General features: G+C 45.9%; 1 protein-coding gene across 2 annotated transcripts; it reads right to left on the bottom strand.

Moving 5' to 3' along the window:
* Window positions 1–36,596: 36,596 nt before the first annotated feature.
* LOC126547712 (uncharacterized) lies at window positions 36,597–64,161 on the bottom strand. 2 transcript variants are annotated; one of them, XM_055063130.1, is made up of 8 exons: window positions 63,960–64,161; window positions 48,630–49,014; window positions 44,919–45,089; window positions 43,154–43,284; window positions 42,652–42,765; window positions 40,562–40,783; window positions 40,061–40,160; window positions 36,597–38,956 (listed from the first exon to the last, which is right to left on the bottom strand). In XM_055063130.1, the coding sequence occupies exons 2-8, from the start codon at window positions 48,851–48,853 to the stop codon at window positions 38,842–38,844; spliced, it is 1,077 nt and encodes a 358-aa protein (XP_054919105.1). In that variant the 5' UTR covers window positions 48,854–49,014; window positions 63,960–64,161; the 3' UTR covers window positions 36,597–38,841. The 2 variants fall into 2 exon arrangements, with proteins under 2 accessions (XP_054919105.1, XP_050051629.1); XM_050195672.3 differs by lacking the exon at window positions 40,562–40,783.
* Between the last annotated feature and the right edge of the window lie 7,928 nt (window positions 64,162–72,089).

Raw genomic sequence — 72,089 nt, 5'->3', positions numbered from 1 at the left:
TGCAACTAATATAATTGACCAAACAAAACCTATATTTCAATGGATGAAAACTAATATGGCCAGCACACAGTCATAATGTATAGCAACATATGGAAAACATTTTCACAGAATCATCCGCGATTCCGTGCGACAACGTGTATTCATATCCAACAGTTATAAGACAACATTGCCCCACATTATCACTTAGAAAACATTAAACTTATTAATTTTGCTGCCCGTTCGACACCGGAGCCTGTGTTACGGAGAGTGTACGAACATAGTGCGACGTTTCTTCGCGGAGCGTTCCGCATTTATCGTCACGACGAGACGCAGCGCATCGGATCCCGCAGCGCGAACTTGCACGATAACAAAAAGCCTCCACTCACACCTTTCGCCAATGAATGCTGTGCGCCTGGTCACGCAAAATTTGAAGTGAAGCACACGCCACACTTTGTTTATTGATTGGTTCCTCAAGGGCCCCGAGGGGCATTACATGAGAGGTGTGCGTACATACGGCACATGGGGTTATCGCGAAACATCATGGGCGTGCTTCAATGGTTCGCTTAAAACACTGCGAATCGATGATAATAGCGGTTCCGGCTGGCAGGTCATTCCAGTCTCGAGCAGTGCGCAGAAAGAAACGAATTGCTGGAAAGTAGTGGTGCGGACATGCTCAGGATGCACTGCATTGGGATGGATGGTGCGAGAAATGCGGTGGGCTCTTCTAATGTACAGTGCTCACGGAATGAAACGCGTCAATTTAGGGCTAAGCACTGCGTATACTTTTGTTTCAACCGGCTGAAGTTCGTGTCACATCGATGTAATTCTGGCGCGTACACTTACATTGGAGTCCTCGTCACCCTTAGTGACCAAATTCCTAGCGACATGACATAGTGCTCTCGCGTACTTTGCACATATGTAGGGTTGTACTAAATGCTCCGTGTCGCATTTCATTCCGTGAGCACTGTACTTATTTTCAATGGGCAAATAATGGAAAAACTTGTGATACAGGCAAAGTCGTGCGATTCTGCGACGGAAAACAAGAGTGGAAAGGTTAAGCTGGGTTTTCAGGGTGGAGACGCTTGAACCACGAGAGTACTCGGAAAGTATGAATTTTGTTGCGCGATATTGGACGGATTCCAGAACATTAATCAGGTTAACACGCAAGGAAATAAAAAATAAGCTCGGACGAAACCGCCGAGTTCAAGTGAGCAATGCCATTCCGCACGACATAATAGCTGGCTAGCACAGTCTTGTCAAGTCTTGCGCCAGAATAACTGGTTGGTAGGGGTCCCTAAGAACGAACTAATAAATTGCGAAATAGAAAAAAATAGACATTTGTTATTTTAGTACAACAAAATATTTGAAATGGAATACTTACTCTTATGGCAATATTAAGATTAAGAGTTTTCGAACATTTCTTTTACATAGGTTTTCTAGTTTCAGTGTTAAAGTAGCAATAAAATCGTGCACCACTAACTATCTTTGGCGATAGGTTCTGGCACGCTTTTCGCTCCAAGCTTCGCGACCTATTTAGATAGACCTTAAGTGCGATTTCGACACCCATGCGGCTGACCTTCTGCTGCATCGCTTTCGGAGCTGAAAGCTCGAAACACCCATCAAGTGGAATGGCGGAGCATCTGAATATGCATGGCAGGCCGCCAAAACAAATTTCGCGCCTTTGAGAACAAAATGACGTCACTTCTGTTTTTAACGGATATCACGTCACATGACGTTCTTCCTCCGGAACTGCTCCCTCGTCATACAGATGGCGTTAAGCCATCACCACCTAGATAGCACAAGGCCTGTTTACTCCGATTCATGACGTCACGCTACCTGGCCCGAAATTTCCATTGACAAGGCTGGCGTGATGAAAGCGGTGACGTAAAAATCACTTCTGCCTACTCCAGAGCATCCTCATTAGATTCTATGGCAGTCGGGCCAGGTAACATGGCGTCATGGATCGGAGTGGAAAGGCCTTGTGCTATCTAGGTGGTGATGGCTAAGCCCCATGAACCGCCGATGAACCGCCATGGTTTGAACTTATGGGCATCCCGGTATCATCTGACACTTAAATCGTCCACGCACGGAATATTCGCAAAACGAGTAGTGCCGAGGCGTACATGACTTACCTGCGGTCGGACGTGTTGCTGGTGAGATTGGCTGTTAGCCCTGTCTGCGTGCCGCTGTCGGCATCAAGCTCCGTCTGCGTACTGCGCGACGACATGTCCTGTTCCCAGAAACTTGAGCTGTTGCCTGGGAACTCTGCCTGCACCAGCGACCCGGATGCCTCGGCCTCCCGCCTGTGTCAGCCGTGCAAACGTCCAAGAAGCCAGGCAACTTCAGGCGAAAAGGAGAAAATAACACACACGCACACGCACACGCACACGCACACACGCACACGCACACACACACACACACACACACACACACACACACACACACTCACACACTCACACACTCACACACACACACACACACTCACACACACACACACACACACACACACACACACACACTCACACACACACACACACACACACACACACACACACACACACACACACACACACACACACACACACACACACACACACACACACACACACACACACACGTAAATGCCGTCATTAACTAAATTATTTTCAAGTGGATATGTCTTGCAATTTCACCCGCTATAATTTGTAAATTGCAATATGTGCCATGAGGTAATTAAATACTTAATTAGTGAATTTTTTTTAATTATACGATTATGCATTTCAATATTTTGCGCAAGTAATGTCCGCCTCTTCGAGCAGATCATCTCATGGACTAGAATTGTGCTATCTTCCACAGGCAACATTAAAAAGTAATATTTGAAAGTGTTCGCTGAAACACTCTGTATGCTGGAAAATAATCTAATGAACTGAGTTGAAGTATATCAGCCGCCATTCTGCATATCTCCAAGGTTTAGAAGGAGGAACAAATTTAACACCAGGATTGGCGCCTATATATGCCTTCGTTCCTGCAAAGTAGTTTTCGCAGTGCCCATCCCCATCGCCGTAGTGAACACACTTTGCTATATTGCGATAAACGCCGATGGATTTTTTTTTTTTAATTCCAACTGCGTATTCGTACAGCTATTCATCCGGTTGCTTGTCGTGTACCTTGAAGAAAGACTCTACACATGCGCATGGGCTTAGAAGCGAAGTTCCCTTCATGTGTATTTCACGACTCCGGAAGAATCGCGTGAGGGTTCTGTACTTGCAAAAGCCGTAATTTTATCCCGTTGCCAAATTTCAAAAGGGTCCTGCGACACTACACCGCTACAGAAGTTTTTGTTCTGTCGTTTCAACCATCCATAATACTCCGTCTTGTTGCTTCTTTTTCTCTTTCTCTCTCTGTGTCTTTGCACCAGGATGCAAAAAGACAACCCGGAGTCATCAAAAGGACCTGAGAGAAACAGAGACGATAAATTGGGTCCAAAGTATAGAAAAAAAATGCCATGGAGATTTACAAATACGGCAAGAAAGAAATTAGGAGGAAAAAAATTCTAGAGTAACAAAAATATCAGTGCCTTGCTATTTGAGGCCCGAGCTGGTTGTCTGAGGACTAAAACATACCGGAGCAAATATTCGGAGCAGGAGGAGGCATGTGTCTGATGAGGCGAAAATCCGGAGGCAACTTATCACATCGAGATGAAATGCGAAGGTTTTCACCCAACGAGACCCGTAGGGTAACGTTCACCTTCAAGAAGAACTGGGGTTCGAAGCGGATGAAAGTATTAACTGGTCAGCAGTCAGAGACTAGCAAGAAACGTTTAGACTATTGGTAAAAAATATAATAAAAAGGGAAGACAGTGACAGAACCATGGTCACTGCAGGCGTAGGTAACTATACAATACAGGGATAGAGGTTTTAATGAAGTGAGAAAAGATGAAAAAGGCATCGCCAAAAAGCTAGACTGAAATATACGTAGTGAGACCGGATTAGCTCAAGCCGGCTATGCGACTATTTGTCGCCACCTTGTTTCGAAGGGAATGCCGATGGAAATCATCGTTGCCATCACCGAAGGTGAAATCCGTCGTTGAAAGTTTAAAACGATATGGTCCACAGCTGGATCGGCGAAAATTACCGCAACAGAGTAATTCAACAGGGACCATATGCGCGCGCATTGTTTCAGTGGCGGAAAGAGAGGGGAGGCAGAGGGAATAAGAAGCAGCAGTGGCCGAACAACATGCGGTTGTGGGACCTCCTCAAAGCATTTTGCGGCGACGCCACTGACAAAGCTGGCGGCGCAACAACACCGTTCCTCAGCACTGTTCCTTTCAAACAAATGTGCCATAAAGACCATGGCGATAGAGTGCCGCTCCCGTACCTTCGCTCGACTTCCCTCAGAGGACCCCGCTCCGCGCATCCTCTGTGCTCCTGCGGCTCGAAGCTGGACGCCTGCAGGAGCTCCGACAGCGAGCTGGGTAGCAAACAGGAGGACGGCGAGCTGGACGTTTTGCGCGGCTGCTCCGTCGGCGGGTTCTGCGACGATAAGGGGGGCGAAGGCGAGGCTTCGCGCGGTGACGTGGGGCTCGGCGACCGACTCATCTCGCTAGAGGCCTTGGCAGAGAAAGGAGGTAGATCCGCCGATGGCAAGAGCGCGGCACCCGTCAGGCTCGGGTGCACTTCTTGCTCTTCTTTCGCGAGCGCGCGCCGCGAGCACTGCGCGCGCGTCGCGGACGTCGTGACAGAAGGGGGCGAAAAAGGAAAAGAAGGAACAAAACCACTTTTGTTCACGTTTCGAGGCGATTCGCTCACTAAATTCGTAGTTCACCGAGTTATTTTCCATTAAACTTAATATTCAACTATCCGATGTTTCTCTTGCGTTCGGGTCAGCGATGAATGCATTTTACTTATTTCATCTGAACCTTGCCGAATCCCCCGTGGTATGTGAGTATGCGTCATTACTAGAGAGAAGTAAAATAGTACAGAACATGAGGTGAAACGAAGGTGCGAAGCGGTGCTGTTTTTCACGATGGTATTTGCGAAGTCGCTTACTCTTTGATTATAAAACACCCTTTTCATTTCATTGTGACAAGTTTTTGTTCGGGGAATTTACAATCTGAAGAAAGTCGTTTAAAATCCTGTGAAAGTAAAAAGAAATGAAGGGAGAGAGAGATAAAGAATTAAGTATAATAACTGAGATGTCCCAGTCGACTGATGAGAAGAGAGAAATGAAGAGAAAATAGGCAGGAATCCAACAAGGCAAAACGCCAATGTTAAAAAAAAAAGTTTTGTGGATCCCACGTGCCTTGGGAATTCGGTTTAAGCGAAGCATTCTTTTGTGTATGTGGGGAACAACACTTTTCATTTTTCGTAGCTATATTCAAGTACAGACCACACGATAAATTTGAACACGTTTACACCGACAAACGAAACTTGGCTTCGAAGCAAGATCATTAAAGAAAGGAAGAAGTTGGTCTCTGGTGTGACAGGTGAGACAAAAACCAGGTGACGTTCAGCATGTGGAATTGACAGCTGAGCACGCTAATCCGTGTGTCATCTTCAAATTATAATGAATTATGGCATAGAAAAGAAGCAGCTGCATACGAAGTCTCATACATATATTCACATTCTCACAATGTTCAGGCAGACAAAATTGCTTAAGTCTCCACGACGTCACTTTCGGCGCTGTGCCGACCATGCGACGTACAGTCATGGCTCGCCGGGAACAGCAATTATAATTTGCATTCGTCGACGTATAGGCAGCGCAAAGGGCGTCTTGTATGTTGTGAAACTGGAGCTTTAAGCGATAATAAAAGGGATGGTAAAGATACGAAGAGCCCCATTTCATGGATGTTGTCACGTTGAAGACACCATGTGTCCTTGTCGAAACACTGAAAAAAAGTTATTTTGGCATGTTTTGATGCGAAAGTGTCGAATTAGCCCATTGAGCGGAGAAGGTGGCGGCGTCTGTTGCAGCTAAACTTTCCACTGGCTGCAACGCCACAACGCGAGCGCGCCTCGTGACGCTGGCTCGGGCCTCGACGTAGCAGAGCGGGCGAAAGGGAACGCCTGCAGCCGCACTATTGCGTGAGGGGAGAGGGCATCGCCGCGACGCCACGTCAGCTTTGCTCTCACTCTCGGAAGCCTGTGTTGTTCGCGCGTTCCGCACAAGCTCTCGCCTGCGTCCTCACTGCGCCTCGGTAAGGCCAAATCAAAACGCGCCAAGCGCCTCAACGCGCTCACTTGCACGCAAAGAGTTCATAACTCGAAGGAACGCTCAGCGCTGTTCAATTGGAGATTAATTCATGCTTTCGCATTCGCAACTCATAAGTCCTTAGATGTCTTGGAATATTCTCGTGTGGGAAAATCTTATCAATGTCTGCATTCATTTTGGACTTAGTGTGCATAAAGCACAGTAGACTTCATGGTTATCAACACTTGCTCTGTACGCTCGTGTATGTTATGCGCGCTTATAAGTAAAACATATTACAGCATTCATGGACTTTGTTTTTTTATGACATATCTGGTCGGCATTTTTTTTCCAAAGTGCTTCTTTGTGTAATTCACATTTTATTTTTGATGCCTTGGCCTGTCTCACAGCGCCACTGTTTATAATACAGAAGCCACTTTAGCTGCAGAAATGTAAGCTTCTTCATCGAGAAGTTTTCCTCGTAAGGTCGGCGTCTTATTTATTTCACTTGTGCAGGGCCGCTTGCTTTTTGGGGAAACGTCTCATCTGTATTTAAGCTAGTATAACTTCAGCATTTATTAAGGCGAAGGCCTTTCTAGGCTCATGGGGAAGTTTGTGTCAGCAGACCTGACCGCCAGAGTGTCCGCCGAAGCGTCATAACGCCACACGAAGACAGATTACAGACAGATTAAAGAATGAAAAAAATGATTGGTAGTGACAATATAGTGAATGATAACGTTAAAATAGAGATCGGTAAAGGTTAATAGCGACTGGTAATGACTAAGAATGATTATTAATGACTTGTCATAATAATTAATGACTCCGAAATAACCGGTATGTCTAACGACGGCTTGTAATGCCCACAATTCATGAGAAATGACTAGAAATGTCTAGTTAATGAGTAGTAATGACTAAAATGTATATTAATGACTCGTAATTATTACTAATGACTACTATATGACCAATATGTCTGACGATGGTTTGTAATGACCACAATTGATTACAAATGACTAAAAAAGCTTACTAGTGAGTAGTAATGACTAATAATGACTGAAATGACTGCTAATAACTGCGAAATGACCAACATGTCAAACGACGTCTTGTAATCACCACAATTGATTACAAATGACTAAAAATGCTTAGTAGTGAGCAGTAATGACTAAAAGAAAGAAGAGAAAGTGGTTAGGCAAAGAGAAAGAGGCGAATGATAAGAGGAGGAAGAGTAGGCTTTCGCCGTTCACCTATTAAGAGAGATCTTAAGAGACCCTGTAATTTTTCTGTTGGGCAAAGAAAGTGATCACTGAAATGATGCCGAATGCATCACATCTTTCAGAGGGGCAGAAAAGCGAATTTCAATGTATGCTTTACACCACGTACTATAGGTCAATAATGCATCGTTGCTTGAGTGGTCCATATAAAAGAGCAGTAATTTTGTACAGCGAAGCTGTTTATGTCTAGGATCCGGAAATCAATGTGTCCAAGATGTAGGCAAAAACAGTCATCATCGGGGCTTACCCTGGTGATAGTGAAGAAAGGGTCCAAGTTTAATGGCACATACCCCGCTGGGCTCGGGGACTTGTAACGCGCCCTTGAGCTACCCAGGTGTCGAAACGTCAGTGTACATGTATGAAGCAAAAAAAAAAAAAAAGAAAAAAAAAGAAAAGAGAAAGTAAAAATAAAATAAAAGTACAAAAAAATAGAAATGAACGAAAAACCAATAAAAATGAGAAAAAGACGAAACAAACAACGACGTTATGCTGCTGACAAAAACAATTGACAGAACCTTCAATTCTTTCGTTCGGAGCGTCCACTTTGGGATTCAGCCACAGGGATGCATGCTTCGCTGTCCGAACATTTCTTACGGAATCTAAACGAATGCCCTGCTAAATTCCTTTCTTTTTGTTTTTACTTTTAAATTAATTATTACTCATTCAATATGACCTTCCTGATTTTATTTAACAGGTAATTGAGCGCTATTCAATGCTATTTCAATAGCTATTAGGAAATTTATGCTCCATAATAATTTCGAATAATCCACCCATTTCTTGGCCAATCCCCCATCGTGGGTAGGAGCCACACGCAGCGCAGGCTACAACAACAACAACAACAACAACAACAACAACAACAACAACAACAACAACAACAACAACAACAACAACAACAACAACAACAACAACAACAACAACAACAACAACAACAACAACAACAACAACAACAATGTGCCGGAGCGATGAACGCTGTTACCAAAATCTAGTAGAAAGAAGGTAACTACAAAAAATTACAAAAGAACAATAAAAGATGGAACAAACAACAAAGTTATGTGTTTGTTCCTTTATTCAACCAGTAGAGCATACATATATTACAGCTATTGAGTAATACAGCTTCGCTGGTCTTCCATCTTCACATAGTGGAAGGGCTCTGAATTCTTTTTCATTTGCTCCTCGGTATCATCATCATCAGCCTAGTTACGCCCACTGCAGGGCAAAGGCCTCTCCCATACCCCGGTCATGTACCCCGGTCATCTACCCCGGTCATGTACTAATCGTGGACATGTTGTCCCTGCAAACGTCTTAATGTCATCCGCCCACCTAACTTTCTGCCGCCCCCTACTACGCTTCCCGTCCCTTGGAATCCAGTCCGTAACCCTTAATGACCATCGGTTATCTTCTCTCCTCATTACATGTCCGGCCCATGCCCATTTCTTTTTCTTGATTTCAACTAAGATGTCATTTACCCGCGTTTGTTCCCTCACCCAATCTGGTCTTTTCTTATTCCTTAACGTTACACCTATCATTCTTCTTTCCATAGCTCGTTGCGTCGTCCTCAATTTCAGCAGAACCCTTTTCGTAAGCCTCCAGATTTCTGCCCCGTAGGTGAGTACTTGTAAGACACAGCTGTTATACAGTTTCCTCTTGAGGGATAGTGGCAACCTGCTGTTCATGATTTGAGAATGCCTGCCAAACGCACCCCAGCCCATTCTTATTCTTCTGGTTATTTCAGTCTCATGATCAGGATCCGTGGTCACTACCTGCCCTAAGTAGATGTATTCCCTTACCACTTCCAGTGCCTCGCTACCTATCGTAAACTGCTGGTCTCTTCCGAGACTGTTAAACATTACTTTAGTCTTCAGTAGATTAATTTTCAGACCCACCCTTCTGCTTTGCCTCTCCAGGTCAGTGAGCATGCATTGCAATTGGTCTCCTGAGTTACTAAGCAAGGCAATATCATCAGCGAATCGCAAGTTGCTAAGGTATTCTCCATCAACTTTTATCCCCAATTCTTCCCACTCCAGGTCTCTGAATACCTCCTGTAAACATGGTGTGAATAGCATTGGAGATATCGTATCTCCTTGTCTGACGCCTTTCTTTATTGGGATTTTGTTGCTTTCTTTGTGGAGGATTACGGTGGCTGTGGAACCGCTATAGATATCTTCCAGTATCTTTACATATGGCTCATCTACACCCTGATTCCGTAATGCCTTCATGACTGCTGAGGTTTCGACTGAATCAAATGCTTTTTCGTAATCAATGAAGGCTATATGTAAGGGTTGGTTATATTCCGCACATTTTTCTATCACCTGATTGATAGTGTGAATATGGTCTATTGTTGAGTAACCTTTACGGAATCCTGCCTGGTCTTTTCCTGATTCCTGATTCTATTTGCGATTACCTTAGTAAATACTTTGTAGGCAACGGACAGTAAGCTGATCGGTCTATAATTTTTCAAGTCTTTGGCGTCCCCTTTCTTATGGATTAGGATTATGTTAGCGTTCTTCCAAGATTCCGGTACGTTCGAGGTCATGAGGCATTGTGTATATAGGGCGGCCAATCTTGCTAGGACAGTGTTCCCACCATCCTTCAACAAATCTGCTGTTACCTGATCCTCACCAGCTGCCTTCCCCCTTTGCATAGCTCCCGAGGCGTTCTTTACTTCTTCCGGCGTTACTTGTTGGATTTCAAGTTCCTCTAGACTATTGTCTCTCACGTTATCGTCGTGGGTGCTACTGGTACTGTATAAATCTCTATAGAACTCCTCAGCCACTTAAACTATCTCATTCATATTAGTTACGATATTGCCGGCTTTGTCTCTTAACGCACACATCTGATTCTTGCCTATTCCTAGTTTCTTCTTCACTGCTTTTAGGCTTCCTCCATTCCTGAGAGCCTGTTCAATTCTATCCATATTATAGTTCCTTATGTCCGCTGTCTTACGTTTGTTGATTAACTTAGAAAGTTCTGCCAGTTCTATTCTAGCTGTAGGGTTAGAGGCTTTCATACATTGGCGTTTCTTGATCAGATCTTTCGTCTCCTGCGATAGCTTACTGGTTTCCTGTTTAACGGCGTTACCACCGACTTCTATTGCGCACTCCTTAATGATGCCCATAAGATTCTCGTTCATTGCTTCAACACTATGGTGCTCTTCCTGGGTTAAAGCCGAATACCTGTTCTGTAGCTTGATCCGGAATTCCTCTAGTTTCCCTCTTACCGCTAACTCATTGATTGGCTTCTTATGTACCAGTTTCTTCCGTTCCCTCCTCAAGTCTAGGCTAATTCGAGTTCTTACCATCCTGTGGTCACTGCAGCGCACCTTGCCGAGCCCGTCTACATCTTGTATGATGCCAGGGTTCGCGCAGAGTATAAAGTCGATTTCATTTCTAGTCTCCCCATTCGGGCTCCTCCACGTCCACTTTCGGCTAACCCGCTTGCGGAAAAAGGTATTCATTATCCGCATACTATTCTGTTCTGCAAACTCTACTAATAACTCTCCTTTGCTATTCCTAGAGCCTATGCCATATTCTCCCACTGACTTGTCTCCGGCCTGCTTCTTGCCTACCTTGGCATTGAAATCGCCCATCAGTATACTGTATTTTGTTTTGACTTTACCCATCGCCGATTCCAAGTCTTCATAGAAGCTTTCGACTTCCTGGTCATCATGACTAGATGTAGGGGCGTAGACCTGTACAACCTTCATTTTGTACCTCTGATTAAGTTTCACAACAAGACATGCCACCCTCTCGTTAATGCTATAGAATTCCTGTATGTTACCAGCTATGTTCTTATTAATCAGGAATCCGACTCCTAGTTCTCGTCTCTCTGCTAAGCCCCGGTAGCACAGGACGTGCCCGCTTTTTAGCACTGTATATGCTTCTTTTGGCCTCCTAACTTCACTGAGCCCTATTATATCCCATTTACTGCCCTCTAATTCTTCCAATAGCACTGCTAGACTCGCCTCACTAGATAACGTTCTAGCGTTAAACGTTGCCAGGTTCATATTCCAATGGCGGCCTGTCCGGACGCCTCAATTACGCCTCAAGCACGCCTCAATTATTCCTGCAAGCAGCAAAGCGAGGCTGCGCACACAAACTGCTAAGCGTGTAGAGCTGGGGATGATGATGTTTGAGGTTTAATGGCGCAAGTGCCAGGTATGGCCAAAGAGCGCCATGCTAGAGTTAATGAATATGTCGTGGTCTGATGGGTTCTGTGAATTTAATGTGACGTGGCTGTAAAGGGGCCTAAACGGGTTTGTGTAAATTTCATAAAAAATTACACGTAATAAAATTATGGCAATGATTAATGACGTGTACTGTGATCACTAAAATGCATTAAGAAAGAATGAAGCATTATATAAAATATGCGATATGCTAAAATTGTCTAAGAGCACTACTGCCTCGCCAGAGCCCTTGACACGCAAGGACCGAGAGGCATGTGCTATACGAAATAGCTATCACAGCGGCATCCTCTGGAGAGTGGAGACGCTACGAACGTATGGAGCTAATTACATGTAACACAACATCTTTCACGAAGTCTAGGACTGCGTTAGTGTCAAAGAGCGGTTCTGGGCCGAGTAACATTACAGGATGAAGGGGAATGTGCTGCCGGTATGCTAACGGAAAATGTTTCTTTCTGTCAGATTCCGCTTTCCGACACTCCAGGAGGACATGGAGGACGGTCAGCCTCTCCCCGCATCTCCCACAGGTTGGGGGCTTATTTCCAGTGAGTAAAAAATTGTGGGTGCCAAATGTGTGTCCTATTCTTAGACGACAGAATAGGACATCTGTTCGGCGTGATTTTGTTGCAGGAGGCCAGAACCCTAATTGTGGCTTTATTACGTAAAGTTTATTATTTGTTTCCATGTCCCACGAGCGTTGCCAGTAGTTTCGCAGTTTTCTGCGCAAGTAGGGCCTCAGATCTGACAGGGACTGTAGCGGCAGGATTAACAGAATACGATGCAATTGATGTGGCCATTTGGTCCGCCAGAACATTGCCTTCGATGCCCCTATGACCGGCACCCAGCATATGATGACATGCTGGTTACATATATACGCTTTACATAGGATGGAATATAGTTAATTGATTACTGGATTTTTGTGCTTAGAGAATGACATTAAGGCCTTCACAGCACTTAGGGAGTCCGTATATATAACTGATTTCTGGAGTTTTGATTTCTTCATATACTTTACAGCCGACAGCAGTGCGTAGGCCTCAGCCGTAAAGATACTAGTTTCCGGATGCAGTACGTCGGATTCCGAGAAGGATGGACCGACGGCTGCGTAGGACACCCCTCGCGTGACTTCGATGCGTCTGTGTAGAAGTCCGTGCAGGAGTACTTGTACTGGAGTTCCCGGAAATGCATTCGGATTTCGATATCTGGGGCTTCCTTCGTAACTTGTAGGAAAGATATATCGCATTGTATCATTTGCCACTCCCAGGGAGCTAGCAGCTTAGCTGGAGGCATTAGGCGATGTTTGAGGATTGGGACATCCATTTCAACACTAAGCTCCCTCACACGCAGCGAGAAAGGCTTTCTTACGGAGGGACGATTACGAAAGAGAGTAGCATATGTTATATCGTTAATGGTATTGAAACATGGATGTTGAGGATTAGAGTGGATTAGAGTGTAGAGCTGGGCTAGTTGATTGTAAATAGGAATATGAAACATCTTCCAGCGCACAAAAACTCAGAAACAAAAAACAAGCACGAACAGAGAGGGACAACAAGAACGCCGAACTTCAACCGAGTTGAAGGCTGGCGTTCTTGTTGTCTCTCTCTGCTCGCCCTTGCTTTCTTTTTTTTTTTTTTTTGCTGCGCTGGAAGATGTTTATATGGCACACAAAGTGGTACACGTTGTACGGTCCACTGGCGGCAGGAAGAAAACAAGTGATGGCGGTTCTCTAGACAACGATAAGGTCATCATTTCTTTAACAGAGAAAATTGTGCGGTTGCTTCAGACAGATCTTTACATCCTCTTCAATTTCCCTGGAATAAAATGTTTCTCTCTGTCCTACGCCGTAATTGCTATGCGCTTGTCATAGGCGTATGCACCTGGGCGAGCGGCGAGGCGGATGAAATTGTGTGTCCCCTTCCAAAACGCCTTCTTACCAGTCGTTAACGAAGCTGAGGCACCCGGAAATTTCTGGAATCTTACTATAGATACAACAGTCCGTCGGCTTGCGCCTCTTGAAATGCGCTCTCTTGTCTGCTCACCATATACTCATTCCCACGAGCCGGTGTGTCCCCTGCATGAGAGGTGCAATCTCCAAGTATTAATAACATTCGATATTCTAAATACTGTATTTATTGAAAATAGTTCCTTTTCTACTTCCCACTCGACGCTTTCTTCTATATTCTGTTCCCTCTTCATTGCACCATTTCCCTTGCTGGCCAATTTCCATTTGTCAGCCATCGCCAGTGCGTCGATCCAACAGAGCATTCTTTTATTTCTTTACCCCAACAACGACAAATGTAGTCGCTTTTCCCACAATCAGACGCGAGCTGACGTGATCGCTAGTGAGGAGCTTAAGCGCACCTTTGGCCTATTTGTCCTCGACCTGGCGGCCAAGAATAATGCGAAAGCATTAATGTCCAATTGAACGCCGCTGAGAGATCCTTCGAGTTATGAACTTCTCGCGGGCAAGCGAGCGCGTTGGGACGCTGGGCCAACGCCTCCCAGATAGCACAAGGCCGGTGCATTTCGATCCTTGACGTCATGCTGCCTTGCCCGACTGCCATAGAATCTAATGGGGACGCTCCCGAGTAAGCCGCGTCACTTTTGGCGTCACCGCATTGGTCACGCCGGACTTGGCAATGGAAATTTCGGTCCGAGTAGCATGATGTCATAAAGCAGAGTAGACAAGCCTGCAATCTATGGAGGCGCTGGCGTAGCTCAGTGAGCACAAAACACTTGGCTTCTGAGAGTGTGGTCGTAGTTTCGAAACTCGCTACCGCGAACGTTTTTCCTTTCGGATTTGCCGTGTCTTTTTATACATTATTTCGTTATAGCGATTAGCGAGGCGAAGTTGGAATGCAGGCGAGGGCTCGTGCGGACAAGGAAGGCGCGGATAACCCAGGCTTCAGAGAGGGTGACGTGGCGATGCCCTCTCACCTCACGCAACGCCTTGCGCGGCAGCAGGTGTTGCCTTCCGGCCGCTGTGCTCCGTCGAGGCGGACACGTGACATGGCGTCGCAGCCGGCCACATCTCTCGAGAAATGTCCGTTGAAATGAACGCAGATCCCGCGAAACGTGGTGTAGGGATTGTAAATTTACTTTCACGAAAACAAATAATCGGAATGCAAAGTATTCTATGGTGTCTTCATAATGACAAATTAATTAGGAACCCTGGCGAGGCGTTTCCCTTAAGAGTGGATGATTCTGTAACACCATGTTCCTTCTTTTTCTGTTAACATTGCCGCATTGAATTTTTTCTGTGCAGTCCTCAGTATGCTGCCTCAGAGGAGATTGAATTTACTCTAGTGATCAAGCTGTTATTTCATCTGTTTATTTGGGTAGCTTTAGGGGCTCACTTTTCGTTATGGACTTTGGTAGGATACAGTTTTTTTAGAGTATTCGAAATGAAAAGAAATTGCCTAGCACCATGCTAGTCCTTGAGCGGGATTACTAGGAGTGGCGGACATTGCTTGCACGAGAAATGAAAATGTGTTATTCAGTAAATAAGGAAACTTCTCTAAGGAATTTTTAAAAATCATATTTACTTTATGGACGCATTTTTCATGGGAGTGAAATTAAAAAACCATATATGCCAACCCAGTTTCAGTTCAACTAAGAAAGCTGACCTGGGTCGGCATATCTGGAATCTCAACCTTGTAACCGCTTCCAAAAAAAAACAAAAGGCCTTTTCACGTTTACAAAGCTTCGTAGCGATTCGAAAAAAAAGTACCTTAATACAAGTCTAAATGAGGAGTGACAAACGATAATTAGTCGCACAATAGGTAAATTACGGTACGAGTGTAATTAGCACCAATTTGGTAGAAAATCAACCACATTTCACTGTATCTCTGTAAAGGGAGCACAGCACAGCATAGACATGTGGATGCGAAGCCACCATACGGCAGATTTTTTGGAAATGGAGTGAGTTCGCTTGGAATAAGCTAAGCCTGCGCGAGGCAATGGTGTCTGCAAGGCGGCTTCACCGGTAACCACAGTTGCTAAAATTAGTCACACAGTAGGTAAAAATAACGGTATCGGTGTAATTAGCGATAATATAGTCGAAAATTAATCGCATTGAACTATAGGTTGCAGTATCTCCGGGATCGGCCCACCTGGCCTTTTCGTCAGAAACGGAAAGGGTGAACGATGTCAAAAAACTGAAAATTTCAAGATTCTTATTTTAAGGAGAAAAAAGAAACGGATGTAAAACTGAAAGACCGTGCGCACAGAATAATAGGGGGCAACCAGGCCTGTTCAGATAAGACTTGTAGGAATAAGTGGAAACTTGAATGTAGGCGCTGTCGTTCTTTTTGCAGTTTTTGTCGTAACAGTGATCAATACAATGGTATTGAACGTGTTGAAGCCTGTATAACAGGTAATTCTAAATATTTCCGGAGCTACGCATGCTCTTACGTTTCTAGGAAGAGCGTCGAAGACGTATGTCTTGTTGATGAAAGTGGCGACGTTATTTATAACGCTGCTGATGCATTTGTAGAACATTTCTGTATTTGGCATAACAACTGTTTCTACCTCAAGTAACCTTCCTTCTCCGTCCGGTACGGTGTGTACACTATCAGTTAATGAAGACCTTGTTTTCAAATGTATGAATGCAGACAGCGAGTTAATCACTAATTTAATTTGATTAGTAGGTTCTTACGAGCTCTATCAATATTGGGTGCTTGTTTCCAGGACTACTTGAACAATTAAATTAGCGTGTTAAGCGTATAATAGTGTTTTATTGCATATTGTACAGGAACGTTTTTTAACTTGACGCCATGACAATGCTCGTACTGCTGCTGTCGTCCACTCCGCCTTTCTTCCCAAACAGCGTCGTCCTGCGACAAAGCACAGTCAGATCTCGTGACAGAGACAGGTGGGGTCGCGTCTCCACCATCGAAGACGGCACTAAAGTGCGCTGGACCCTTCACCATCGGGTGGTCGACATGGCTGGTCAGTATATCGTTCAAGGACGTGAGCATATTACACACTATCCTTGAATTGTAATCCAAGAGTAATAGCTCCCTCCTTGGGCACGGAGGCAAAGCCCTGCATTCGGGCAAATTCGCATACGGCGACCTTGTCGAAGGGGACAGCTTTGGGCCGCCTCCTGGCACGAAGAACCGCCGCAGCCACGGTGTTTCCTTTGTTGGCACTACGCAGTAACCGTGGCAGAGAACTTGAGAAACGCTCCTCGCTATAGGGCCGCACAGCCGAGCGGGCTGAAGCCATGGCCGGGGTAGTGGCTATGGTTCCCTTACCGGCAGCCCAAGAGCTGTTCCAAGCAGCATTGGTTGCACGGGGTTTGTCCGTTTGCGACGGCGGCGATGGTGCCGGATGTTGTTGCTGTTGGAACTCCGGGGTTCCTTGACCCTGGGCTGTGGTCGAGGTAGTGCTCGGCTGCTCCTCCTGGTCCCCGTAACTGCCGTTCTCGAGCTTGCTGGTAATCTCCTTGCGTTTGCGGTCCTGCTGCTTCCGCCGGCGGACATCAGGCGGATTGTATACGTAGTTCGCGTACTTCCTTCGGTGGACGGCGGTAGCTCCGTCTACCTTGCGCTTGTAGGGCCCCTTGTTGGCGGCGTAGATGGAATGCCACACCTTGGCTACGTGGCTGCTTACGGGCAGTTCGTTTTCGTTCGGACTCTTGGCGGCCACCAATCGCCACTTCTCCCGTGTGAACAGCATGAAGGCGTATGGAAGGGACCGAAGATGGTTGCTGCGCTGCACTTCGCTGTACAACGATGGACTTCCCACGTAGGGATCCGCGGCCACATCAGTGACTACCATGGCTGCTTCTGCTGGTGCGCAGCCTGCAACAACAGGCGCTGAATCCTTCATAGGCACCGTGCTGGCAGTGCTTTACTGCAACAGAGACAGGGGCCGATGACGATGGCTGAACTTTGCAGGGGCTACCGTCTGCGGAGCCGAAAGTGTCCAGGAATCTGTCCTAGTAGAAGAACGAGCAGCTTAGAAAGAAGGCGTCGTCTTCGTCATCGTCGTTCAGGAGCGTGCGTGATAGCGATAGTGATGATAATGAAGATCCTCATCTATGACGCTGCCAGCAATGCGGGCTTGGCCTCGAATCTGACGACAGAAGGTAGCTCAAGAGAAATTCTTATTCTAAGAGGAGAAATGAAAAAAAAGGAAATATTGGAAAATCAAGAATAGTGTGCGAGTGAGCAGTCAGAGTAACTGAAACAAATAAATTTGGCAAAAAATAGGAAAAAGTGATAAGGAAGAGAAGATTACAGACCGCATTAATAAAGAATTTGGAGAATCAATTACAGTGAAATGAATAGTGAGCGGAGACGTTGAGTAAAACTACACAAAATAAATTACGGCAGAAGTTATCCTTGGTGATTATCCACGTTAATGCGAATCATTTCCGAGAGTCAATGACGCAAGTGTATATGTGTTTTTTGTGGAACATCTTATTTTGTGTGACCAAATTTATGCGGCGCTGCCGCCGAGCCCCGAGTCACCATCATTGCTTGCCTCCTTCTTCTTCTTCACCTACAGTGATTGCTGTTTGCGGCAGAGGAGGTGGTGCCACGTTGCAGGGCAGCGAGGACACCATCTTCTCTATGTCGACTGGAACGTTGACGATTCGGCCGACGATTCCAAACTGGCCACCTTGCATGCGACGTTTCACTCGCATGGACAGGATCCGGGGCGACAATAGGGGCTTGGTGATGTTGTTGAGGGTCGGCAGGTACGAGGGCCTGTCGGGGTACAAGAATCCGTTGCTTGGAGAGAGGCGCGCGACCTTCCTCTGTTCTGGAAACCCCTGCACATGGACCACAGCCCAAACGAACTTACGTCCTCTCAGAGAAACGCTCTCTCGAAGGTTTCCACCGTCACTCGAGGAAATAATTAAACAAAAAGAAAAGTTAAAGGCAATTTGCATTTTCTGTGGCCGCAACTCGTTCCACTTGCATACAGACCAGCTGACCACGAACGTAATACCTTTCCTGGTTGCTGGATCAGTCTAGACGAAGAAGGTTGAACTAACGAAGCAACAACGATGCGCGTGACCGTTTAATAGACGGTGACAACTGAATGCATCTCGAGTTAATCGCGCGGGCACCGAATTGATGAGGAAACTGGCCTTCACATCCCAGGAGGTGCCGATAACTACCGACATCCAAAAGGAGTGAAAAAGGCAACAAAATGTTGACCGCCGAATAGCTGTCAAGTCTCAACATTGATTTGGTGGCGCTTTAGGAATGTGTGTGAAAAGTGCTAGGCGTGGGCGGGGCCTGGCCCCTCCCGCCCCCCCCCCCCCCGTATAGGTGCAGTGGCACGCAGTATGGCTAGTACAAAAAAAGGGGGGGGGGGCAGATATATGTAGCTCACTGTACACGACACAGGGCAAAGGAAATCCGTGTTCAGCAACTATGTTAAATGCCATGTACGTAAATTTTACAACGCTACTCATTCGAAGCGCGCACAGGTGCATATTGAAGAAAAGTTTCCAGGGTAGATAATTTAGTTCGTAATTTACACTAATTTTGCTCTAACCACGAGACATAATAATTTGAATATACTGCACGGAAAAACCTAGAGCGAATTAAATTGTGTGTCAGCTTCGTGTGTATACATATAGTCTTTCCTATGCATTAGGTTTTTTGCGTAATGCATTAACAGTTGACAGCCTATCTTACGATGTGTACTCTGTTTACATTACAGTTGTTTATTAGTTTACTCGTTTGTTTTGCGACTGATGAAATGCCGGCATATATATATTTTCAACATTTGACATAAACCTGTATGTTTTGCAGGGACAACCCAGGACGTGCATTTCTCAGCACCCAGTCAACTGCCAAATGTGACTCAAACACAGGCCACCAGTAAGTGGACATCAGTTGCGATTTCACATTATGCAGTTGGCGGCTGCCTTGTACGGAGGCTTTCTTTTTAATGAGATGGTGATGTCGTTCTAATGTACATTTTGACCACAAAGGTGCGATCATGTCTCACAGAGGCATATATGGTTCCTATTCTCTGCGAGGGACGTGTTCTCGTGTTCGTGAACCATTTGTGTTTGGCAGTATTGTCGCCCAATGAGTCGGATATAAACACTAACTCGCCACTGCCGGCAAGTAGTTGCGAGAAACGCATTATGACGCTGTGAAGTTATTTCATTAATTCGAAGGAAAGTTTTGCAGCAGGAAAAAAGGTTGCTATTCCAGGTAAACATGTCTTTTTCTCACAGGTTATTTAGCCAAACTGTGGATGCATGAAATTCGTGACTTATGAATAGATTTTAATTTATTCTTTAGTAATGCTTCTAAAAGAGACTACAAATAGCATGTGACTACCTCTGCAATCAGCAGACCATACATTTACAGTCATAAGTGGCAGTTCCATGCAGTCTCGCACTTTATATAACCTTTCCTTTCAGCAACATTGGAACTGGTGGCTGCGTTTTCAGAAGGAGAAGTGCACTTGACACTGTATATATATGTGTGAATTCGGTTTTCTTTGTATGTGTCGGCTCACTGACAAACAGTGTAAAAATCTGTTGTACCATGAGCCTGACGACGCCTTCTGCTGCTAGAAATGCGGCACTTCATATTTTATAGTACTGCATGACATTTAAATCAAAGCTACCACATAAAATGATCAAGAAAACTAACCGCTGTTATAGCTGTTTTCCTCAAAGAACGCTTGTCCTTTATGGGCTGTGTTAATCTGAGCTCTCCACCGATGTTTCAGTAGTATTATCCCTTAGTGAGTGAGAGATTGGGGGCAATTAATCGTGTTAGTGTTTAAGTGGTGTCCTAATTATGTGCATTTGTTCCAACAAAGTTGTCTAGATTACTTTATTGTGTAGTGTAAAGCTTATGAAACCATCAGCAACTACTGAGTTGCTAACACGCCTATGGATTTGTCACTATACAGGTGGAACTCGGCTTTACCACTGCAGTGCTGTGGAAATTGCCTTCACCAGCGGCTTTGCAACAACTGTTTTGCAGCATGTCTGTATGTGTTAATTTATAGTTATGTTGGGATAGGCTACTATTATGGACCACTGCTACTCTGTATTGTGACAGATCCATATGATAAGGGATGTAATGGGCACAGCGAAAACCTTTGAATTTTTTACTATGGTACATAAACAGGCTCTCCTTTTCGTCACTGGAGCAGGAGAAGGGCATGCAGGCACTCCTGAATGTACATATATTTCAAAACATGAGAGAGACACACACACACACACACACACACACACACACACACAATTAAACTAAAGGCAGGGACGTTCCATCTTTCATCTTGAATTGAATTGTGCAGCGCAAAAATACAACACAGACCACAGAGAAGCACACATGTTAACAGGTTTGATACACACGTTAGTTCAACAGATTTGATACTTCACGTGTGCTATTTTACACAAGGGGGAAGGGAAAGGGAGAAAATCTGAAAAAAAAAGTGGAGTGGAAAAAAAGGAATCGTGCCAAAAAGCAGGAGAAGCATCGCGCAGCCAGGATCACCAGCAGGACATCTAAAAAGCACTCTGATAAAATTACATACAGGACAACCTTACGTATAGTTTGTTTCAATCAACTCAGATCACATGCAGCCATTACTGCAATCAAGTTGTTTCCTTATGTCATATGAGGGAATGATGTGGGCCCAAAAAACTGTTTAGAGCTGAAGGATTATGTTCCATTCTAGCCTCATTGCCTGCTTTTTTATCATATTGTTATCAGCTGCTTATGTTAGGGACAAAAAGTAAGAGTACGAACTGTTTCCCGATTCGCCATTCCACACAATATGTCTTTGTGACTATATGTACATGCAGATGATCCATAGTTGAAAAATATTCAGTACAGTAGAATCTCATTACAAGATGCACTTGGTTGTAAGAGACATCTGAAAATGGTTTGGTTGGTTTTCCGATGTTTGCCACGTTAACAATACTGTATACAAGAGACACCTTTGTTACTAAAGATGACTTTTTAAGTATTCATTACTTCGAAGGGACACAACCCAGACACATTCACTTTGTGCACCTTGTGTGCTCCGAAGGGCGTAAAGATCGCGCAATCCTTACACAAGTCAATCGCGCATGTCTCTTTTAGCATGAACCAGAAAAGGAGGGCAACGAGGACAGTGCGGGGCAGAAAGTGTCGGCAGTTGAAGCTGACGAGCGTCTAAGAGCACCTCAAAGGTACTGCGAGCAACAAGGCTTGCAAAGTGAAGTGTTTAAATTCCAGAAGTTGGGAAGGAAGCTAACACAATCTACAGTCACTAAAAAGCTGTGAATGTCTTCTTTAAAGGGCCCCTAAACCACCGAGGTTGAAATTTAGTTGCGGTGTTGTAGTTCTACACAATAAGGCAATGAACAGGTAGCCACGAGAATTTTTCGAAACGGTGCAGTAATAGTGGAGCTACGTATGTTTGATTATCGAAAAGTAGTCCCCACTCATTTTACTCTTTCATCTGGTACACGCCATATGGACAGTATCGTCTTTTCCTTGCCTAGTACACCTCCAAATGTTACGGGACAGGCCAACACCAACGAGCTCTGTTGCTGCCGCGCTGGCCCATCGTCCTGCGAGGGGTGGCGCTAATACAACGGAACTGTATGGTGACTCGTGTTGAAGAGCCTCATAGGGAGACCCTTCTGTTGGCGTTTCTGTTCTTTGCCCCCATTGGCTGCCCACAATGGCATCGCGCACAACGCGATGAGGAAGAAGGAGTGTGTGTATTTGCTTGCAGGCCTTGCCGGCAGTCGTACACTTTCGTTCGACCAATCGACAGCACCGGAAACTGGTGACATCATCAGAGACAGCCTGGTGACGTCAGGACAAACTGGGGGGTGCAGGATAGGTCCAGAGAGGTGCACGGGGTCATTTTCTTCATATTGTGGTGCTCCGGCAGTGCTACGCACTCTGGCATTTGGCTTCGTCGATCGTGACGGCATTCTGGTTTCGATACGCGTGTTTACTTGAAATGTTCAAAAAATGTTGAGAAGTGGTTTAGGGGCCCTTTAAGCCACCCTGAGCATTTATTCCTTCAGATATATCAAAACATACTTTAGTGATGATGCGTAATAAAGTGATCTAGTCTGGCTCCTCAGTGTCTCAAAATTTTTGGTTTCGAGAGACATGTTTCCCGTGCCTCTTGAATATCTTCTGATGAGGCTTTACTGTAATATACACATACAATTGTGTAACTCCTCCTGCAAGTATTATTCATTAAGCCCGGTCACTTATGTGCAAAGCTTGTGGTTAAGTCTTGATGTCCATACTTTTTAGAGCTATGTTTATTAATTCATGCTGTTCTTATTGGTTCTTCGATGCAGGAGACAATGCCTACGAAATTATTGGCCCTGATCATGAGAGCCCTCAAGGGGCAAACAACATCTCTGTTGCAGAAGTGAGCCTGATACCACTTGGAAGTTACCATGACAGATGACACGGCAGCAATAGATACAGAGACTGCCATGTCTACTGCAGCTGCAACAGTGTACGAGGCAAGCAGCAGCGCGTCAGCATCAGCAGCAGTGTCAGAAGGAACCACACCAGGCCTGGTAGAGCAACATGTGTGCTATCACTGACTTTTTTTGTAGTGGATACAACTCATTTGCTCAACATACAAAAGCTTTTCACCACGACTGTGAGCCAGTGTTATTGTGCAGCAAGTGCAAGACTAAGTTAGGTGTTATAACACAGTACAAGCATCACTTTAATATATGCAAATGCAAACATATTACAGTTGTTGCCTCCCCAGCCAGCCCACATAGTGACAACAATGTGGAACACATAGTGGGACACACCTCTCCCCCATTACAAAATAGTAGAGACTGTCAGTGTTGTTGCTAGATTGACTGGTCTTTGTAGGCAACTAGAAGGACAACACTGGTGTCATAAGATTGTTGTTGATGTTGTTGTTGAAGAGGTAAAAAAGAAGTTTGATGCAGCTGAAGTGCCAACTGATATTGAGCAAATCAACAGCAACCACCTGAGAAAGCAACACTATCGAAATTTGGGTATCTATGTGCCGCCAACTCTGGTAAGAATGGCATAGGACAGAAGTGTGATGAAAATCACACAGACACTGCTGTTGCATCACTGGCCACAGTGAGCAGCGACTTGTAGGGCAAGAGAGTCAACTGAAACTAACATTATGATATAGTGTCATGCTCCCATGTGACCACTTTTCAAGTTATTTTGCAAGATACAGCTCAACCTCACGAAACGAGATTGCAACTTGTCTGTAAAAAAGATTTCACAAAAAATTATTCATAACACTATTAACATAGCAGTATCTTTTTTTTGTGTAGGTTCGAGGTTCCCGGCTGTCCATTAATGCAAAAATTGAGGAAAAAAAGAACATGTGTCGTACTTGCACCTTTTTAACAAGTACGAGGGGGACAGAACTTTTCTAGTCATGCATCTTCATCATACTATCAAGTTTTTAAATGCCTTTTATAATTATTATTACCAGTTATATCTGAGTGCATTGTATGCATGTAGCAGGTGTAAAATCAGGTCAGTTGGATCAGATGCCTTATCTGCAAGCGAGCCCTATATTCAAGAAATTTGAATTAAAATAGTTACGTTAGAGACGCAGTCTTTCAGCACTTGATTGCCTGTGGTTTAAGCATTGCTCAATACTTTTGTGGGTGGCAATTTCAACCGGCACAGCACTGCGCTTTGCCACAGTCACATTTGTCTTCAAAGCGGTGTTTACCATTTGTGTTGATCTGTTTGTGTATGCATAGAGCAAGTTTTTAATTTATATTTTTCTGCATTCTTGTGCTTGCACTAAGCTTGTATAAGGCAGTTACAAAATGTGCGTCACTATAACGAACTGTTCTGTTGAGCTTACACTTGCAATTAATCGTGTTCAGATGGCCGTACTTCTATGTGGGTGCACCGCTAGCTTTGTGTATGTTCTCATGTTTGTATAAAGCTTATATAAGCTAGTTAGAAAATGTATGTCACTAAGCATTGTGATATTCTTTAAAGAACTGCTTGGTTGGTTTTGCACTTGTGAATTAGTATTGAGGCGGTGGTATTCCCATGTATGCCCACTGCTAGCTTTCTGTGTCCTCACGTGTTTGTATTAAGTTTCTACAAGGGAGTTACAGCATGTACGTCACTAAGCGCTGTGATATTTTTTAAAGAACTGCTTTGTTGGTTTTACGCCTGTGAGTAATAGTACTCGGGTGGCACTAGTCATGTGTAGGTACACAGGGACCATTTGTATACATTATGCTCATGTAAAGCAGTTACAAAGTGTATGTCACTAATTACTGTGATATTTGTTGAATTGCTGTGATGGTTTTACACATGTGAATAATAGTGGTCAGGACACAGTACTTGCGGTGTATAGTTGAATTTATACACTGCCAAGACATGGGCTGTATACGTACCAAAAGAAATGTATGTCATTATATTGTTGTGATTATTACTGTTTGGATTTTATTAAACTGTAATAAAATTGTTTCTTGTATCTATTGAGGTATGGCAATTTGTCATGCAACCAAACTGAGGACCTGAACTTGTGCATACAAATAAACAGCTAATTTAAGAGTATACTGCTCATATTCTGCTAAACCAGTTTAACAAATCTTGTACTACAATGCTGGAAAAATGACAGAGCTGACTCGGATGTACAGAAAAAGTTCTGCACTGGCTGAAGGACTGCCCCACACTGGAGTTCGTAATGTTGCGTTTATTGGAGTAGAACAGAAAGTGCACTTCTATTAAAAATGCGACAGTCGGTGCAGAAACATAAGGCAGACGAGCGGACGTGGCACATTTTTTTCAGGGCCCTCCATGCCTACTACTGCATTTCTAGTCTTCCTGTGCTCTGCGTATAAGCCCCTGTTCAGCCAAGGTTTTTACTCCATGACAGTTGTTCTACTGGGTTCGTAGCAATATTGAAGAAAAAAATTCAATGGTTTTCAAGGACTTTCCAGGCCCCAACACAGTAACTTCAAGGACCTCGTGCAATGTGTGTAGTAGTTTGGACAGGCAATAACTTGTTCAAGAACACCGTTAACTTTAATGCAAACAAAAGAAAACAAAACAAATTGCATTTCAGTGATTTCAAACATTCGAAAGACTGCTAATTTGCCTTTCACCACCCACCACTAAACGCACACAATGAAGCATTTCAAGAAAGCGCTCAGTTTTTCTGCAATAGCACAATTAACTACTTGGACCTGCAACATTTGCAGTTTTTGAATACTGTTTGGTTTGACAGTGTATGTGATGTCATCTGTTGCCTCAGCTATTTTCACCATCAAATAAGCAATAGTCATTTCTAATTTCTTTTTATTGTGTCTGTCGCTCTCAATTTACTCTTCACGGCTTCTCTTCGAATGCCTCAACTGTTGAGCTTCCTGCTTCTGCTCCTCCAAGCACATTTGTCGCCGGTTCCATGTGCATAAAACTGGTATCTGCAGCTCCTTTGTAATTTCAACTTTAAGGATGTCGCTTTCCTTCTATTACCTCCAGAGACAATTTTCTGTGACATGCGAAAGAGTGTCACAGAAGGGAAAAAAAGCGCTTGGCAATGTCTGCTAAGTCTAGCCAAGTGTACAAGTTTAAGGACTTTCCAGTACTTCTAAAAATTCAAGGGTTTTCAATGCCTTGAAAATGGCATTTTAGAAATAAAGGATTTTCAAGGATCGCTACAAACCCTGGATTCTAGCACCTAAATAATTTTACAAGCTTATTTTGGCATGGAGTTAGGAAATTCATGCTTTCTAGCTAACGCTGCACTATCTCTGTACAGTGAAGCCACGAGAGCGCAACTATTTTGGAGTAAAGAAAAATACTGAAAGCTTTTAATACCACTCTTCTTTTTTTCTATGGAGCTTCGTATTGCCTAGTTAACTTTACGAATGTGCCTGGTTTTGGCGGGCGTTTCTTCGACATTTTCTGGAAGAAGCAGATGTCTAGCCCCCGTATTCAGAAATGTATCTTAATACAAAGCTCATTCTTGACTTGATATAAACGACGCCTGGTGCGAACGTCCTCCAAGACGCTCACTGCCTTTCTTTTGGTGCGTTCACGACTTGCGTCGTTTAGATCAAGTCAAGCATGGGCTTCAAGTTATGATGCATTTCTGCATATGGGGGTAAGCGTGCACAATTCCGGGCAACGCACTGTGCCATTGACACTGAGAGAAAACGGGGAAAGCAGAGTTAACCACTTATGCTCCTAAACTTTCGCGTACCTGTGGTGTGCGTGTATCGTGGAAGAAGAAACAGCGCAAACACAAGGACGAAAAAAAGCATCAACCACACCAGCGCTTCGTGGTGTGGCATGCTTTTGCGTCGTCCTTGTGTTGCGCTGTTTCTTCTAAAATGCTCAACCAGCTAGCCGGCAAGTCCATCCTGTGCATATATAAATTGAACACACGCATGAGTGTAGATGGTCTTCGAAGCTTTTAGAACGAGCACTGCCACAGGATACGAGCAGTGCACGCGTAACAAGTGGACACATTAGTCATTTAAACATGCGTGCCAATGCATTTGACGCGGCTATCGGCATAAGCAGTCTCCAAATGTTGGAATGCATGCGCTTCAAAACGCTAACGATCCGCTGCTAATGCAGGACAACAGCTCACAGCGGACTGAACCAAACTCTAAACTAATGCACTTGAAAAGAACGCCTACACGGCAGCGTGAGGCACGTCGAAATGCCTGGTACTGGCGTCGCAGTTGCTCACCAGTATACGCGCGAATTAAATTCACATACGTGGATGGTTGGCGCAATACTTTGTATCCGCGTATTTTGGAGAACATGGACTGGAGAAGCACTCGATCATGAGCTGAACGGCACATTTGTTATTTTCCTGCGGTGACGACAAGCCGTGAATAGTTCTCACGTTGTCGTCTACGTTGTCTTCCTTCGTTAGTCGTAGCAAGGAATGGAAATGATGCAAACGCACACGTATTCCAGTACACAACAGCACAGCACACTGCAGAGAAACCCCACCCACCACAGCCGATTCATCAAATACGTTTGGTATATATATAACCACTAAAAGAACACCACTGGGCGTGGTGGCGCTGTGGTGTAATGGTTATGATGTGTGTTTTGAATTGTACAAATGCGAGTGTACGCGGGTTCGAATTCACATGATGTATAGAGCATTGTGATTCTTGATAAATATGTGATTCCCTTGACAATTGTATTCTAATTAGATTGTGTGACTCCTGATTGTGAAATTTGCGAAGATATTTGCAGATGAAGTGTTAATTCGCTTTTTTTTCTCCTCAGTGGTGTTCGTGACGCATACGCATAGGCCGCTTCAGAGCAGTCACGCCTCATGACGGTAGGCAGCAAATAGCCAGGAAAAAATTACTTTAAAATCCTGCATAACTTTGCTCACGCCTATTCTGAAGGCCGCTTGGAATCGGGCCAGTGTCTCTGAGGAGCCGCCTAGGGAACAGTATATCAGCGGCCCTAATTTGATCTGATTTCCTGCCTGCATGCGTGACCAGGACTTGGCTAAGAGGGTATTGGGAAGAGTACTAGCACTCTGTTCTGAAGGAGTACAAGCACTCTGTTTGGGGGAGTAGAAGTACTCGGTCTGGCGGTGTACTATTAACCCTGCGGGGAGAGTATTAGCACTCTGCGGAAGAGTACTAGCACTCCCTGTGGGAAGAGTATTATCACTCTGCGGAAGAGTACTAGCAATCCCTTGCGGTGGAGTAACAAAACTCTGTCAGGAGGAGTTGACCTACTCTCTCTCAAAGAGGGTCGATCTACTCTCGAAAAGAGAGTGAAATATGGGACAAGCAGCTACTCCCTCAAAGAGAGTGCCCGGCACTCCCTTAGTTTTTAGAGTGTAGACAGCGTGTGCAAGGTATGTCGGTAGTGTATTTGCAAAGCCCATTTCGTAAAGATTTCGTGTTGCACGATATAATGTCAATTCTGGGTGGCCCTAACTTCTTGTTTCCCGAATCTCACGCATGCACGTGGTCTTGAACGCGCCTAGGTACACGATATATATTCGCTGAATTTGAACAGCACTTAACACTTGTGTGTAAAAATAAAAAAGGGAAAGGTTTTCAGCGCTTACCGAGAGACCCCGAGTCGCGTACCATCCGCTCGTCCCGTCGGCTTGTCTCTTGGCGCCCGAAAACTAGTGTTCCGGGTATACCTATTCAGAATGGTCAGTCGCGCCGCCGTATCGATACCGCTGTGAGCCTCGCACAAAGCAGGCGACCTTGACAGCTCCCAGTGGTGTCTTCAGCCTTTCTATTCAAATGTACCTATTCAAATATCGAAATACTTATTCCTATTCAAATACCCGAAGTACATTGTTTCTTGATGGTCGTGAAGACGCACCATTTCCCGACACTCGTGGTGTCCGTCAAGGGTGCCCTCTATCCCCCATTACTCTTTGTGCTCGGCCTGGAGCAATTTCTGCGCTCGGTGCTGAGATAACCTTACGTACGCGGTCTCCTACTGCTTTGTAGCGGTGTTGTGAAAACGACAGCCTTCGCCGATGACATCACATTCTATCTCAGGAATGAAGACAGCTTATCCTGTAGGCTTTGAAGTTTCACTGTATACGGAAATATTTCAGATGCTGCACTAAAATTTTCAAGATGGTCGTTATTTGTTCTTTGGTTCCCCACAGACACACCAAGTCCCCTCTTCCGTCTTCAAAAGAGCGATTATATTCGTATTTTAGGCCTTAATTACACTTTTCATGTCATATCAGACTCTGCGTGGCTGTTAATTCTTGAAGATGTGAGGCGAAATATTCAGGATGTTCAAGGGTATGATTTACCTCTATTAGAAAAAAGGTACTTAGCACAGTCTGTATTTTGCGGTCGTGTGTGGTACGTTTGTCACGTTGTACAGCCACCATTAGGGGCTACTAGGTCCTTGCAGTCGCTTCTTGGTTCCTTCTTCTGGTCGGGCAGTACCGACCTTGTCTGTCGCGCGGCACTTGGGCAACCACGCTCTCGCGGTGAGTTCGCGTTTCCATCCGTGTCTGTCCGCTGCCGGCTGCTGAGATTGCTGCTCCGCCTGTTGCAGCGTGATCAGTGTCTCGCGCGGGAATTCGCCTGCTATTTCCTTGGCACAAAAATTTCTTATATGCTACCAGGCGTACACTTAAATCGCGGACACCAAGTGTTAAAAGCACCTGCATTTTACTCTACGGCTGTGACATTTTATCGCCACGTACAACAGGTATGTCCTGATGTAGACGTTATCGAAAACCGTGTTGTGGATACAATGTCCCCCAGCGCGCCGCGCACGCTCCAGTAATGTGTCGTGGAGTGCAATAAGGACGTCATTTCTGCCATGGCCACCTATACGCGACTTCATGTGGCGTCTAGGGTGGCAAGTGCTCCCAACGTGTGACAGACTAGAGCGGTGGGGCATAGTCCCACCTTCGCTGGGTCCCAGTTGCCCCCTTCAAGAAAACAAAAAGCATCTGCTGCTACAGCGTCGTTGCAAGGTATTTTGGAGGGCCGTGCATGCTTGTTTCCGTGGCCTTGGAGTTAACCGCTCGATTACATCTGGTCGCTGCTCACGTGGCCGCTTCATGCGACTTTTAATTCCTGCGGGGGCCGTTCATCTGTGGCGTAACCGGTGCGAGGCAGTTGCCGCGGCACATCGTCGCCGCGCTCCGTGTCCACTTCTGGAGAGGCTGTACTCTGAGCTACTATCGTTTCTGTCAGAGGAGTTGTTCTTCCTTGGGGAAGAAGAGTTCCTTCGACAGTGGTCATGCCGTTTCCTGTCAGTGGCTGATGGACGCGTATGGCTTAAATTTCGACCAACCTGGTTCTTGTAACCAGGCCATCAAAAGTATTGACTGAATATGCATGTATATAGGTTCCCATGATTCTCGTGTGCTCTCATATGCATGATCATCTTTGTATATACGCATTTCATAGCATCGCTACAAAACTCTGTAAAGTCACATCATCATTGTACATAACCCTTGTACACGCTTTATATATTGAACATAATTTAGGGAAATATGACAATTAGTATATGTGTAACTCTGCGTTTCCGTGGGTCTATGTGGTTGTATGTTAGTGAGTGTGGACGCGGACACTTCTTTCAAAACGTGTCATGTATACGATGCTTCACAGTTTGTGTATGTTATCGTCCTGGAGGAATTTTGGCTTTATTGTGACTCAGTGTTCGTATCGTCTCTTGTTGAAATAAAATGTTTTGAAACGCTCGTGAAGGTGCGGGAGGGTTCGTAAAGAAAGATTTGCTATAATTAGCATGGTCATAATTTTGTTTCACTTCAAATAAGGTGCAATCAATCCTTCTTCAATCAAAGAAGGTGCAACAGACGTCCCCGTGACTATATGATGTTGTCGAGGGCCGAAATTATAATATTACCGGAATATTTTATCCTAATTCAATCCGGCAAAGTGTAGCTTAGAGTAAGCTCTTTCTCTGGTTTGGATCCCTCCGGCAGGATAAAAAAGAAGTAGTATATCGATTCAAATAAATTACACGTAGACGAACGCGCAGCGAACGTAGATTGTGGTACGTGCCCCTCCGGGTCGCTGTCGCAAGCTTCGCTGGGGCGATGTGTTATTAGAACGCCGTTCGCGTGAAGACCAGCTGTTCCTGTGAGGGGGTGATTGGCCAGGTTTTTCGATACCCCAGCTAGCTTTTGAGCTTTTTTCTGTGTGTTGGGTCGTCATGTTTGTTAACTCCCCAAGGGGAGAGTCGGCAGTCTGGTTTGCCAGCTTGCCGGTCCAAAACTATCCCGTAGAATTTTCCCTCGGAATCGCTTACGTGACATACCCGCGGTGTCCATGCTACTTGGTGACGGGGCCATCAAACTAAAGAATGTTGGAGTGATTGAGGAACAGTTGCACACAGTTACTAGCAACTATCTTGAAATTTCGGTGGTCAGATCGTTTGGCAGAAAGGGAATTGTCTGCAAATCCTCAGATCTGGCTTGTGTGTCTGACTTGCTCTGATGTGCAACCTTCGCGTCGTTACCGGTAAAGGCCTTTATCGCGGAGAAACTGGCATGTGAAAAGGTGGTGTGGACCCATCTTGCTTTCCCCAGGAAGTACTAGAGGACTTCCAGGAAGCTGACCCGGAGATCGTTTCGGTGTACCGCTGCAACAGGGTGGTTGACGGCACTCGAGTGCCGACAGAGTCCATAATAGCAACATTTGCTGGAACATTCTTTCCTACAGAGCAAAAGGTAAGGCCTATTATCTATAGGGTAGATTGCTTGGAACCACGCCCTCACTAGTGCAAGAACTGTTGGCGTTTCTGACACAGCGGCAAAGCCTGTAAATCTGCGACGCGCTGTCGCAACTGCGGCGCAAATGACGTGTCAGAAGCCTGCTCCTCAGATTTTCCAAGCTGTTGCCTTTGCCAGGATGCTCATGCAGCAGATGATCCACAGTGTCCAAAAAGGTCCGATGAGACCAGAATACTGGAAGTTATGCAACACAACAGGTGCTCCAGAGCAGACGCATATGCATTTTTAGAGCGCAGGAAAGAAACATACGCTGATGCAATAAGACCATCTGGAGATATTCTAGAAAAAAACTACGACGACATCAGTAGTCGCAGCTGTGGAGAGCGCACTGAGTGGCGTATTAGATCACTTACTGGCCACCTTTCCTGATGCATTATCGCAAGTTATTTCGACCAAAGTTCCAAGTGCCGGAATTTCCTAGAGTTATAATCTAGCCTTCCCAACCTCTTTTAACTTCCGACATACCATCTGTGCCCTCCGTTTCGAGTGTATCACCTAGAATGCTGCCAACCATAAATGACCTCGCTAGCACGTCTAAATTAAACGTTAGCACTGATGTGGAAATGGCGAATGTGGCTCAGAAGCGCAGGGCTTCTCATTTCTCATCAACCAAACATGATCATTCTCAGACAAAAAATAAGAAAGGTTCTCCGAGCATGAAACAGATTGATGTATTCAAAGAGGCGGTTGCCTCTTCTGTCTTGGAGTAATCATGCCTGACATAAAAATTATCCTATGGAATTGCCGCTCTGTAGTGTCTTTTTTAATTGATCCTAAACGCATTATCTATACCTATCACCCAGAGATACTTCTTTTACAAGAATCTTGGCTGACGCCTGTCAAATCGTTTTCTTTTAATAATTTTCGCGTCTTCAGAGTAGAACGAACTTATGGCGGTGGCGGAGGTTTAATTAGTACGGTATCCGCAAAAATGTTTCCCAGGGCTGTTATACATCAAGAAATCATGAATGCGGAATCTGAACTGTTGGCTTTTGATTTAGTTCTTCCGAGATGTGCTCCCATTAATATAGTAAACGTTTACTTTCCTACGAGTGTCCGTAGAACAGACTACTTTGATGGTTTATCGAGTAAATCGGACAAAGTTATCATTGCAGGGGACTTTAATTCGCATCATATTACGTGCGCTTACCGCTCATATACGAGTGGTGAACTCCTGTGGTAATGGTTATCATAAAAAAAAATGTTCGTTGCTGTAATGGACGGGCTGTAACATTTATACGCCGAGATTCAAGGACCGTGATTGACCTAACTCTGGCAGCTGCTGGAGTTAGCTTGACGTCATGGACATTTCTCGATAGTGGGACTCCCCTTCCAGTGACCATTTCCCTATTCTTGTTTCCAACATGTGTTCCCCGGAGAGAGTCAGTGATGAAACGCTGGTATTTGTCAACGGCGTTACATATGAAAAGCCCGAAAGCCTGGCCAAAGGCTTTCGGGCTGTACCCATTTCACCTGCCTCACCGCGTCACACCGACAAACCCACCGCGTTAAAGTGACGTGTACACGTTAAAGATGCATTAATATGCCGAACAAAACTGAGTTTTCTTCTGCATAGCCGCAGGCTTCCCCGTTCCGAAAGGAATAAGAGATCGCCCAGGCACTGGCTACTCGCACCTACCGGAAAGCACGGGTTTATTAGCGTATAATAAACCTTTTAGCATGGCCGCGTAACGTTTTCAAGCACTTTCAGTACGTTTACGACCTCGTTCTGCCAACTATTCTTTGCTGAGGATCCATTTTAGTGTCATTCTTAAGCTTCCGTTGCATGCCGCCGCGATTTTCAACCAGCAACCGCGAGTTAAATAAGGGAAAGCGGACCAATCGCAGACTCCGGCACCACCCTCTTCGTCCGGTTATCGATTTTCACTGCAGTGGCTCGGCCCCATCAAATCGCTCTCCACTTCAGCGTGCTTCTCGCCTCTTGTCAGCCAATTAGATAAGACAAGCCGCTCAGCGTAGGCAATGTTATTCGTTTTTGAAGCAAACAAAAGTGACCTCCTATGAACGAGGAGAGCGTTTGATTGCATGGCCTGTTCAGACAAACCTGCGGGTGACCGCCCGATGCTTGCGTCGGTGGTTACGCAAATTTCACGTCAGGCGATTGGAATAAAAACATTTTGTAATAGTTTTACGTTATAGGGCCCCAGGCTCTAAAATGCCTGATTGACGCAACAGAACAGTCCACGTTTACTACAGGAGTTTCTACTAGAAACAAAAAAGGTTCCCCGTGGTGGACTGAAGAATGTGAAAGGGCATATCGTCTTAGTTAAACTGTGTGTTAGAGCCTTCTTCATAGCCAGAGCCCCCTAAATTGGATTAACTACAAATTTCATGTTTCCTCCTTTAAGCAGAAAACTGCGAAAGCTAAGGATGATTATAACGCTAATGCAAACACTTCGTTATCTGACCCAAAAAATAGGAAAGCTCTACACATATCCATGGAGCACATCAAGAAACCTTCTGTAAGCCATATTAATTAAGTGTCATTTACGATCCTAACCAAGATTGGTGTCATCATATAAAAAAAACCTTGTGAGAAAAGGTGCAATCGCTCTTGGCCGGTTGACGAGAAAGTGCAGCAGGAAGTTTGGTATCCGTAGGGATGCTCTACTTTACATTTATCACACTTATGTAGGACCCGTTCTTGAATTTGGTTGTTTGCTGATATCTGGTTCGCCAAATTATAAGTTGCAATCTTTATTTATGATAGAGAGACGGGCCCTACATCAGTGTCTTGGCGGTCCTAAGTATGTTGCCAACTTTGTGCTGTATTTAGAAGGAAACATGCCAGATTTAGCGTCGAGATTTCAGATGCTAACAGTAAAAACTTTTCTTAGAGCGTACGAACATGTTCCCGGAACACGCTACCCGGTGTCTGTCGCACAACAGGCACTATATTTTGTTCTATGTGGCCAAGATACAAGCTCTCCGAAGTCGTGTTTACGCAGAGTGTTTTAGCAAATTTTATTTTAGCGAATAACGAAGCATCAGTGGCTATTATAGTGCTTGTTTCCAGATGAGCAATGTAATCTTCTAGCTGGTAATTTAAATATCGAAAGTGCACTAGTTTAGCCTTTGGGGGGAGGGGCGGGGAATGTGTTGGCGCATACTTCTTTAGCTTTCTTCGGTCACCGATTTTCACCGGCTAACAAATGTCAAACGTTATCGCTCGGCGAACCAAAACGTCATCGCTCGGCGTTAACGTTTTCTGGGGGGAGCGTAATCGCGATCAATGAGCATAAAAATGTACTTGGTTCAATAATCAAAACGTACATTGATCGTCTCTGAGGGGAATCATAAATATTTTAGAATGTTTGAACTGTGAAAGCAAGGAATCTACTTTGTAAACGCTATTTCATACATAAAACCTTGTTTGCAACAAGAGTCGAAGGCAAGAGCGCAGAGCTTCTCTTTTTAACTGTCTCAGAGGCTTGATTTCATAAGCCGGGGCCGCCAGAACACAAGACGAAGCTGAATTCCATGATTGCACGCATATACATTGTATATCATAATTAAACTATTTCATCGCAACCCAGAGCGTCCATTAGTGAGCTTACGTAACTATCCCACGGAATGTGTTGCCTGTCCCTGTCCTTCGTCATTAGGTTTGTGTGGAACAAGTATTTATTAAGTGTTGCCTTAGACGCGGCTTGCTAAATGTAACTTGGGCAGTTCAGCGTCCCATTATATGTGATGGCCATGTTTTTAATAGAGTCGGCCTGGGGAATGCACTGTTTACGGTACGTCAGTGAAATGTAAACATGAATATTTAGAGGAAATGCTAGAAGTGCACTTCTGCTCAGTTCAACGATATATATGTAGTCTCAAGCCATGCTTTGACAGTACACAGTTAACTGTGTAATGATTGATTAGGTGAGTGTAGGTCATTCAGACGCGAAGACATCGATCTTATCAGGATAGACCTATAGATGAATATCCTGGCGCAGATGAATGGAGGCTAGAAATATATTTAATAAAACAGGAGCGGGCATGGCTCCTTGTCGTGCATCGCGTTTCTTGTAATACCTAGACGTCGAACAGCTGTTCTGAAACCAAAATAATGATTTTTCTCACAAAGAAATTATGCAGATCCAACGCACATGGTGGCACCTATGTGAAGCGGGGCTTAAGTAAAGTGGTTAATTAAATGCTTTACAACAAACGGTGATGCGTACAATTTTGCTTATTTTCATCCTATGCAACGTGTAATCTCATCGAATACGTTTTTGTGTATCCGTCACGAAGGTCACAACTTTATTGTCGCGCAATATTTAATGTGCGTGCGCTGCATCGTTCACAAGCTATGCCGAAAGGTAAAACTCCAAATGAGGTGGACGCCCAGGGCGAGACGTATATGCAGCGATGACAAAACGGACGACGAAGGCGATGTATGATGCTTGTTGAGGGAAGACTTGTGATGACGGGTGTACGCACAGAAAAAGTACGACACGTATCAAGCAACACTTAGGGATTCTCTACCTGTTATGTTAGAGTGGGACATGCCCATTCTGGAGGATTGGCCAAGAATGGTCACGTCCCCAGGTACACATATCGAATGGCTAAATGAAAGAGACAAAAACAGTATATATATATATATATATATATATAATCGGGCCCCTCGGTTAACCCCCTTTCTTCCCGTTAATTATATATATATATGCCTCTCACCTAGTCGCGCTTCAATCGCTGTTCCCATTATACCCACCAAAATAAGGTATCGCAAATTATAAGAAGTGAAACAACGCCAAAAGTTTTTCGAAGCAATGCAGAAACAAAATGGGTAAGTGAGGGAGTGAATAAACTTTTATTTGGTCCAGCAAAGCGCGATAAAACGCGCACCCGGCTAATCCCACGACGGGACTGACAGATGTAGTACCAGCTCCGTTTTTCGTTTTATGGCGGAAGACTATGTGGCAACCTGTGTTGTTTGCTCGTAGTCTGTCATTTAATGTTTTTGGCAGCCTAGTCAGTAGTAGTTCTATTACGCTACAACCAGTGATGTGTTCCTGGCAACGGGCCCTTTCTCTTGTGTTAACGTACGGCTGATAAGTCCCTCAGCAGTTTCTCTTTCTTGTTTTTGTGACAAATTCTGATCTTTTTTTTTATAACCATTTATTTCAGTTTTTTTTTAAAGCTAGTCATACAGCAGCCATTCATCCTTGGAAAGCTTGTTTGCAAGCAGGCTTTAAGGATGTTGAGAAGCTGCTCGTACAGTTCTTGCTGGTGTCCGGGACAATTGGTCCTGGACTGCTTTTCGCCCGAAGTTTTGCGGCCTGTTTGAATCGACATTGGCCGTATTTCGATGGGATGAAATTCAAATAAGCGCTCGTGTGCTTAGATTTAAGTGAACAAAAAAGAACCCCTAGGACCGGCCGTGGTGGCATAGCATAGCATCGGCGTTGCTCTGCTATGCCCAACGGCGTGGCATTGAATCGCAGCCGCGGCGGCTGCATTTCGATGGCGCGGAATGCAAGAAAGTCTAGAAGCGTACGGTGAGGGGCTAGTTGGTATGGCATTACGAGATCCAAGAAAAAACTGCGCAAAAAAAAAGGGACAAGACAAAGAAAGAACCACACGACACGGGCGCAGACTCTCAACTTCTTGTGGAATGACCGCCCCTCCGAGGTATAACACCGGAACGGCACCAACCTGCTTTCTGGGGGCCTTTCTTTGTCTTGTCCCTTTTTTTTTTTTTTTTTGCGCAGTTTTTTCTTGGATCTCGTAATGCAAGAAAGCCCTTGTACAGTGCATTGGGTTACACGTTACAGAACCCCATGTGGTCAAAATTAATCTGGAGTGCCCCACTATACGGCATGCCTCATAATCATATCGTGGTTTCGGCACGTAAAACCCCAGAATAATAAAATTTTAAAGCGAAGCTTTGTGTGGCTAGGCGAAACGTAAATGCGTCTGTCCACGCCTGTGTACAGAAAATATCATCATCAGCAATGGCTCGAGCGTCGTCGTCTTCTTCCCCACTTAGCTGCGTTGCCGCTCATCATTCCAGCGTACAATTTCACTTCTGTCGTCGTAATGGGGAGGCCGCGTTCACGGGGGTATGAGCCATTGCTTAAGGGGGTATGAGCCATTCGTAGGCGAAGCGGCAATGGCGGGCGGATTCTGCTGACCACGCCGCCGAGCAAACACGAGACATCGAACGCAAGCGACAACGGCGGACTGCGGGCATGCCGTCACTGACGACATCCTCTCCGTCGCAGCCGAACGTGTGTGTAGCCTCATTAAGACCTAACCATCTGGATTAACCCAGTGATAAACACCGAGGTTGCATGTTTCAGCTTCGCTGGGTAACTAACTATCTGTACGGAGTTCTTGGGGGGCGATTTTTTTTCGTTTAGGTACGTTTGTGTATGCTGGAAGGCTCGATGCGCAAAAAGTGTTCTTTCATATGTCCTTCTTTCTCTCTACGATTCAGACTTGTACGTATATTCCGCAGGATCAAACAATAAACGTGAGTTGATAATGAGCGCCGTGTCTTGCCTATTCAGGCGATTTTGACGTCATTCTCTCGGCCAATAGCAGTCGCGTGTCTAGGTAACGGGAGAGGAACGAATTTCTCGCATCGGAAGACTATCGAAGCTGCGATGGTCGGCTGCGCGTCGTGCGTTCGGCCGAAGTACAGGCGGCGTTTGGTTGGTGAACGCCGCCGGGAACTCGCTTGAGGAAGGGCTCGTCGTCGACGTGCCGACCTCGCCGTGAGGGAGCGCGAGGCCGAGGCGTTACGACAACGAAGAGCCGCGGACCGCGAGCTTCGCTTGCACCAATCTTCACAGTAGTGGAAGGGCGGTCAATTTTTCGGGTGCCCCACCTTTGGGCTGGAAAATCGCACTACAATAAGATGCGTTATACCTGAAGCTATCGCAACAGTAGCTACTTCATATTTTTTTTTAAACTGAAATGAATCCTTCGCGATGCTCCTATGGCACGCGCTCTTGCTCGTTGTTGACAGTCGGGCGCAGGTGTTTCAGCGCACTCGCGCTAGACGATCTCTTCCACGAAGTCGCCGGCTGGTGTGGCGGACGGCGCTCGGGACTCGCGCGTCTCGGGAGTACTCTCGTGATCGGCCCTTTCCCCGGATATCTTGTTATCGTCGCTAACGAAAGAAAGAACAAAGAAGAGCACACCTCAGTGAATTCGGGAGCACTGCAGATAATTCACCAAAAGATAACCGTCTTTGTTACGACTGCAGAAGAGCAGAGCTGTGTTGAAGATGATGTGGTGATGTTTTTTACTATTTGTTGCGTAACAACATTCCGATAGGTGCTCTCCTCACTTGCCTGCTGACAAGAGCAAGTATACTTTTCGAATTCTCGCGTAAGAAAAATATATTGCTTGGATATTTCACGTGTAACTTGCACAAGAACACTTCTTTTCTTCTGCATATTTGGTTATTGTGCTGTTCTTTTTTTGCTTAGAATATATATTATATTATAACGTTAGTATTAAGTTTTATGTCTTTATACATGTCCATGTTGCCGCTATGTCCACAACGATTTGACCTGTTTTTTACTAATAAATACTGATTGGACCCACTACTAGCCTTTTGCTACGGGTCGAAAAAGTACTTATACAACATGCGTTTTATTACGAATGGCAAACAAATAATGAAAAAAAATGCGCGCACCTTCTGTGCCTGTTCAACAGAGCTCTTACGTTCTCTATCCAAAGAAGTCTTTATGCTAGGTTTTATAGACGACTGATTGATCATCACACCTGTAAATTTTAGTTACTGCCATATTTTACCACTCTCGCAGATGCACTATTTGATGACCGCACGAATTTGCGAGACGACATTGCAATGCTGCTTAATTGGATCGGTTGGTACAAGGAAACTAGAAGCGAAATTGCTAAAACAGGATTATTGGCAAGAAAAGGACCGGACGGCGCGATTTCTAGCAACGTTGTCACCATTTCACCCAGCCCTGTCGTTGCCGTTCAGTCTTGCGTATATAGCAATATTCCATCGAGTTGCTCGAATCAAGTTTAGAGTGTTCTAACTTTACAAAGATTGTTATCCCTATGGAAAGATCTGTAGCCCGTTCGAGACAGTTTAACTGGTTCACAAGCTTTTTTCTTTCCAGTGTGTTTCTCTCTATCGAGCTCAACACCAGCCCTTTTCATCTTCAACATAGCTATTTACGGACCAGATGGGGGCACAATATACGGAGACAGAAAGCGAAGAACCCTCAAGGCTCACTATTTGTTGATGATAGGTGATGGCATGCCGAGATCTCCCGTCACCTCCTGCAGATGGTCCTTGCGCGTGGCGTAGTCATGGCTGCCGATAATCCGCACACCTATAAAAATTCAAGTAAAGAAGCGTCGGTGTCATCGAATACCGCGCTTTACCGATGCGACGGTGCTTGGCTAAAGGTGTTGCTCCCTTAGAGCAACACCGCTAGACGCAAATTGTTCTTTTCGTATACCCCATGAAGCAGCAGTAAATGCCTCACATACTTTGATATGGCGATGAATACGGCCTGAAGGCTAACCATCTATCTAGCTTCTGTGTGACATGCGTGTTAAACCGCAGGTTAATAAGAGACTTTGCCGACGCAACGGAGGAGGTGGAAGAGATGCACAGACGTTTTCCGCACGCGCCCGCTTCCGACTGCACGCGTCACATTGAACGAGGACACCCCCAGTATGAAATTATATAACATGTACGGGGCCTGTCTACAATACGGCGCACACGTACCCAGGCGACGGCCCATGGTTGGTGACGGGGTCCCCACCCGCCGTCTGGTGCCTGCGGTAATCGGCATTTTCGTCGCCGCAAACGTTGTGCTGTCTTGCCTCGCTGCGGGACGCCTGGGCAAAGTCTTGGTCGCCTTGCGCACCTTGGCAGGCGTTCTACGGGAACCGTGCAGTTCCGTCGCAGTGCTGTTCTTTGTCAGCGAGGGAGTAGTCACAGCATGTTCTGTGAACACAATGCAGCGTTGTCTTAGGCTGCGTTCGGCAAAGTACAAAAATCCACGCCATCCTTTTAGAAGGGCCTTGGGACATAGTCTCTTAAACCTGAGCAACACGTCTGAAGGAGTGCGGTTCCTTTCAAAAAAAAAAAAAATGCGGATATTCCTAAACAATTTTTTCCGGAGGGCTTAATATGAATGGAGATATAACGCATGGAATATTTACCCATTCCTCCTCAACTCATGCGTTCCTCTCAGCTGAGGTGGTGCCGATAGCAATGCGCTATCACTCCCTTTCTTTTTTTATTCTTCTTTAAACCGTGCGCTTATGGTAACCTTTAGGGGCTGGCTTCTCAAAGCTGCCTGTAAGAGTGACAAAGGAACGGGAACAGGACAGGCGGGACGCGTTCACAACTTCCCCATTTCCTGAAAAAAATATCGAAGGACGTGCATGCGGTGCTGTCGCGCCCCACGTACGGTCATCGCGGACGTCGCATCCGGAACTATAAAAAAAAAGCTGTGATTTCGAAACTCACAGGAGAGAGCAAGCAAACTATGATTCGTACGCTCCCTGCTGCACGCAGCGGCATAATGTTTGGCTAGCATGTTCACGGGCATCATTGTCTCAAGATCAGGACCGTTTCGTTGCCGTACGTGTCGGCGGTCGTATGCACCCCAGTAAAGATCTACGCACATCGATACAGTTTCTTTCTCTCTTTTGCCGTTTTTCAAAACGTGTTTCAGTGCCCATTCAAAGAAACCTTCGCAAGGCTCCCGGCGACAATTTTGTTGACACACTATGGAAGTTGTAAAGCGCCCTTCGGGGAGTGTTCTACGGCAACAAGTTTTTACAAAGGGTTCATTAGTAGCCGATATAGAAGCGCTCAAAGCAATTAATGGCGCCAGAGTCCCCTCGAGCAGCGGCCGCAAGCGACTCTCCTGCCTCCTCTCACACAGAGCCGTCAAGACCCCCGCCTTCTTTCTATTTTCTACGCTGCGCGGCGCCATTTCCCAGACGAGGTTCCGCGCACTGCGCATTTCACGGGAACCAGCCCGAGCTGTTAGCGTCTGCAGACGGCATGCGCGTCACGCGGATACGCGCGCGAAACGAAGCGCCACACGCACGACGTTATCTATACAGCTCGCGGCCCCGCTGGCTCCTAGGAGAATAAAAAGGCGTGGATTTTTTTAATTTACCGCTGTTTTCGCGGCGTACATCAGTGATATACTTTGCAGACACTAGCGTGAGTGCGCGATTCACGCGCAGCGACAGTCTGTTAGCAACGCCCAAACCTGGTGAGGTGTTCTTTAAGACAGTCGCAGCGTACGTGTCGCTCAGTTGTGTCGCGCCTGCGCTCTTTGTGTTCGTGGCTGTAGTAGGCTAGGAGAAATGCAGCAGATGCCTTCTGAGCCAGCATGCGAAGTGGCTACCCTCAAGGGCGTGATGACCCTCGACGTTATGGATCCAGTGCGCAATACAACTTGGAGCTTCGTTAAAGGCGTCGTGCGAGGGCTTTCCTCTGGCTATGATTTCGCGAAGTGACATCCACCACCGCAATTCGCCATGAAACTTGGTAGATTGTTTACGACCGGCGTAGTAACCACTCGGCGCTTGGAGGCATTTAGCAGTCGCCGTTGGGCAGTGCGCCGGCGATCATTACGAAGCGGGCCGCGACAAGACACCCTGTCGCAGTCTCTGCGAAAAGCAATAATATATATATATATATATATATATATATATATATATATATATATGTTAACAAAGGTGACGCGTGCACATCTTTCCCTATTCGCAGCATGACCGTCTGATGATTCTTTACATTTGCGGTGCAAACGCTCGGTGGTGGGGCGACAAATACACGTGTCTTTGACTGACCGGCAGTTGGAGCTGTGATGTGCACGGGGCGCTCGTGCGCAGCCGACCCGGGCGGTTCGTTCTCGAAGAAGTCGGGCAGCAGATCGAAGCCGTCCATCTTCGGGCTCATGTTCGCTGCAAAAATATGCCGGCGCCAACATGAAACCATTGGAGCAAATGAAGACGCCGATATGTACGTTTTACTGGGGACCTACTGCAGTAAGTCTCTATACTACTAGTACTGCCGGGCGAGGTCGTTGGCTGCAAGCTGCAAATTTGAGGCTGTTATCTATGCGAAATAAGTCACGGCAAGCGCTAAACAGATTCATTCATTCATTCATTCATTCATTCATTCATTCATTCATTCATTCATTCATTCATTATCCTGTATTCTGTATCCTGTATTATTCTGTATTCTGACAGCTGTGTAGGTGGCGTCGTAATTTCCATATCAACGGGCCAGTCATGGTACGGGGTGGGGGGGGGGGGGGATGTCCTTGTGCTTAACGATGACACACGTTACCTGTTTCGAGGACGGCGGCGATGACGACCAAGACGAAGACGAAGGCGCCGAGTGCTGCCACCGTGATGACAAACTGCATCGCGTTCCAGCGAGAGGACAACTTCCGCAGGAACGCGTGCCGAGCATCATCCCTGCAACCAAAGTAGGCAGCGACTGTTGGGCAAGGAAGTAATGTATTTTATATTGAATGTTTATTTTACGCGGCGGTGCTCGAGTGCTCTCTCCCGCGTGCTTGTCCATAAAGCGCGTCAGTTGGGTTTTCCGGATCGCGTTTGATTGTACCGTTTAGCGGGACGGACAGTATCGGAATAGAATCGATAGAAAAGAATCCGTACAAAATACGCCCCATAAGTGGACCCAATGTTCGACATGGTATTGATTTAACGTATTCTTTGCTGGCACGCTTATGCACTAGGCGTCTTCTTCTATAGGCCTTCTTACTGCGTGAGATAAATACTCTCGTTGAAGTGCTGCAAATGGTTTCTTTATCTTGCCAAGACTTCATGGAACGGCCCTGTCGCACCACTTCGCACATACACTTTCGACAACCGCCATTCAAGTCGGTCTGCAGTGAAGTTGCCACACAGAATACACGCACCAAGCGCTTCAAGTTCAAGCGAAGTTCACTCCCTTGAACTGACCGCGTGCAACGATGCATCTGAAGTTCAAGTGCATCGACTCGGGCGTGCCCGAAGGTGCCCATGTGGGATGAGAATTAGAAGCGTGCGTCATTTGAAGTTCTGTGGTTTTCAGTGCAACGGATTTCACGTTAATTACTTTGCCATCTGAACATTAACTATCATCTGTAAAAGTTTACAGAGAACTTTGCGTGTGCCGGGGGGGGGGGGGGGGGCAGGTTTGAAAAAGCTTGTTATCAATACTGCCTCAATGAATGCGTTAATTACGTGGTTGTGGATTTTCCTGGTGTTATATTTCGCTGGCAACCGTACAGCCTGCAATGACAATGATGATCGTCTCGACATTTCTTTCGCGTGCAAGACACTGCAAAATTTAAGTTCTTTTTATTGATTTACAAGTTTTTTTTTTAGTTCGGTTTTATAGCTTAAGGTTAGTATTCCAAAGTTGATTGATAGGACATCACACAAGACAGCGGTACAGAACAAGAACGTTGATGGAGCAGTGCTGTCGTTAAGTAAAAATTTAGAAAGAAGAGAAAAATGTAGCAGAAACCACCGAAAATGATTTTAAAAGTAAGCGAATGGCTTATGCAGAAATCAAATAGACACACTAGGAATAGTTCCGAAGTATAGTGCGGGCGTTGGCAGGAGGCATGACTGTGCGCGAAGCTGGATATGGCGACGACATGACGACAACGGAATCGTGGCAGCGTGACGAGGATGACGTCACAAGGGCTGCGCAGCGGCTGCGCTTTCATTTCCGCTCGTTTATTCCACGGAGGCCGGATACTCCTTCGACCGTCCGCTTCGACAGAAAACAATTAAGAAGCAATATGCAAGCGGTCACGCAGCACTAAGCATAGCGGATCGTTCTCTATACGCAACCACAAGGAACTGCAATTGTACGCTGTATACGTGCGACGTGATGACGCGTTTGTGGGCTCTCGTTTTCCTTGATCATGATCGAATTACTATAGATTAGTCCACAGTGTGAGCGTTCCAGCACTGCATCAGATACAGCGTGCTTCTATTTCGAGCATTAAATGGCGTGCATGTACAGCATGTTTTTTTGCTTTCCCTCGCTCTTTGCAAACGAAGGTAACGAAGCAAGTAGCAGAAGCGTATACTCATGAAGACGCGCGCCGTCGGTGGAGATGTCCAGCGGCTCCGTCTGCGTGCTGCTCTCGGCGGCCAACTCGGTCTGCGTGCTGCGCGACCACAGGTCTGGCTCACAGCGTCGTGAAGCGTAGTCTTGGAAAGGAAGCCGGGGCACGGAGTCGCCCGCCATCGTAGTCTGCCTGCGTCGGCCGTGGCCCAGAAGCCCCTTATGTTGAAGGACTACCGTTATGACATCTGACTTTATTATTTTTCCCTTTTTGCGATAAATGAAGGCCGTGAAGATGAAAACCATGAAGAAAATACTAGAAAGCCTCGGGGCACCCTAAATAATTGACTACAATATGCCTTCTCCGAACTAGTTTCGTTTTCCAGGAGGTGTGTGTGTCGTGTCGCCGTGACGCGAAAAGTGGTCACGTGGGAGCAGAAAATCGCTACGGTTGGACACTCGCTCTGCGGCTCGCTGGGTAGACGTGTGTGCGGGTACTAATTGCGTGCCCCGATGTAGCAGCATGAATTTTAACTGCTATGCAGCGTGTTGCTGCGTGTTGCTATACAACAACAACAACAACAACAACAACATCTTGACCTAGCCACCTGCAGTAGGCGGCGGAAACAAACGTCGCCTCAGTCACACCGTTCTCAAGCTATATAGAAAAAGTTGTTTCTCATCGCTAGGTATGGTGACAAAAAACTACTTGGGTGGTTCTGAGTATTGTTCTTCAATATTATCATCAGTAATTGTCTCGACTATAAGCCAGTGCTGCATTTGAACGTGCTGTCGTGCTTTGCTGGACGTTTTCCCTTCTCGCACCCTATCTTGAATACAATAAACAATACGTCGAAAATCAAGAAAGGGGCTGACAGATGGAATAGCACACTGTGGTATAAAGTTTGTAAACAGGGATAAGGTGCCTCAGAAAGGCTGGCCAACGTTTCGATAGGAGGACCTATTTTCGTCAAAGGCGGCCTCGTCATCCTCGGCATGTTGGTTTTAATCGGTTAGTGCAGTGACGTCACGTGTGGGTGTTGTCGCTTGCGGCTGGCTCCCTTTAAAACCAGCCACGAGCGACAACACCCGCACGTGACGTCACTGTACTAACCGTTTAAAACTAACATGCCGAGGACGACGAGGCCGCCTTTGAGAAGATAGGTCCTCCTATCGAAACATTGGCCAGTCTTTCTGAGGCACCTTATCTCTGTTTACAAACTTTATACCACAATAAACAATACGAGGAAGTTGTCACAGGACACGCAGCTGCTAGTCATCGTAGCCCTCGTGCGAGTTCGTGCGGTAGAGAAAGAAACACTCATGAAGCAGCGTTGCCCAACGCGCTGCATATGACACTCCAAGTATGTTAGTCCTCTCGCTTTTCAGCTCGATGTACAAATCTTTCTTGGTCACCGCTTTCGCCGTGCGCTTGACTATGTAAGATAGCGTGACCTATAGACACTAACCTACACGTCTGTCGCAGCCAACTGGAGCATGGAAAACCTGTAGCTGTGGTTGACGACGCTGTTGTCGTTTTCCTTTTTTTTTCAGTCTACGTCAGTGTAAATTTATCCTGGGGTTTGGCCCGGGTTATGGTACTACCGCAAAAGAAATCATTTTCCTAATGTAGCAGCGCTGCTCCGCATAAGTCCCCTGGTCCTCATGTTGCCGCTGCTGTCTTAGCCTACGACCAGTATAAATGTATTCGTTTCACCTGATTAACATGATGCCAACGAACTATATCCACCGTATGCACCAACGACTCTCGCGTCGACCCTGGGCTGAAGCAATCACAGTGCTTCAACTAGTACGACGTATACTATAGCTTTGAGTAACGATCCTCGGCGATTACTCTAATCTCAGTCACCGGAGAAACAATAATCCTATCCAGCGCCTTCGTGGAGGCGCCTGAAAGGGCCTGATTGCAGAACTTTAGCTCAGGAGAGGCGTAGGGGCGTCATTGAAGAGCGGTGATTATTTCCGTCGAGAAGTGGTGCTACCGTATCCACTCGGCAGAATCGAGAACTTTGAAGGTCGAAGAGCTCTACTTTTTCATACGAGGAATCGTGCATCCAAGGGCAACGTGGTTTGCACGGAAAGTATGTATAGCATGCGTGGCGGCATTCGCTTAGCATGACTATAGCCGCTTCTGGCTGAAATAACGTCTTAAGGCTATGCAATGTCGAGCTAAATGGATCCGTCAAGCTAAATGGAAATTAATCTAAATGAATTAGCGTCTAAAAGAGAAAAAAAAAATACGTTGCTTTTACTGAACAGCACAACTTCTTTAGGATAGCAAATGACACAACACAGAGACGACCGGATTTGCGTAATTGAAGGGCTTTGACAATCGTATTTACTTTCGTTCCAGTGAATATTATGTGGAGTAAGCGTGTGGGGTGCCATGTTCGCTCCGCGGGCGCGCATGACGCCATCGCATCTGTCGTGGTACGCGTAATCTTCGTGGCAGTTGCGCATGTCACGGGCAGCGGTTGCCCACGCTGGTATCGGAGACGCGACAGCGCGGATCGTTCCGTTGTGCTTTCCAATGTATTTCTCGTCTCCAACTGCAGCGCGTTCTAGTTTCGCCGAACATGGCTGAGACTGTCATGTCATCAGCAGGACCACCACGTCTGTGGCCGCATATTCACGAAAGTGCAACCTCAGATTTGAATTTTGTCGCCAATTAGGTCACCTGAAAAGCGACAACAGCATTGGTGATGCCAAGTAAAGGTTTGACTAGCCCACGTCTCGGACGAGACAAAAGGTGGTAGACAAGACAAGCGCCAAAAACCTGTGCGCTTGTGAGTCCTAACAACACGTAACAGCAACGCGTAACAATATGACACAGCTAGCCCGGCCGTCACATTCTATCGAGCGAAGGAAAAGATCGTCTTTGACTTGATGAAAAAGAACTACTGCAGCCTTTAACGATTTCTGACCGGGAGAAATTACGTCGAGTCAGTGGCTGTTTTATTGATTTATTAGATTTATTAGCGTGGAACGAACAATATGTGCCTCTGATACACAAGCCTATCCTGACTCCGTGTTTGCCTTAAGTGCTGGTGTGTCCCGTTGCAAAAGAAATTGCATGCTACAGCGGGTTTGAACGCTAATTTTTAAACGATGCAACAGGAGTAAGCCGCCGTATAGAGTCATAAAAGCTTGGGCCACTGCTAGATCACGCTCGCTTTCGCTCTTGTATTACCTATTATACAGGAACACTAACCCATCCTTCTGCGCATATACAACTTCTTCTTCCAGAGCATCACTTCTTATATCACCAGGCGCGTCTGTTTGTCGGCTACGACTTGATAATAACAGGGCGCATAAACTGATTGCTACACTGTTCCGTTTGCTACAGCGACTCAGGTCTTTAAGTTGCCGCTCTTGGGATATTCCGTCATGCATTGACTGCGGTGTGTTTAAATAGAGACTGGTCTGCGAACAAAAGAGCTGGTAGTCTGTGCTTGTGTGTGTGAATGGCTTGTGTCTGTATCTTGCCCCCGTCCTGTTACATCATTCGAAAAGTTCGCCTAAAATATGAACCAACAAGCCTTCCCTTCCCTCCTCCCCCCTCCCCATCCCCCTTCCCCTTCCTCCTACCATACCACTACCACCACCGCCGAGCCTCCTCCCCCCCCCCCCCCCCACAAATATATACGACCAACAAACAAATAATAAAGAGAAAGCGTTTTCATCGAATAACGGGATGCCGAACGCGCCGTACTTCTTCACTCCCGCGGCGTGGGCCTCGGTCTCGCAGCGCCTGGGCGGCGTGGGTGTCGACTGAGGCGACTGCTGCAGCAGCAGCTCGGACAGCGAGCACGGCAGGAAGCAGAAAGAGGGTGAGCTGGCCGTCCTGCGGAGCTGGCTCTGCGGCGGAGTCTGCTGCGACGCGGGCGGCGGAGACGACGCCCTGCGCAGTGACTTGGGGCTCGCAGACTGCTCCATCGCGCGAGATCCAATGACGCTGGAAGCAGGCAGACGCTTCTGGCAGTTCCAGGGGCTGTTACGCTGATGGTGCTTCTCAAAGGGGAGCGGTTAGGAACCACTGCACGCGCCTGGTTCAGCGCCTGCTGCAGTGCGTATGCTCGGACGAAGAAAAAGTGTGCCTGTGGATGAAAAGCAGAGGAACAAAACGAATGAAGGTTATCAATAGCATTAGAGATGCTAAGTAAGTGTGAATTTATTTATTTATTCACATTTTCTTTTGTTCTATATTTTACATTCGCGGTTTTTAAAGGTAGCTTTCTAAATCGGGTTACAGCTGCGAGCCTAGGCCAATATTTGTGAGGAAGAAGAAAAATCAATATTTCGCTGCCTCTGGGAGCCTTTTACTTTTCCTGTTTTGTCTTCCCATTTTATTCTTCGTTCTAGTATATTTTGTTATTATTTTATTTTATTTCGTACTGGCAGCCTCATTATCAGGCCCTGGGCAGGAGTGTGTAGTGCGAAAATATTTAGTGGGCAGTAAAAATGCACAGAAATAGGGGGCAATAGAAAAATCTGTACGAAAAAATGAACAGCATGCGACAACGGACAGAAAGCTATATCTCAATAAAAAAGAAATAGGATATCGCAAGTACAAATAACAGCAGAAAATTTAAACGCCCAAGCAGAAACAATGGCATCGTAGAAAGAAGCCCGGCGAGTATAAAAACCAACGGCAATAGAAAAAAAAAAGACACTTCATCGCAAACAGCACAAAGACGAAAAGCACTAAGCACAAAGAGCGCCTCAGCGGAAGTACATATGCGTCTCTGTATTGTTTATCTATATCGTACGCTATCCAGAATGCAGCAGGTACCCTGGGAAATAGTTTAGGCTTTGCGAGTGCGTGCGCGAATCAAGATGTGGCTGGACTTTCTAGTACAGTTTCAGGCAGAGCGTTCCATTCACGAATGGGTCGGGCAGTTTGATTTAGTTGTTATGCATGTCGTATCTGCATTAGTTAACATTTAGTTTCACAATTTCAAGTCATTAGCTTCCTTTCAACTTAATTTTCTCAACACTCTAATTTGCTGAATGCTCGTACCGCCAGATTCATGGCCGGTGCGCTAGAGTTGGTTGCGCCTATTTTAAAGAGAAACAGCCAACCGACCAGCCTCCCGTCTTGGACACTGTCATAGGGAAGTTTGTCATGGAGAACACTGTCATAGAGAACTAAGTGTATTTTGTAAATTTATCCGATTCATGGCCACGTATAGTGGGTATATGCGCCATATTTAGACGGAAGCCAATAGAAAGCAATTCGTGGCCAATCCCCCACTGTGGGTATGCGCCACAACTACTCTGAGCAACAGCAGCAACGACAACAAATCTTTTCCGCATCGCCAGCTGTTGAAGAATACCCATCCTAACGAATTTCTCTTATACGGCTGCTTACTTTTCACGCGCATGGTTTTCTGCCATCTGCAATGAAGTGGCGTGAGTATTCTGCACTACGAAGAGGCAGCGTGACTGGTTTTAGCTGGCGCGACTGTTTTTAAGATGGGGAAGACAGATGGGGAAGTCCCGCAAGCCCGCGTACATGACGGTCCAGAATTTATGACTGCGTTGCTAAATGTGCAGGTCCGCCGAAGCTGTTCAGGTGTCACCAGGAAGTGCCCATGCGCGTGTGTAAATACCAGTACTGGCGCGCTACTATAGCACGTGAGAGACAGCTTATGTCATGCAAGGACGAATTCTACGCTGTGGCGTGCTTTATATAAGGTGTTTGATTCGCTTTCCGTATCGGTCACTTTTATGGGCTAGCAACTTTATTCAAGTACGGCCTCCGATTTGGGATGCCGTCGCCTTCTGCGCCCCGAAATAAAGCCGCGGATGATTCTGACAAGAATATTTAACGACACGAAAGGAGCTCTATCAATAAAATGAGCGTTGAGATAGATAAGTGATTTTGTCACTAAACAAACCCACAAGAAAGCGCGCTCAGTAGAGCTCGTCCCAACGTTGGCGTGCGCTGAATGACTGACCTTCAACGTCTGAGGCGCTATTTTGTAACGATTTATTTCATTTGTCACTGGCTCAGACATCACCGTGCAGCCATTATTGCAAAGACTGGCCGCTTGCAGCAACGAATGATAAAAACGAAAAATGAAATGAACCGCTCCACAATACGGGCTCCGGAGACGAATTCGCCTAGTCTATCGTTAGTATATGTTTAAATTTTTCCTCGCTGGCCTACAGCTCTTGCTGATCTCGATTTGTCGGTACGGTTTTTATGAACTGCTGTGACGTCTGGACTGCTTGCGATCCTTCACTGTTCTTATTATTGTACGTTAGAGGAATTAATACCATCTCCGGCGTAGTGCTATCGTGCGTCTTGAAAAAATACAATGAAAGGCAGTTAGGTTTATATTTAATAAATTCGCAAGACTGGACTCTCCCTCTAAAATTACGACAGAAAATTCCATACCCACTCTTGAATCACGCCGAAAGCTGCTAAGTCTTGAATTGCTTTCCCTTCTTCTCAACAACAGGCTTGAAATTAAACCATCGACTTACATAACGCCTGCAATAACACGGCACACAAGACAGCATCATCCGGACTCACTAACGCCCTATTATGCTCGAACTGACACGTTTAAAGTTTCTTTTTTTCCCGAACAGTGTCAGACTGGAACGACAGTTTACAGACACAGTGTGACTAAAAATTGTATAAATTTGTATTTGCTTGTTCCTAATTTGTTCTCCTTTGTTTGTATGCATTCTATTGCCCCTCTGCTTGGACCGAAAGGTCTGCAGTATGTACTAGATAAATAAATAAATAAATAAATAAATAAATAAATAAATAAATAAATAAATAAATAAATAAATGCGGATGGTCAATCTCAAACAGTTATACGAAGGAAGAGCTTTATGAATTCAGCTCCAGTCCACATACATGCCTAATAGCACGATAACTATTCATTTAGGGCTTATATCTCGGCCATTTGCTGAAGTACTGCCATCGACATTTTTTTTTTTTTTTGCTTTCTTTGCGCTGGTGAACTCGCATTACGGCAGATTATTCTTTTATTGCGATGCAAAAATATCGGTACGTTGAAGCTGAACTTCGATTCACGTAATTAACCTGTTGTCACTAATTGAACCGTGGCGTCATACCAGAAACAGTTGGCAAGAAGGCGTCACCCGCTATCATAGAGGCCGTATATATACGGCCCGGCATCGAATTATTGATGAATATAAGACGAAGTTGTCTCACCACTTGGAACAAATCTCTCAATACTGCGCAAGACACGAATGTGGTGGGATATGACACAATGGCGAACTATGCTGTCGGGCACTATCGCTGTCATTTTTACTCTCTTCATTTAAAAAAATTTTCCTGTGAGCAATTTCTTCCAAAACAGCGCTATGTGCATGATTGTAAACCAACCCTGAAAGCGGGGCAGAATCATCTTTCGGAAGTGATCTTTGCTATTGGCCGACCACTTTCGCTAATAATGTGCCCACCGTCAGGATTAGTTAGAGTTTCCTCTTGCGAACAAATCCAGCGTAAAAGGCTTTTCGTATTACGGGCCCTGGTCCACTATTATGTTCGCATTCCTTTCGCACGTTCTGATTCCTTTCTTATCATCCAGCATTCACGGCGCGCCAATCGCAGCGCTAACGGGGGCGGAGCCGATAGGACACAAGTAGCGCAAATGAATAGCGTTGGGCTGGAATCGTTACATTATCCCAGCCCTGAATTCTATGCGGTGCTTTAGCGTTCTCGCATCTCCCCGAGTGAATCGGCCTTCACAAACTGCCCTTCTGTGTTTTGTTTCAGACGGCATTTGGCCTCATTTATATCCAGCCGGGGACGAGGCCGAGTTGTAAGTATACACGCAACGCTGCACAATGTCTGCGGTTTCCTCAATTGGTCAGGATTTCGTCCAACATTAGGTTTGATGCCTCAGGTAGTCAACGAGAAGCCAAGCCACTGAATCCATGTTGCTAAGCTTTCCCTGTCCTCTGATGAAATTTAGAAAAAAAATAAAAAAATAACTTTAGGTATTATAGATGACTTTGTGTAAGCCTTCAATGATAACGTACAATATATTTGCTTCTGAACCATTAGACGCAATTATTAAATTATTTCAATTAGTTCAGAACCAGTTGTTGGGAGGCTTGGTTTGATAGACTAAGGCAGAAGCACAGGAAGGACAAAGGGCACACGAACGTGAAACTGACTCCACAAACGCTGAACCAGCTACCGAAGGTTTTTATTCAGGAGCCGACTGCACATAGAGAGGGAATGCCGGTGTGTATAGCAAGGAGCAGCGTCACAAACATAAAAAGAATGAACGATATGGCATGGAATCTTTAAATTGTCAGTATCATTTACAACGCGTATTCAGATTAAAAAATGGCTATCGCAGTTATTTATTGAATAGAGCAAGACAAGATGCGCTGGCACAGCTATCTTGTAGCCTTAAGACTCCCTCAACTTACGGAATTTCGCGTGTTGTTTCATCCCAGCTACTGCTCACGATATTTGTCCTTTCGAACCCTAGCGTGCAGCCACAGCTAGTCGCTGCAATGGAAGGCTAAATGCCACGAAACAGCACGCTCTACGTTGTGCTAATGTTCCTTAATCCGCTCGTTAAGACAATGGCTTGTGTATCCTGCGTGTACTTTTTTTACATGACAGTTAAATTGAACAAACGGCATTTTCACTGCAGGTGACAAATATTTGCTGGTGCTGCTTTGTCCAGTCTCAGTCTACTTTAGCTACCGGCATAAATTTGTTAAGCAATTTGGCCCGTTAAAGACAACTTCCGCTTGAGATCTTCTGCCAGTCTATTTTCTTTTTCTTCAAAATTGTGGGAGACGATGAATACACGAGATAATTGAGACTTTCCTTTATTTCTTCCCATATCTTGAGCCTTACAACTGCTAGCTTTATGCGAACGCTAAAGTTTGCCATGGGGAGAGGCGCTTGGGGTATACCACATCAATAACGCGAAATGCCTGAACGCAAAAGCTGCCTTCACAGAACTTGACCGTGTTACAGCTTTTATGACAAACTGGCAACGTGCCGGGCTATAAGACAGTAACGGTTCGTTGCCCCGGGGTTTGCAGACCGAGTGCACGCGGGGTGAGGAGTGAAGACCTAAATTTAGGAACCTTATAAAACCATCCTGTGGCACAATGAACATTGAGACTTCGGAAGAATACGTGCAATACTTTAGATAATTGAAAAGCAAATTACCGTTTTTGAAATTTCAAAAGCACTAAAAGGTACTGTACGTGCTTAAAGATACGTAAAACAGCTAATCCGTCTAACTGTTCAAATTTTATTCAATCCTGTTGGGTCTAATAAATGTCACCTGAAAGAGGCGCAATGCATGCACTCATGCAAATTATTTCTTTCTGTTCAAAAATCGAGCCATTCCATGACACATACGCGGACCGAGGTGCGTTGACAGCAGTTCAAAAAATTCGTCAATGCTGTCGGTAGACAAGTTCTCAAACCGGGTCGTTCCGTAATTTTCTGTACACTCATTAACGCAAGTTGACAACTGATGGTGAGGGATGGAATATGGATATTTAACGTCGACAGAAAAATGTGAAGCACTCTGGTTACGTCAATTTTGCCAAATAATCGATCACTTTTCCCGAATTATTCTCCCGAAAAGGGTCGTCGATGCTTAAAAACTTCCAAGTTGCTCTGTAAGAACTTGGCGAGAATCTTCTGTCAGGCGCGGTTTCTGCGAGACAATTACACGGAAAGGGCAGTCAACCTTGTGAGTCCAAAACTATTTTGGAGCGCATCACCGCGGCGCTCCTCATCGCCCAAATGCAGCTTCGGGAGATGAGACTAAAGAGATTCAAGTTGCAATTATTGCGTCATATCACGAAGTTGCCCGGAGGGAGGCAGTAAAAAGGAAAACTTGAGGCGGGCTAGTTAGCTTGGCGCATTGGTCTTGCGAAACCACGAATGTGCAACTCCGTGTCAATTTTAAGATGAGAGGCGAAGCAAAATAACGAATAAATAAATAAATAAATAAATAAATAAATAAATAAATAAATAAATAAATAAAAAGCCAGTTAGATGCCATCGTCAGATTCCCGCACCAGCTCCCTCTCTCGGCGCACTCAGTCAGCGGCCTTTGTCGCGTCTGTTTAGCGTCTCCATTTCGGAACAATGGTGCCGCGCGCTTTTTTATATTTATTTTGTTTGTGTTTCTTCTGTCGGTGTGGGCTAACAGGGCCTGCTGCTACACCGAAGGCAGTGTATATTGGGACAATATGACAATGACTGATTGGTGTCGTGCTTTTCGTGCGCGAGAAATGAAGGAACGCAAGCCAAACGCTTAAATGGGAGTTGCGATTCACTGACAAATGACCTCCTTTCGGTTGAGCAAACGGGGGCAAATTAAATAGTGGATTTACCAGTTCAACTGAAGCTTACGCTTGTCCTTAATCTCCCTTGGTTTGTGATAACTTAAAGGGGCCCTGCAATACTCCTTATCGAAGTCGTGAAAGGTCTTTCACATGAAAGGACACCAATTTTAGAAATAGCTTACAGGAAAAAATATTTCGATGCGTTGAGTAGAAGCAGAGTTACCGGCATTAAAAAAATATCCCTTCATTCCCTCCACGGTGTCTCCGATCCTTCTTCAACGGCTTGCACCGCGGAGGCCTATGCGGCCGAGCAGGGCGCTGCCCGCAACGTACGCTCTGTCCTCCGAACGTCTGGGTGACGCGCAGCTTAAATTTGGTTTTAGATGCTCATGTAGACACCACTGCTTCCAATTTTGGCGCTTACAACACACTAAACTCAGAGGCTGCCACCTTACAAAGCTTGCCGAAGCTGCTCGTCTTGCAGGAACCAGTGCAGTGCATTTTTACCGTTCTTGCTACCTTTGCAGCCAATAAGTGCTCACCGAAGTCGCGGTTTCGCGTTCAGTTTCATCAAATAGCCAGCGAAGCCCATCTCGCGCAAATTCCGCAACTGTGAAAACGACAAACACCACGGCAGTTGCGTTCAAATGAGTCCGTGTGCGCACAAATTCTGCACACAGAGCGTAAACGTCTGCGCACTGGGATGGGCAGACGCGCACTGCGGTATAGCGGTGAGCCAAACTTGGGCGAAGCCGCGATGTTGCTCTGCGGCGTAGCGGCACAACTCGAACAGTCGACGGTCGCCGAATACCGCAAGTACAAACTGAACTTTTATGGGGACACTTTCAACGCAGTGGTACTTCGTAATTGTTTTAGTGCGTAAAGTATCATGGATATTGTTACCGTTGCAGACACTTTTGTGGCCGTTGATAAAGTTAATGTTGCTCGTGAAATTTTCGCCCATCCAGCCAATAGTTGTATGAGGCCGCCATGGCGTCACCATGTTAGGGTGGCTAGAAGGGGAGGTGTGAATACCGGCGGCGCTTTCCTTCGGGCGCGCGTGACCCCCTTGCACACCGATGCCACCAGGGGGAACGTGGCGCTGCTGCTCGCGGCGTGGTATTACGTATAACGGCGTGGTACTCCCGCGCTGGCCTGCGCCCTCCGCTGTCAGTTGGTCTCGTCGCCTGTTTTGGAGTGTTCCTCCCGACATTCCGTCATTCGAGGGCGAGATGCTGTGGACCACCAAAGTTACGTTGAGCACCGCAGAGATGCACGGCTAGTTTATTACATTGCAGGTTATGTGGCGAGAAGGCGTGTTTTGCCCACACATTGTGAAGACTGCGAAGCACCATAAAGGCAATATCCCCAGGGAGCTTCCACCAGAGGCATCCAAAGAGTGGGACCTTGAGGGCCTTTTATATCCCTCAGAATCGTTCTATAAGCTGGAAGATGCCCTTGAAAACAAACTCACTCGTTTATTCAGTGTAACACCCGCCGTGGTTGCTCAGTGGCTATGGTGTTGGGCTGCTGAGCACGAGGTCGTGGGATCGAATCCCGGCCACGGCGGCCGCATTTCCATGGGAGCGAAATGTGAAAACACCCGTTTATCTAGGTGCACGTTAAAGAACCCCAGGTGGTCGAAATTTCCGGAGCCCTCCACTACGGCGTGCCTCATAATCAGAAAGTGGTTTTGGCACGTAGAACCCCATAATTTTTAATTCAGTCTAACACGCTAGCATGCCAAAGCTGTGGCCGAGATTTTGCAGTCAATTGGTTAAATGTCAAAGATTGGTTGCCTAGACCATTCTGCTACCCTGACAGCCTCAGTTATACGTTTTTATTGCCTCACAAGGATTCACTTTTTGCTTAAAGGTTTCAATCAGCAGAGCAGTGAGAAGAAACGGAAAACAATGAAACCTTGTGTGTTGTAAATATTTTTGCTCACTTGTAAATAAACGATTTCATGACCAGATCTGTTGCTTCACTGTCTGCAATCATAGTAAATTCCTTATATGAGCGTCAAAATGACATGCTACAGGTCTGCAAACGCAGAGAAAAAGTGGTTTGTAAATACGTCCAGACTTTATCAGGTAATGTCTGCAGTTTACAGGTCTTACGGCACGCATAGGGTGATTGACTGCTGATCTCGAGGACGACGGTCGCATTTTCAGGGAGGCGATATGCAAGGCGCCCGTGTGCCGTATGATGTCAGTGCGCGTTAAAGAACCTGAAGTGGTCGAAATTATTTCGAAGCCCCCACTAGCTCCTAACACCCAAAGCCAGCTCATGAAATACGCACAGACAAAACGCGTTTGAATCTCGATACAGTGCGAACTGGGCCCGTAAAATCTCACAGGAGTAATCATTTGGGCTGACATAACATTGTTTTCATGATAAAGATTCATTCTTTGACGCTCGCAGAAAGCGCGGGATACCCGAAACGGGCTCACTTTCACTTCGGTGGTAGAGATGCAGCCGACGCGAGGCTGGCGAGGCGCTCATTTCCGCTGCGTGCTTACCCCGCCTTGGTCAACAGCGCCGCCCCGCGGCATCGGTGCGCGGTGGGGTCACGTTTGCGCCGCCGCTATTCACACCTCCCCTTCTAGCCACCCTAACCATGTGGATGGCGAGTTTTTGGCGGAGCCGTAGGAAAGCATGACCGATCTTTACAGAGGAATAGGGGATATGCGAAATTCCGTATGCAGGCTTTCTCACACGGCTAACTTTCCTTAACCAAGATGGCAGCGGTCCATTTAGCGGCACTGTTAAACTTGAGACACGCGTTCTCAAAGCTTGGATGGTGCGAAGGAGGCAATTCAGTAGAAATGATGTCAGCAGCCCGCATGTTGACACCATAATTACGATTCTAATGCGTGGTCCGCCCTCGTGGTCAGGTAAAACTAAGTATGTGGGAAAGTCTGCTTACGGAATTTCGCATATTCCCTACTTTCATCGCCGCATGGATTTGAGTAATATTAGGTTGAGGTGTTTACGGACGCATTCTATCGCGTCAAGTATGATTTATTTACCATGCTTGAACATCGTTGCAGGGCCCCTCTAGGATAAAACACTTTATCTTTCTTTCCCTGCACAGCATCCGGGAGAAAGTGGAGCAATGCGTGCTCATGATGGTGGTCGGCATGGTGTCCCTGGGAGGCAGCCTCGGCGTCGTACTCATGTACATCGCCTACGTGTCATTCAGTAGGTTATAAACCCGTCCACTCCGAAACTATAAAGGCCACTCGGCTTTCGGCTTCTACGCGTCGTCGTTTATGAAGTCTTGTAGTAAGCTGCGGTATACCGACACTAATTAATTAATTAATTTTGTTATCCTACATTAATTTTTCTACGGTGCCCTTGCGCCGAATTTTTTGTGTGTCCATTCAGTCCCCATATCATACCCAACTGTACAGTGCCTAGGTCATCCACGTAACTGCGATTGGACGTACCGACGAAAACAACTTACATGTGTAACTAGTAATTAAGTTAGAAAGGCTTTGCAAGATGGGGTGCCGAGAGGAAAAGTGACAGGAGAAGATGTAATAGCAGTTAATTTGATGAAAGACGAACTGAATTGTTTACGAAATACTGGTGACCCTTTATTCGCAATGCTTCATGACTTGAAGCATATGAGAGGCTTGGAAGAGTGCCAACATTATATTGATTCATGAAAGGGGAGGCATTAAAGAATTGAGTATATGCAGACTCATTAGCTTATTTTTGGTACTGAAAAAAAAGTATTCGCCAAATATCCGCCAATAATGTAATTCTGCATAGTTTTCTACGAAAATTTATTTTGACTTTTATTTAGTTTTTCAGTGCAGCGCAACTGCATTCAACGGGAACCGAGGAAAATCAGGACAACACACACGCAGCGCTAACTGTAAACAACGCTTCATCAGTCGTTCCGGTATCAGCCTTTGTTTTGCAGAGTTCACTTGAGTGAGAGATATGCGAAATCACATAGCGGTGTCCATTTCGGTGTTTGTATATTGACTCTCTCGTGTATTACTCCGTCGTTGCTTTTCTTTTACTGGTCGTTGTCTACGTTATGTCCGGTAATTATGACTCATTCCAAGACACCATATTGAGCGATGGTAGTTCGTGCGACCCGCTCAAGTGCCACATGAGTCGCACCCCGGCACATACATCTTGTGAAGTATGCTTAATTTACTGCGCTGCACAGCCCAGTAAGACTGTGGGCCTGAGTTCTGCAGCCGCCTTGTTTTCTGTTGTTTCCTCTAAATCCGCCTCTCTCGCCGGTGTGAGTGTCGACAACGTTTCCCATTCGCGGAGCACCGCTTCCCCTCCTGTAGAATGCTTGTGCATTAAGCGCTTAATGTCTGCCCGTATAGATGGCCGAGTAATGGCTTCTTTTCTCCACACATGCCAAAGTACGTTTGAAAGAGATACACGCGATGATAGCGTTACATGTTTTCGTTACATGATTTTACCGAGTGGCGCCGTATGCCGACTGAACTGAAAGACGTCAAAGCAAAAGCGGAAGCAGCAGAAAGGAACGCATGGTAACAAAAAAAAATCGACATAAGTCTCGCGAATGAAAGACGTATGTCCTATACAAATATAACGTTAGCTTGTGCAAAACTATGTTATGAAAAACAGCTAGATGCTCGAATGAACGGCTGAGGGAGCACTCTAACAACGTAAATACGCCATCGAGGGGCCGTTTTCTTGCCGTCCATTGCTGTAGGTGTGGTTGCGTTCCCTCCTTTCAAGATACAGTTTCAGAATTTCAGAATTTATTTATTGTTAGCATAGGAGCCGCACAACAGGTGTGGTTGCGTTCGCTCCTTTCAAGATAGTTTCAGAATTTCAGAATTTATTTATTGTTAGCATAGGAGCCGCGCAACAGATCATGAAAAAATTATTTACAGACTACAGTCCAGTAGCAGAAGACTGAAAAAACAAGCGTGAATTTACCCGCCTAATCATTGAAAGCGATCGCATTGTGACGTTGTAGTTAGGTTAGTGAGACGACATTGTCACTGTCAAAGGAAATTGACTTTCTATGCATGCGTTAGGAGTACACCTCGATAATGGTGACGTTTTATTCTCCTTTCGTTCTTCTTTTTTCTTTTTGACGCCTTGTTTTTTATCATTAACGTTCATTTGTGAACACTTTGACTGCGCACGTATGTGAAGTTATGTGTCGGATGTATAAGTGGTTGTCTCCCTCAAACAAAACGTTGTTGGACATGAGCGCTATGTGGGTCCATTTCTACGTCCGTGTACTAATTATGCTACACTGAACACCTTCGTGATGACACCGACAAGCCCAAATCACAACCCTGATTTTGAATCTCGACGGCATTCCTGGATAAAACCCAACTTGATATGTAACAAGAGAGTGTCGCAGTGGTATACGTCTGTAAACTAACTTGAGTGGACGAATGCGCACTCACCTATCTAAACTTTTTACCACAGTTCCAATGGGTATTTGAAAATGGCCATGAAACCCCGAATAATAATTTCCGCAATGAGCACAGACCATGGCGCTTGGTGAAATAATGTCCTATTAGGTCACGTCACTGAAGCGATGGAAGTGTTCGACTGCACCGCACTGGCTGCTGACAGTTGCCACTATAGCAGTCGATGGTCCGAATCGCTGAGTAGATTCAATGCTTCAGCGTATTTAAGGATTCCGGTGTCAGTGCGAGGCCTGTTTGTACATAGTTTTGTACATTTGTTTGTACATAGCTTGATCGAATGGTCTTAATGTGACGTGATCAGCAGTGTCACCGATGAGAGTTTTTCATAAGTAAAATTAAATGACGCCTCATCGCTTGATTGATCCTTCTTCAGACGCCGGCGACAGTCATAGTCCCAGCTTGCAGCGCGGCAACGAGAACTTGTCGGCCCGGTCTATGGTGCGGCCTTGGCAAAGTGAGTGTGTGCAGGAATATGTGCTTTTTGAGCGTTCGTGTTTATATTTCATCTATAAGCGCCAAATATTTAGGGGAGTAGCCTTTATCTTTGTGTGTCTGCGAGATCTCACAATTTTTATAGGGCTTCATAGTTCGAACTTCGCTCATGCCTGTACTTAGTCTCTGAAAACTACCGTTGCATGTAGGAAAAGCATACATATACCAAGTGTTTCAGCGACGGCTGTCTCCATAATAATTAAAAATAGCAGATTTGAAACACAATAATATTTTTTGCAGGGCAAGATTCACAGCAAGGGCGGATAAAAAAATACATATTGGGTCACTTAGCAGCCTGATTAACTAAGATCGGCTGTTTAACTTTTTACTTATCAACGTTAAACTGCCAGTGGCGATAGGACATTTGTAGCTAATGCGAGCTCATAACAAGTGGGCTTTTAAAATGCACCGAACCACCTTATTTAAAGGACGCTGACACGAAGCGTTCCCACTCATTTTCAGAGCGAAACCGAAATCGATCACGCGTAACCACGCCTTAAAGTTGCGTCAGGTGGTGACGTAGCCGAACCTGTGACATTCCGTGACACGCTGGCTGGAACGCCACACTTATCCACGCGTGACAATCTCGGCTGACTGTGCGCGCATGGTTTTCTTGTCGCCCGAAAAACTGGAACGAGCACGTGTTGGTCCGGATTTACGCGGCATCGTGGGCTTGTTATCTTTTTGTTTGTTTTTTCAGTCAGCGGCATTCGGTCGCGGCAAAGATTCCTTGGTTTCATTTCGTGGCTTGGCTTTTGCCCTGTGACCTAACGGGTCCCTAAACAACCTCTAGCATTGTTTTACACATTTAAAATAAACACCCGCTTCGCGTACAAAATGCCGTGGTGATCATCTTTGGCGAATGCGGCAGCTAGCGCTACGCGGCGCGGCGACGCCACACACACAAAAAATAAATAAGAAATAATAAAAATAATAAAATAAAAATAAAAAATAAAAACAGTCCGGTGCTCCTCTCCTGGCTCTTCCAGTGCCTCTGCCGGCTTCGCGATGTCAACTGAGTGCTCCAGCTCCAGGTGAAGACGTCGACAGGGTAAACGCTGTCGATTGGTACATCTACGAGAACCTACGGCTTCCGGTTCGTCTGCTAGAGCGCCTCCTTGCGGCAGCTGCAGTCGCAACTCCTGCTTTCCCTTGTTGTGTTGCTTGCTTATGCCCACACATGTTGCGTGTTTTGGTTTGCGATTCGCTGTGCCGCACCACTCTAACTTCAAGTACACACTTACAAAAGTAAAAAAAATAGCACCCAAGATTACGATACTCAGTAATCCGAAACTTGAGCGCAGCTCTGTACGTGTTTTCATTTCGCGATATATTGAGGCAAAGAATTTGAGAGAGACATGTAGCAGAGTCGGCGATCGTGAAAAATATGATCTGCGGGGCAAGCGTCTTTTATAAATGACTCGTCGAAGGTTCTCATTGGTTTCGGCTGGTCGCCGCTCGCGTCTTTCATTTCCCGCTCCGCGTTCGCTCTTTCATGTTTCGATGTGCTTGCTCACTCGGTTACACCGCCGACACCGACGCCGACGCTGCCGACGCTCGTCGCAGTAACTGCGGTGAGCGTCGCAGTTCCCCCCCCCCCCCCCCCCACACACACACGCACATACGCACGCACGCACGCACACGCACACACAGATGCGAGTCATTTTTTTTTTTTTGCACGGATGCGATGCTTCAGCCTTCATTTTTCTCTGATTGGCATGTGATATACATCCTGCAAATGGCAATGACATGTGTCTATGAACACGAAGTTTAGATATCACGTTGTGAGGCTGGCAAAACGCCGGCAAGTAAGGCCTCCTTCGCCAGCGAGGCCTCCTTCGTCCATTTGTTTGCACTCTCTATTTTCTCTTTGTGCGGTGGGTTGTCGGCCGTCGAACAACATATTGTAAAGAAAACGGACAGTGATCGCGTATCACTCACCAACACAGGGTCCTTTGCGGCACTGCTCCGTACGAGCACGGGCTGGCACGGGAGGAAAAGCGGGTAGGCGAAAAACGTGGAGTCTTGGTAACGGAAGTGGCGGGTGGTTGGTAATGGCGTAGTGCCATCTAGAGTACATGGCGAGGAGAAGAGACCACTCGAAAAGTGAGTTGCTAAGGAAAGGAAGGAACGAGCGGCGACCGCATTCTCTACCATCAAACGCCTGCAACTCTGCTATTGCAGCATCAGTTTCAGAAATTCTAGTGGTTCCATGTTCGTTGTGGACTTGTAGATGTAGATCGCTTTAAATAGGGGTTTTTATACGTATTAAAAGCAATTTCGCTATAAGCTTGTCATTAGCTACTTATGTCTGATTGCCATTGTCGGCCTAAGATTAGTAATTGGAAAGTTAATTAGGAAATTTCAGTTAATTTGGCTGCTAACTTATTCGTCAGGGAATTTTCTTTTGTCCACCCTTGTTGCGAATTATTTCCTGCAAAACGTATTATTCTGACTAAAATCCCCTATTTTTAATAATTAGAGAGAATCGTCGCTGAAACATACGGTATCTATTTCCTCGGATACTCTCCAGTTTGTTGCATGTGTGATCAGATGTGTTCGAAAGGCGGTGTTTTCCTACGGAAACCGCGCTTGCTTCCGGTTCACGCCAGTTGTTTAGGAGGAGAACTTCTGCCTATGTTCACCTCGGGCTGCAAGAGTCGCATCGTAATTAACGGCGTATATACCTTGAAGCACTCTTTACTGTCAGCCGGATTGCGCAAAGGAGAAAAAATATAAATAAACGCCGCTCTATGAAACGCAAATATATTACTCACAAATTTCGACGGCGGACAGGCACAAATCAGGGCAGTAAACGAGAAATGGGTACGCACACACCGTGGAGTGGACTACAGACGTGCCACTGTCGTATGTGCCAGCGCTCTATAAGCGCGGTGTAATTCCGCCGAGCCGTTGTGGCGTTGTCGTCAGCGACGGCTCGGGATGGGATCTCCGATACGCACTTCTCCTTGGTGCAGCTTTCTTTCGACGAAGAATGGCGGGGCCGCGTATCGGCGGGATTCCGGCGGTTAGAGGAGTGCCTCGGGTGCTGAGAGAGCGCGTAATGTTTATCCCACATCTCGAGTGACGACTGCACACTCCTGTTTTGGTGGTCGCGCAGGCAAGTACGGTAGACAATGCGCGTTCTGTGGTCAAAGAGCGCAGCGGATATCCGTGTGCGTTGCTCATGTTCCGCGGTCGATCCCACGCGTCACGGCTACGACATCGTTGGCGGGTTGGCATCAACGCATTCGGCTCGTATGTTATGAGCGTCGCTACCGGAGTAACCAAAAAGGGCTGCATCTCTTGGTATATATATATATATATATATATATATATATATATATATATATATAGAGAGAGAGAGAGAGAGAGAGAGAGAGACTTCGAATGCCCCTACAACGAAGAAATTTAGGCGTACCCGAAGGTGTTAGGTTGCTTTACTACGAAATGCACGAACTGGTGCCGTCACTGCCCTCCGCAGGCGTCACCAAGGTGCGCTATGTGCTATCGCTAACGGCGGCATTAGCGATGCATGTGCCGAGCGTGCCGCTATCACAAGTCCTGCTGCGTGCACTGCTCCGAGAATCACTGAAGTCGTACGCCGCTTGTCGCAACGCATGAGCAGGCGCGACAGCTGACGCATACGTCGCAGTTGATGACGCGGTGATGATCTAATTATAATTGACGACTTGTGGCATCTCCAAAGCCATTTAAAGCGGAAAGAACGCAAATGTTAACGAATGAAAATGTGACGAAGATCTTGTAAACCAACCAATAATTTGGACGGCAAAAGAGGCGATAGAGGCTTCCAACGATCTACAGCTTTACTTTGCGCTGTGGCTGCGTTTCGCCGCCGGGCATGCTGTGAACCTCGGCGCAAGAAGGTTGGCTGCACTTGCACATTCTTCAAAACAAAGTGTGCATAAAAAAAATGTGCGTCTGATTTCCCAGTGTATCTGTTAAATTCGTGTTAAATAAAGGTTTTCTTTTGTTCAAGGTGCTTAGCCTACTCTATTGTGAGCGGTAAGGTGCGCAGCCTTTACGACGAAGTGACCTGTATAACGAAGGATTTGGGAGGTCCCAAACACTTCGTTATAAAAGCGTTTACTTATATCGGCCGCGAGATCGACCAGAATCGTCGCCTGGCGGACAGACGCTGAACCACGCTTAAGGTGGATTGCGCTCAGGGCCGTCTGATACGCCCTAGGCGTTTACATGTGCGCGCACGGCGTGCATATCTTTACACACCATTTGTTGTAGCTTTGCCGTAAAAGCTGGTCTGCATTTTTTGACGATCTACTCAAGCATTTAGCCTTGCGTTATTGTCTTTGCGCTGTAGTGATAGCAGTACTCGCCATGTCGAGTGCGTGATGTGTTACCCTCGCAGCTTCCCTTCGACACAATGATGCCGATTTTATTGTCGCCTTGTCAAGTAAACCGGAGAAAGCATTATGCCTCGTTTTAAATTAAGAAATCAAGTTATTCCAGCGATACGCGAATGCCGCGCGTAAGCGACTTGTCGCGACCTGTTGATTCCTCTGCAATCGTGGTCATCATTCAGCAGCAAAAAAATGAATACAAGAAAGAAAGAAATCTATAGCAAGCATGTCATATACTTTATGATGCGATAGCTGCATCATGTTAATTGTGCTAATTGCATAACTCTCGCTTAATGGTCACGCGGCGGCATGAGGGGTTACGTTAATATGTGGTTCTGATGCAACGAGGGTGAGTTCGTTTTTCTTCGCAACTAAATCGTGGACTTTTGTGTTCTGACTCGCTGCTACAATAGGAAAGCTAAAATAGGGTATTATATGAGGATCACGAGTGCAAAATTTTGATAGCAAGTGAGCGTGTGCAGAGCGTCGAGACAGAAGTGGCCGCATATGTAAGAGACGGCGTAGGGTGCTTCAGAAGCCAGCGTGTAAATCACACACACTATACACGCACGCACGCGCGCACGTACGCACATACAAACCCTGTTTGGCGGCCGTGTCCGCGTGCGGTAGTGAACGGGGAACACAGTATTCGACAGCCAAGTCGCACAAGTCCGCACTGGAAATGGCAGAGGGGAGAAAACGTGCAAGCAGAGAGCATAAATGCACTCTTTGCAAACTCGAGGTTCGCTTTGTAATGCCCAGACACAGTTTCACATAAAGCAAAATTGGAACAACTTGCTCCAATTTTGAGAAAAAACAAGAAGTACAAAAACAGAAATACAGAGTAGTCACGGTAACAGAAGTGGTTTGTATGGTTCAACATCTGTCAATGTATCTTGTCATTTCTATTGGTGGCCACACAGAGTGCATGGAGGCCAAGTTTTACAAGTGTTCGGCGCAGCTCGGGTCGTGGCCGCAGCCGGGCGACGAGTCGTGGTTCTTTCTTAAGACGCGCTTCGGACCGGGCTGCTTCGAGTGGGAGCCGGAGAACCAATGCGTATGGGACTCGCCCGCCCACTTCAAGAAACTGGAACATTGTCGCAGACACTGCCACCGCGGTGAGACTCTCCTATATCATAGCAGTACGGCGATCATACGGCGATCTAGTGTATCGCTCGAGCATCGACAAACCGGTCACTCGACGCCCTCTGTGCCGCTGCGCGATGGCGAAACAAATATGGTCATTACGTAAAGCTCATGCCCGCGCAACTATGGCTTCTTCTCAAATGCACGTCAATTTCGACGCGCTATCCGCTGCAAAGCAGAGATAAAGGCTATCAACTAACCTGTGCCCGATCTTAAAAAAAAAAGATGAAGAACAATAAATAAATAAAGGTGCGTGCTGCGTGAGTGCAATCAACAAAGTAGGTATACTGTTCAGTGTCCGTTTGAGCAAATCAGGTTATTCTGAGAGACGAGTTAACCAATGGATAAGAAAGATTAACTTCTGACATGATCTAAATACAAAAACTTCAATGGACAAGTTTCAGTTAGCATTAACTATCCAATCGGCTTGTTTTTATGAAGACAACTGTTGTGAATACAATATTTTTGGGCCCGCGAGATGTAAAAAAAAGTGCTTCGCAGCTAGGCGCTTACCGCATCGATATTAGAGGTCTCATATAAGTTTGAGACGAACAATCTGCGTTTCACGCAGACGAAACGCATGAATAGACTCTAAGCGAAAATGGCGGTTCCGAATCGACACCTTCGAAAAGTCTTGTCAGACGCATAGCCGTCAGCCAGCACAGCTTTCTCGGACTTCACGCATTCTGCCAACAGGAAGAACGTTAAGACAGTCTGTAGAGTTTCCACGGGCTCCTTATCGCTATTTCCCGTGGCCCCATGGCCCCACCACTTAAGCAGCCAAGATTATTGACCAAATCGGAGGGCAATACGGCTGTTTTAGATTCATCACCGTCGCGTTGGTCACGCAACATTTTATTCATACATCCTGTCCACGTGAGACAGCGACATTCTGTTTAAGGGACGTTACGAATTCTGAGGTTCCACGTGCCATAACCACGATCTCATTATCAGGCACGCCGTAGTTGGGGGTCCCAAAATAATTTTGACGCGCACCTAAATCTAAGTATCTAGATACACGAGCGTTTTTTTTTTTTTTTTTTTACATTTCGCTCCCATTGAAATGCAGCCGCCGCGTCTGGGATCGAAGCCGCGACCTCGAGCTCAGCTGCGCACACCGTAGCCACAGGGCTACCGCGTTGCGCGGTTACATAATGCATTCCAATACCGAACACCAACTAGCCCACCTCTCCCTGTTAAACCTGTTAAATTGAGTACAAGGCATGTTTGAGAGCACTCACATCGCTAGCCGCTATGAAGTGCGCGGCAATAAAGTGACCTATCTAGGCCTTAATTTTAGGACAGAGAAATTGGGTTTATGATCTTTAAAGATCCTGGATCTCGAGGATTTCGTACAATTCTTAGCGGGCTGCCTAAGGTTCCACCTGAGGTAGCTGACTGTCTTTGTGCACGACCTTCAGCTCATGAGGTGAAGGGAGCGTTATCTTCCATGAAGCGTGGCTCGGCCCCAGGGCCGGACAGTTTACCCGTTGAGTTTTATCTAACGTTCTGGGAAGATATTGGTGCCACTTTCGTATCTGTTATCCACCGCTGTTTTGAGAACATTGAATTCCTGTCTAGTTTTCGCGAGGGTCGTATTGCGCTGATACCTAAGCACGAAACAATGAGTTCGTCCAGATGAATGGAGAAATGGAGGCCAATAACGATTCTCAACGTTCACTACAAAACCTTCACAGCTGTAGTCACCCGGCGCATGGGAAGCCTGATGCCTTCCTTAATAGGGCACCATCAGGCAAGCTCAGTCCCTGGCAGAGAGATACACACTCTTTCGTTCGTTCGGTATCAATTCAACAGCAAGTCGTACTCATGGTCAAGCAATATACATACCTGAGCGTATGCATAAACGAAGGAAATGCTTACTCAAAGATCTATCAAGATAATCTAAAGATGAAGGGAAGCGGAATGCAGCAATAATAAAACTTAGACCACTTTAGGGCTGCAAGTATGAGGAAATTGGAAAGCAGTAATGATGCCAGCGCTAATGTTCGCAAATGCCCTTCTGTGCTTAAAGTCAGAGATCTTGTAAGTCTTGGAAGTTAACTAAAGGTCAGCGGGCCGATTGACATTGGGGGACCACGGTAAAACCACAAATTAGGCGGTGCAGGGAGACATTGTTTGGGACTCTCTTGAAAAGAGAAGCGCAGAGTAAAATAGGTTTTGAAGAAATACTCAGATACATGGACGAAAATATATGAGTGGCTAAAGTGCAGAACTATCTGTACCTTTAAATCGCAGACATGTAATAGAGGGGAAGGCTATCAACGTTGGCTACCGAGTACAGGGTAAATGAAAGTGTAAATAGGCAACCAGGAGTCATCAAAAAGAAAGTTAGAGAAACTGAGACGGTAAATTGGATGCAAGGGTGTAAACAAAAAAAAAAGACCATGGATATTTGCAAATGCGGCAAGAAATAAATCAGGGTGGAAATTTTGCAGGATAGCACAAAGGGCAGTGCCTTGCTATTGGAGGCCCGAACTGGTTGCCTGAGACCAAAAACATACCTGAGCAAATATTGGCGACAAGATGAGGTATGTGTCTGCTGTAGCAAAAGTCCGGAAACAACTCAGCACATGGTAATGCAGTGCCAAGATAGTCACCCAACAAGACTCGTAGGGAACGTGGACCTTCCAGAAGCGCTGGGATTCAACGCGGATCTAACGCGGTCAACTAACTTGACAGCGGCCGAGATAAGCAAGGCGTTTAGAGCACTGGCGAAAAAAGAACGACGAGCAAGAGATTTATAGAACCGAAGTCGTTATAGGCATATGTAACTCTTCAATGTACAGATAGAGGTTTTAATGAAGAGAGGAAATATGAAAGAGAGACATACAAAGTGCAAAACTGCTATGCATGCGTATAATACTGATTAGCTTAAGCAGGCTAGCCTTTTTCCCCTGTGCAGAGTAGCAGGCCAGAGTAGACTCGCTCAAGCCGAACGGCCGAACTCTCTGCCTTTCCTCTCATAAGGTCTTTCCCTCTCTCTCTCTCACTCTCTCTACCCTGCTGCGCTGCGCCTACTTTCGCGATTAATTTTCAATTTGTCTAGACCTTTATACTTGCTCACTGCCATGATGACGTAAGCTTACGTACTTGCGTGCGTTGTCAGTTTGTACCCTCTAGCTCCACGTCACATGCATGGCAGAAATGCCGTGACGCCGCCAAATTGTGATTGTTAAACAGTGATGCATCATGCTGTGGATGACGTCAAACTAAAAATGAAAATGTCGCCAGATCGGAAACGCGGCCCTTGACCTTGCTTCACACCGTATTGTTTTCTTTCTGCTCTTTCGGTTTCTTACATGTCCAAAAAAAAGTTCCTCCGGAGCGGCGCTGTCTGAAGCCCGTCATCCGGTTGCCGGCATTCGTCAACTGCACGCGGCTGGCATCCAAGGAGCACAGGGCGGCCTCGCGCTCCTTGTGGTTCTATGACCCGCTGAGGCACCGCTGCCAACGTTGGACGGGCGTGTGCGTCTTCAGGGCCTTTCGTACTTTCGAAGACTGCTTCAAAAGGTGCCTGGCCACCTAGCACTCTGTCTCCTGGAAAAGGCTGTGTGCCTGAACCCTATAGCTGCTCCGCTCAAGGACTGTTCCTTCCAACGCAAGGAGAAATTCGTGGCAGTTGGAGTCGTACGCTTTCGTTGTTCTCTCAGTCTGCGCAATTATCTTTTCTTATAACGTCGAGATTATTTAACCGGTGGCTGAGCATCAGCTAGCTGTCTTCTGAGAACAAACGTACGCGCCGTGATCTGTATATTTAACAAGCGTGTATTTCACATGAAAAAGTCGGTTGTTTCTTTCGTTCGACGCTTGTCAAATTGTCCCGTTCTTCTGTAGTTCACCCACCAGTGAATTCATTGATAGCGGTTTTCGATTCGGGAGATCCGATGCAGTAGCTTAGTGGCTATGACGTTGGGTTGCGAACCTTGAGGGCGCGGTTTCGATCTCGGCCGCAGCGGGCGCGTTTAGATGAGGGTGAAATGTAAGAAAACGCTCATTCACTTAGATTTAGGTGCACATTAAAGAATCCAAGGTACCTCCACTGTAGCGTTCCTCACATTTGAATTCTGGGGTTTTAGTGCCCAAACCACGATTTTATTATGAGGGGGACTCCGGATTAATTTTGACCACCTAGGGATCTTTAACGTGCCCAAAATGGACGGAACACGGGCATCTTTCAATTTCTCCCCCATCGAAATGCGGTCGTGGCGGCCGGAATTTGATCCCATGACCTTGTGCTTAGCAGCGCAGCACCATAGCTGCTAAGCTACCGCGGGGGCTTGCGTTCCTCATAATCATATGGTGGTTCTGGCTCAGGATTCTTTAAAAGTGATTCGGGAACACTTGGGCCCGGACTCATAAAAGGTACCTTGAACCATAGGTAAGTGCAAACGGTGGTTGTAGTGGGGCCCTTTCAAAGGGCCCCACACAAGGAAAAGCGTACAAGAGAATAAAAATCTAGTCTTTACTTCACAAAGCCATTCGACCGCTTGCAACAAGGCTTCATGATTGATTCTGTCTTGAATAGAAAACTATCCTTAGCCAAATTAAATTATGGGGTTTTACGTGCCAAAACCACTTTCTGATTACGAGGCACGCCGTAGTGGAAGACTCCGGAAATTTGGACCACCTGGAATTCTTTAACGTGCACCTAAATCTAAGTACATGGGAGTTTTCGCACTTCGCCCCCATCAAAATGCGGCCGCCGTGGCTGGGATTCGATCCCATGACCTCGTGCTCAGCAGCCTAACACCATAGCCACTGAGCAACCACGGCGGGTATTCTTAGCCAATAATTCCCTCCAATTACAATTGTTACTTAAGAAGAAGGAAACAAAACAAGAATGACGTGAGTTAAGTTAAGAACACTGACAGGCGGATGCCACAGTACGAAATCTGCAACCGCATTTACGTGCCATATATGCTCTGCCGTTCACGCGCTGCAACTGAGCAAGTCAAATAGTGAGACGTAGTCGAATGCACTAGAGTTACGTCATCAACCAGCCTTTTCCTTTTTGCAAGTGATCGCACGCTGTTAGCGTGTTTCGGAAACGGCAGACAGACGGGGCAGTGGTGTTGTTCAAGCCAGGTCTCGTGGCGTGGCTATACTAGGTGGTTTTTTTTTAGCTGCACCATAATTTTCAAAATTGCTTGTGGCAGATAGCAAAATTCTAACCCTTGATCTACATTACTCGATGAGGCGGACATTACTTGTACGATAAATCGAAATGCTTAACTGACTAATTAACGCAGTTACGCTAATTAACTTTTAAATAATTAGATTACGGCACGTATTTTAAGAATTGTAGCTAGTGAGTTTGCAAGGCGTATCCACTTCGGACGAGTTCTCAGAACTGCACCA

The sequence above is a fragment of the Dermacentor andersoni genome, chromosome 1, assembly GCF_023375885.2.
Source record: "Dermacentor andersoni chromosome 1, qqDerAnde1_hic_scaffold, whole genome shotgun sequence".
Classification (NCBI taxonomy): domain Eukaryota; kingdom Metazoa; phylum Arthropoda; class Arachnida; order Ixodida; family Ixodidae; genus Dermacentor; species Dermacentor andersoni.
Note: the sequence above shows the minus strand (reverse complement) of the source record. Positions and strands in the feature narration are given on the sequence as shown.

Bases quoted from the DNA above. Each gene is read 5' to 3' on its own strand.
- LOC126547712 (XM_055063130.1), bottom strand. From the start codon at position 48,853: ATGGAGCAGTCTGCGAGCCCCAAGTCACTGCGCAGGGCGTCGTCTCCG. The intron at 40,784-42,651 runs GTCAGTCAAAGA...TTGTGTTCACAG, and splicing joins CATCACAGCTCCAACTGCCG to AACATGCTGTGACTACTCCC. The intron at 38,957-40,060 runs GTGAGCCTTGAG...TTCTTTCGTTAG, and splicing joins TCACCTATCATCAACAAATA to CGACGATAACAAGATATCCG.